Source organism: Xiphias gladius, chromosome 18 (genome assembly GCF_016859285.1).
Source record: "Xiphias gladius isolate SHS-SW01 ecotype Sanya breed wild chromosome 18, ASM1685928v1, whole genome shotgun sequence".
In the NCBI taxonomy this organism is placed as follows: domain Eukaryota; kingdom Metazoa; phylum Chordata; class Actinopteri; order Istiophoriformes; family Xiphiidae; genus Xiphias; species Xiphias gladius.
In genome coordinates, this window is record NC_053417.1 from 7674347 (window position 1) to 7746089 (window position 71743).

The 71743-nt window shown below is 40.3% G+C and overlaps 4 protein-coding genes and 1 long non-coding RNA gene across 5 annotated transcripts in view; 2 read left to right on the plus strand and 3 right to left on the minus strand.

Moving 5' to 3' along the window:
* Positions 1 to 2774: 2774 nt before the first annotated feature.
* LOC120803401 lies at positions 2775 to 6198 on the minus strand. Its single transcript, XR_005709332.1, has 5 exons — positions 6105 to 6198; positions 5714 to 5757; positions 5492 to 5589; positions 4337 to 4538; positions 2775 to 3540 (listed from the first exon to the last, which is right to left on the minus strand). It is a non-coding gene; the product is annotated as an uncharacterized LOC120803401 (long non-coding RNA).
* Positions 6199 to 11188: 4990 nt separating this feature from the next.
* ttll10 (tubulin tyrosine ligase-like family, member 10) lies at positions 11189 to 22684 on the plus strand. Its single transcript, XM_040151809.1, has 12 exons — positions 11189 to 11267; positions 12610 to 12999; positions 13374 to 13524; positions 13798 to 13916; positions 14022 to 14142; positions 15782 to 15867; positions 17579 to 17765; positions 18286 to 18457; positions 19369 to 19509; positions 21316 to 21432; positions 21515 to 21608; positions 21848 to 22684. Exons 2-12 carry the CDS (start codon positions 12702 to 12704, stop codon positions 22555 to 22557), a joined length of 2196 nt encoding a protein of 731 aa, XP_040007743.1. The 5' UTR covers positions 11189 to 11267; positions 12610 to 12701; the 3' UTR covers positions 22558 to 22684.
* A 594-nt stretch (positions 22685 to 23278) lies between these two features.
* On the plus strand, positions 23279 to 33033 carry LOC120804358 (probable pleckstrin homology domain-containing family N member 1). Its single transcript, XM_040153782.1, has 11 exons — positions 23279 to 23850; positions 26006 to 26114; positions 26794 to 26940; positions 27222 to 27308; positions 27767 to 27854; positions 27947 to 28083; positions 28178 to 28324; positions 29986 to 30072; positions 30364 to 30439; positions 30565 to 30641; positions 31867 to 33033. The coding sequence occupies exons 1-11, from the start codon at positions 23756 to 23758 to the stop codon at positions 31996 to 31998; spliced, it is 1182 nt and encodes a 393-aa protein (XP_040009716.1). The 5' UTR covers positions 23279 to 23755; the 3' UTR covers positions 31999 to 33033.
* arhgef19 (Rho guanine nucleotide exchange factor (GEF) 19) lies at positions 32612 to 57535 on the minus strand. Its single transcript, XM_040153781.1, has 16 exons — positions 57422 to 57535; positions 42523 to 43225; positions 41916 to 42410; positions 39477 to 39609; positions 39298 to 39383; positions 38915 to 39171; positions 38611 to 38771; positions 38348 to 38500; positions 37891 to 38020; positions 37633 to 37707; positions 37446 to 37535; positions 37163 to 37326; positions 35241 to 35399; positions 35074 to 35153; positions 34887 to 34991; positions 32612 to 34750 (listed from the first exon to the last, which is right to left on the minus strand). The coding sequence occupies exons 2-16, from the start codon at positions 43202 to 43204 to the stop codon at positions 34596 to 34598; spliced, it is 2925 nt and encodes a 974-aa protein (XP_040009715.1). The 5' UTR covers positions 43205 to 43225; positions 57422 to 57535; the 3' UTR covers positions 32612 to 34595.
* A 2915-nt stretch (positions 57536 to 60450) lies between these two features.
* The window catches only part of ano11 (anoctamin 11), a 22109-nt gene continuing 10816 nt past the window's right edge, over positions 60451 to 71743 (minus strand). The window contains exons 19-24 of the mRNA XM_040151810.1: positions 67321 to 67457; positions 67014 to 67219; positions 66776 to 66912; positions 66376 to 66466; positions 64957 to 65140; positions 60451 to 62551 (exon numbers count right to left, since the gene is read on the minus strand). Coding sequence (XP_040007744.1) covers positions 62520 to 62551; positions 64957 to 65140; positions 66376 to 66466; positions 66776 to 66912; positions 67014 to 67219; positions 67321 to 67457 — 787 coding nt within the window. The 3' untranslated portion in view covers positions 60451 to 62519. The remainder of the gene's footprint in view (positions 62552 to 64956; positions 65141 to 66375; positions 66467 to 66775; positions 66913 to 67013; positions 67220 to 67320; positions 67458 to 71743) is intronic.

Consider the following 71743-nt stretch of genomic DNA (forward strand, 5'->3'; position numbering starts at 1 on the left):
AAAATATTTGTCAAGTGTCTCACTTTTTATTCTGAAGTTGAATCCAAGAAAAGGTTAACCTTTTTTTTTTTTTTTTTAACTATATACTTATCTTCATAGATGCCCCAGGCAGGATTCCATGTCAATCAGTCAAAACTAAAAAGGAAGAGCGGCACAGATACAGTGTTGACAAAAAGGGCATGAGTTTGTCTAAAATACATGAACCTGAGTCTTTTGTTGTAAAAAAGTTTAAGAGAGAAGGACTTCTGCTTTATAATTTGTTTTTATTTTATTTACTTCCGTGTCTTTTTTTTTTAACTTTTATGGCATCCCACCGCACCCAAGTTAAAGAATAGCAGTCAGTTGATGGTTCCACCGGTCCTGCAGGGCCTTATTTCCTTGTTCCCTCCCCTTAACAGTGTTGTTCTTTGTGTTGTGTGGCAGTGATTGGTCCAGCTAGCTTTACCTGCGTGGCACATCCTGAAACTGACACATGAGCTCACCTGAGAGTGCTTTACTGGTAAAAAAAGAAAAAAAAAAAAACCTGCTACAGACGCTTTGGCATCCTCCCTGGTTTCCAAGGCTTTTATCGATAAAAAGACAATCAAATTATACCTTAATGCTTTAGGCAGACACTAAATGGAGTTCTTACATCAAAAGTGGACCTCTAGGTAATGTGTTAGGTGTGTAAAAATGTAAAGCTTGCACTGATTGTGTGCACTTTTGATTTAAAACGGTGGAGTTTAAATATGACTCAACTGAAGACATTGAGCAATTTCATCACTGTCTGGACAGAAATGCAAATTTAATGGGTACAGCCTCTCAACAGACATTACAAAGACAAATAATAGACATGGGGTGAGCAGAAACCTAATGTTTGTTTAAGGAGGGAGAATTACCCCGCAAATATTGAGCCACACCTTTATTTGCCCACCCAGCTCCAGTATCAGAAACGTGGAATAGGTGTTTTCCAGTTATCCCGTCTTTGTGTTGGCATCACATATTTGTGCATTAATGCAATAATGTAGAAAGATTGGAACAGAAAGAGTTTACCTTGCTACTTTGCTTCTTTCCTTGGTCTGTTTACTCCTGGCTTTTATTCTCTCTCTGCATGATTAGCCAATTTAAATGTATGAAAGAAAGAAAGTTCAGTGTAGCGTGTACAGAATCTGTGATTGAGACAAACGAGGAACTGCTCATTTCATCCTGTTTCTGCTACGCTGTTCTGTTTCCTCCGGCTCTCGTCTTCCTCTTTGCACAGGTGAAAGCTCAGAGGTCATCCTTCCAGCCTGTTGATAGGCGTCTTACCAGACATGGTTAGATGTAATTATTGGTGTCTAATACTGTCTGGTAATGCCGTCCATTAAATGGCATTACCTTCTGCTCTCTTACTTCCCCCTCTCTCGCTCTCGTGCGTCTGACATGCAGTGTATTGACAAAGGGCAGTCCATGGAAGCAGATCAACCTATTTATAGTAGTGGCAGATGGGGCTGAATGATAATGACTATGGAACTATGATCCTTGCACTGGAAGAATGATTGACTTCTTGGGGTTTCTTCCATGTGACTTGAGTCAGAGTTTCTTCACTGAGCAGCAGTCCAGGGTAAGACCACTCTACTTACCATAGACTTTCTTGATGAATTCTGTGCTGTTAATTAGTTTCTAAGAGGAATGTTAATGTGACAGCCATGTAAAAATGTATTATAGAAAATACTTTTATCTGTTGAAAGATCTGCTTTATTCCTCTTACCGCAATAACTGAATTCCTTCTAGGGACTTGGCTTTTCTCCAGCTAAAGTAGAACAAAGTGCAGTTTTTGAAACTATTATCTATCTATGACACTCTCTGTACATAATGTTAACTGTATTTATCATGATACGATGTTATGTGACGTAAATGAGAAGGTTCAATAAAGTGGGATAAAATTTGAAATGTCTCTCCTGTTCATTTTCTCTTTCTAAATGAGTTTTCAGAATCAGTTTTTCAAACAATTTATTCAGATCTCCTGTGCACTGGTCCTTCGTAGCAGTTTCTCTGGTAATTGTGAACTCTTCCCTCGGCCAGACCGGAATGCCGAGCTCCAGTAAGGTGTGGATCAGGTTACCACTGAACAGAGCTTCTTTTTAAATGCCTCAATTTACCCATGAGCCCCCCCCCCCCCCCATCAGCTAAGCCCTCATTGTGTCCCAGTCTATCGCAGTACACAGTAGGCTAGCTTGATAAACCAAGAAGCACAAGGCATGTTTTCGCTATCAGAAACCAGGCAACTTACATTCGATACTGCACTGCTTTTTGCTGACTGAAATCCCATTTGGTCTATGTGGTCAATTTGGTTACCGGTCACATTTGCTGATTTACATGGGAATTTTTTTAGCACTGGTCTCTTCCTATCTCTCCCTCTCACAGCAACTCCCGCACCGGGCCAATAGTATTGCTATGGTGTGTAATTAGGCCCGTAAGCTCATGGGCTCAGTTGACTGGTTAAACGCAGCTCTGATTTTATCAGTTGGAACACAAACACAAAAACCATTTAGCCCTTTAACATAAAAGGCCCTAGGCCTCATTGATCTCCCATGCTGGGGAGGCTGACATTCATGCTTTTTCACATTGAGGCTCAAGAAATGAGCAGTGAGAAAGAGCTCGTCTATCCCAGAAACATTAGATCATTTACAGCAACATCCCACACATTCTGAATTTTTGTGTTATTTTTATTTGACAGGGGAAATATAGTATAGCAATTCATCCTTTCATTGTCTGAAAATTAGCTTACTAGTAATGTCTTACTTTATTAGCCTGTTTCATGCTAACTGGCCATTCACCAGTTAAAAAAACAAGTAAAACAAACTTTTCTCTGCACCAAAATGGGCCTAAGAAAAACTGATAAAATTAGGTGAAATATCTTTATCTGTAGTTGTTGTACCTGTAGTTGACTGCAGTTTTCTAATATAATATTGTTTTTAAACCATGAACCCTGTGATTCATGGATGATTAAAATGGTGTCATATAACAGCTTATACAAATAAAGAATCAAATTCTGCGAAGAAGACAAAAGTGATCAAAAAGTACCAGTGTTTAGAGGATACATTATCACAAGTGTGCTCATAGTTTTTTTTAAATATATAGTCGTTCGGTAGTTATTTAGGTAATATATTATTTGATTGCTGATATAGACATGTGTATCCCTGTTTAACATGCCTTTTTTCATGGAAGACATTTTGACATGTAACACTTGCAAAAACACACATTAAACAATAAGATGGCTAAATTCTGTGTCAGGGTCCTGGTATTGTGCATGATGGCTCACTGACATAGTGTCTTGACTTACTTGGATACTTGAAAAGAGCAGAGCCCCCATATGCTGCTTTGACAAGTCAAAATGTGACAATGTGAAAAGGCCTAATGGTATGGGTGCATACACAACTAAAACCAATTTGGTCTAAACATTATACTTTCACTGGTGGAGGAAGGATCTATTTTAAGTTTTATGGTTGAATCCTTGTTCAGTACAAGTGAATAAGAAGGATGTGTGTTACAACAGGTGGGCAGCCGTCCATGTGATATCTGTAAGGGAAAGCACCACAAATCAGACTCAAAACTCCCAAGTTCAGTATTTTGCCTAATGTGTACAAAAATATCTTCATAACTAAATGTAAAAAAACAGCTACTTTACTATTAATTGGGGGAAAATATCGAGTCGAGGAATATTGAACTAAAAACAACCATTGGCACACATGTTGTCTTTTCTGTGTAATGCGAAAAAGATGAGAATATACCTTGACGTACTGTATTTATGTGAACTTCTAATACATGAGATAAGTTACAATTCTCAAATGTACGTCTTTATATAATCTGTGATAAAAAAAAAAGTTTAAAAAAAAAATCCCACTCCACATTATTCAGTGGTACTATTACTAAAACAGACTGGTAGATATAGCCAAGTACATGGCATATTTTACATAAGGTGAAGCATCTACTGTTGCCAGGATGAAGAGGATTTTTTTTTTTTGCATCAACAATGCCTATTAACAATAACTGTGAATGTTTCAGTGTTTTCCACCCATAACTAATTCAACTATTATAAAAAACAACGCTGAAAATATTGTTTTATAAAAAAAAAAAATTCTTAAAATACATTTATTATTTAATGACATTTTGTCTTTAGGACATAGATTTTTCACCTTTCATAAATGACCCTTTATGTCAACAAAGAGTAATATCTCAACCCCCTGTGGGTCTAAGTTGGTTCTCAGGTTGTTTACTTTGTGATGCACATGGTTTTACATGGCAGCAAGAAAGCAACAAAAATTTAAACATAAATCAATGAAATGATAAAATAACAATTTCAAAAACTGTGTACCAGGCGGTTGGTGACGTTGCACACATTCCCGAGCGGCAAAGAGCGTGTAGAGGATTCCTGTGCTGGTCTGTGCATGCTTGGTGCAGTCAGACCAGATTCCTGCACTACTGCTGGCTGTGGATGAGGAGGCTAGATTCACTTAGCTGGGTTTGCCACTGGGGTGGATCAGCAGCACAACGGAGGCTAGATGGCTGTGACATACCTGCAAGTGTGCTGACGTATATTAAAAGTGCCGAGCTGTCACACACTCGTGCATGCAGGGAACTCCTTCATGAGTTAGTCACAGAGAATTGGAACAGATTACAGGTTAGCGCAGAAGCATCGCCAGATTCTAGTTAGATTTTACAAATCCCTGTGGGAAATTCTGTCCACTGCATTTGTCCCATCCTAACGGTTTATGAGCGGTGAGCCTCCACAGTGCAGCACCCAGGACAAACTCCATTTCTGAGGTCAATGCCTTGGTCAAGGACAAAGGTAGGGGTATATTGAAGCACCACTGCAATCTGTGTCCTGTATTATACTTACATACTGTGCTCCCAACACTCCAATCACACACTTGTTTGTATTGCATGATTACTAGAAACATCAGTGGCAAAATGCTAAATAATTCCACAGCTTCGAAAATGATTCACATTAGAGCCTAAATGTCCAAACACAGTACACATATTAGAAATATATGTACAAATATTCAGTTCCAAAGTACAAAATCTATTTGGCCATTTTCAGATACATTCAGACAAAATATTATGACATCAGTTTCCTCTCAAACAGTGCTGGACTCAAAAATAGTCTCACTCACTCCACCCACCATCCTCATTCTTAGAAAAACTGGTCAGATGTGGTGTTGTGTGGGTGGCATCTTTCAATTTTACAAGGTTACAGTGCAATCTCAATGGCTTTTCATATTTCCATCTTTTGTATCATTTGTGTTCAGTCCTTTTCTGATATTTCTGAAAGGCATTAAAGACAGAATAATGGTACCTGTTACAATTACTCAGTCAGAATTTAGTCGCATTATAGTCAGTCAACCATTGTCAGTTCAGTGTTTGTCTGGCAGACAAAGAAATAAATGATCACACCACATGCACACCTGTGTGGAGTTGGCTAGTCTATAACAGATAACCAAAAACTGGCCAGTGTTTCTTTTTTACTTACCCACAAAACGTCTGGTACTCCAGATGGCACTCCACCTCTGCTGTTTAGGCTTGTGCTTTGTGCCTCTCTTTGAGTCTCCTCTTGTATTTTTCTGTAGCCTGGAGGGAAAAAGTTTGCTATCTGCAGCTGTTACCTGTTCATCCAGTATTATCCAGCTTTTCCTAAAATACTGTAATATTTTATAATTCACATTATAAGTGATCTGCTCAGATATTTGATTACCTGTTATGCTTTCCTGTCAAAAGTTGCTCCCTAAATTTCCCCCACTTCTCAAAAGGAAAAAGAACAATTTTAGCATGCTAACATTTGGTTTGGAAACACACCAGCACAATATTGGATGTAGCAACAAAAACTGAACAATGGCTACTTTTTGTGCTCTCGGAAAGGTACCAAAGGCAGAGGAAGTAAAGTAGTGTTCGCATCCAAACCAAGTTGGATGTGAACTTCAGGAAGAATTTGGTCACTATATCTTCATTCAAAACAATGACAATTTAGTCCGCTAACTAGCAACTGTTAGTAGCTACACTAGCTTATTTTAGCAACCATGACCGCAGCAAATAATACAGTAGCCTTTCATATACATACACCGGCCTATGTTACAAAAACTACTTACCCAGACACAACCAGCATCCTAGAAATGGCAGAGCTTCAGTGCCACCAGTTTCAGACCTGATGCACCAGCCCAACCTGCGCCACCTATCAGCAGGAAAAGCAGCAGCAGCAGCAGCTTAGAAAGGAAAGGAAATAAAGCACTACTAGCAATATTAGGCATGAATGGCTAAGATAGCATCCAGACTGACAGTTTTACCATGAATCTCTGTTTTAGATGTGTTAGTGCTACACTTCATGGAACTACCACATATTTTCACTTACAAACTCAGCCATCCATGCCTAGTATTGCAAGTAGTGCAATAAAGACAGCATAATGGTACCTGTTATGCTATCTTAGCCTTGGCAGCCTTAGCCTGTTTGTTGCATTTCCTCAGGGGTAAGCTCTGGTGTTTACAAATTCTGTTTAATTCTGACAACATACCATAAGATAGATATTTATTTAAGTATCTTTGTATACTTTTTCAGAGCAATGATGTTTTTCTTTGCAATTTACTGTTTCTAATGCTGGCTTGTTTAGTTGTATTTAAATTAACTAGCAGAGCCAACTAGCTGTTTGTTGTTTCAAACGACCCGAACAAACGTTAATATTTGGCTACTGGTAAGCTTTATGTTAGATTTTCATGTGCTCCTCACAACAATGTGAAAGGATTGGTGATTTTGTAACGTGTGGCTATTTAAGCTAACAGCTGCTTTGGCATTAGCTTATAGTAGTGGGGTACAATGCAGCAGCAAAACAACCACCTGAATAGATTTGTCCTGTCAAATATAACTTTGACTTAAGCTTTCTGGCAAATTTGGTGTGTAAGGTTTGTGTTGTTATTAGACGTGAGGACTGCCAGGCCAAGGCACTGTGGCTTTGCTGATGTGCACAAACAAACCAAGGAACATTAGGAGCATTACCATGCTTGCTAGTTTATTTCTAATATGTTTCCTGATTTCATTTTGAACATGTCTTTCTGCTCATCTAAGGTACAAAGAAATGTCAGTGCCTGCTACCAATAGTTAACAGGAGTAAGACCGCATGAGGATTAATGGTTTTCATGTTTTATGGATTAATGTGTGGTAATTTCCAGAAGTGAAAATATAAATTAAACTGGGGCATAGCTATATATTACTGTTGCTTATTTCCCGTTAATTGAGGCCTATATATTCAGCCAGATAAACACTAGCCCAGGTCACATCCAGCAGGTTGAATACCTGGACCCTTTGTGTCTGTCCCAGCTCTGAACTGGTACGTTGATGGATTTCACCTGACTGACTTGACCAGTTTCTGAAGTACTTTACAGTGAAGTGGCCCCAGCACTCTTTGCGTTAAGCACACTCCTCTTTAGTTGTATTCTTGTTGTATTTTAAGGCATTGCTACGCCTACAGCATCCCTCCCCTCCGCTACTGTTATACCAGCTCTCTGTCATGTTCTTGTCTGTTGCTGTGTTATCAGTGAGCCATTTTCCACTTTACAATCAAATATTCCTTTTGTGTCTTTTCATAGCTCTAGAGGGTGTAACCAACATCCTCAGTGACGTTATACCAGGAGGTTGCCCTCTGTATGTATCAGTTCCTGAAAACAAGCACCCAGCAAGATTCTCTGTGACAATAAAGGCTCGGCAGGGTGGGACTCAGGCAGTAATTCTCCACCATCCATCACCTTGTGATGATAGTGTGAAGTAGCAAAGCTCCATGGAGTACATGAAGTCTTTATTTAAAAGCTGTATCAGTGATTTCTACATAATGTATACCACTTCAACCACATCTTTTCCCAATGTTTAGATTCTTTGTAGCAATTCTGTGATGAGTCACCACTTTAATGGGATTAATCTGGATCTGGATCTGAAAATATCACTACCATAAACCCTCACCAGTTCTCAGATTTGCTGCATTAGTGTTAAAAGACAGATGACAGCCTTTGGAGGTATTCAGTCATCAAAAATAGCACACAGACAGCTCATTAATGGAGATATAAGTTTAATACAAGTCTGACTTGATTATGTATAAAAGCAATACTGACACCACATGTATTTATTTATTTATTTATTTTGCAAAAACAACTGTTTATCTGAGGACAAACATTTGCATATGACAATTACATTTTCCCATGTTAAGGACAGTCTTGGTGAAATTTGATGTCTTCGTGTCTCCATCTTGCATTTGTCACCAGTAGGAATGAGTGAATACAGACCCTGGGAACATGGTGTTACACCCCCCCCAAACCACCACCACCACAATCACCACCACAACAACCCCCTCTGCTTTACGATGTAATTCTATAAGGGAATCATGAAAAGCAGGAGAGAGAGATACCCTATTGAGATGAGCTGTCCTTTACATTGTAACTTAACTCCATTCCTTCCACTATAACACCTTGACAAGGAGAATCCTTCCAAATAATGGGTTGTGTAGCGACACCATTGCTGCAGGCTGCATCCCTGTAATTGCTGAGCACTTCCTGGTAAAGATGGCAGTTGAGATGACATGGGAATGGGCGAGTCTCCAAAGACACACGCACCTTATGGTGTCTCCGCCCCGAGACAGGCACACACACACACACACACACACACACACACACACACACACACACACACACACACACACACACACACACACACACACACACACACATACATTACAGATAATGATAAAATTTCATGTGTTTCATTTCCAAATCACAGAATATATGTTTTGCTTCTCTAATAAACCACACTACCCTGCTTGTGAAAACTCCCGCACATTTTCATCGACTGTCTGTCCGTGGAACCTAGGAATTGATGTTGATATAGTCTATTTCATGATAGTGGTATGTTTGAAGTAAATAGAAGAAAAACGGAGTTGGTAGTATGAAAAGTGGTAGCTACCCGAAGAGCACCACCTGCAGAAACTGAAACACTATCATTAACATGACGGAAAGGAGAGGGAAGGTAAAACATGTTACAGTGTGGCCCACACAACAGTATTTGATTGATGGAGGTCAAATCAAAATAGGAAAGTAATTAATTAACATTTTAATAATGAAATATGTAGCACAACAAAGGGAACATAGACCTACAAAAGACACCAACATGTACATTTACACGTTTACACATGTATTTTCATATACAAACACACACAAGCACACACCCACACACATGCGCGTGCCTCTTGGCAGATGGTGAACCATGAAGTCGACAGGGCTGTAAAACAAGCCTGTTCTCTTTGTTCACCTACGCAGTACTCTATCAGATGGCAGCTTTTTATCAAGGTGTGGCTGACACTGGCTCCAAACAGAGCTCTGTTAAACAGGAATATGGGAGGCCCGCTTCTAATAATTGGGGTGCCAGGGCTGGACTCACATTATTGTCAGGCAGCTCTCCCTCATTGTTGCCATGTTGCACTGAGTAAGTGGGACATTTACAGCCATGTGTGCGTAAATGACTGAACTGACAAGACTGGGGACTATTGCATCTTTCTTGTGAATTTAGTCATGTGAAATGTGTGACGACACATACTACAGGGTTTGATGACACCAACAGTCTTATGTCTTTGATCTGAACAATGGAGGAAAACTTTGGTTTTTTTTTAAAGTACCTATCACTCAGTTACGAGCAAACCAGAGCCTTTAGACCAAAGTCACATGGACTCATGAGTAGCTTGTTTATTGGACATATTTTGGTAACCTGACTTCCCGTCCGTTAGAAACTTTGGTGATGGGGCAGTCAAACTAAATCTGACTTGAAGCATGTAATGCTGTGGTCTTCATATCAATTAAGAAACAGCTAAATATATATATATTATTCTGTACAGTCATGTAGCTTGTTCAGTTGCCAACATCAGTCTCTTCTTATACCCTGGTCCCTTGCATTTAACACATTAGCACTTAAACCGATGCATGTTTGGGGATGTTCCCCATTTTGTTGTTGACTCAGTTCAGCTCTTGTCTTGAATAACACTGCAGAGTTTGATTGACCTGCTCTAAATATGTTCTGGATACGCTCTGCTAGGGGTGATTGCGCACTTTAACTACGTCGGTGGAAGATGTATGCGATGCTCATGGTTAACTGACTGTATGTATAATTATATGGTTGCATAGATGCTAGGTCTAAAAGGCAGCCCCCCCCAATTATCAGGCTGTTGGGAGGAAGAGGGGAGATTATGCATAATTGCCAACTGTGGCTGGGCCTGGGTGTTTCCTCCTGAGTCAAATCACTGAGACAGAAGGTGATTAGTGGATTTGCAATGTGAGCAGACAAATACTATGTTGCTCAACTGCATACTTGCTACTGGATTTGGCACTAGACAATATGATTAATGATAATGTCTGCAAAAAAAAAAAAAAACGATCCCAGGAATGATTCAGCTGAATGAATTAATGTTAAAATAAACTGATGTTCACAGTAATGTATGCATGCTTTAGGTTTTAACAAGTGAGCAGATAAACTTATAGTTCATGTTATTTTCTATCAGGAATTTTTGAAGATGGAATTGTTGTGATGGTTTGCCCCTATATAATTAATAAATTGTATCCCCTACTACACTTACAGAATGTTAAACTTACATAACATAATTTTTCTAGTTTAGGAAAAAGTCGACCAGTATAATAAAATGTGAGGATGATATCATATCTACATACTTCTCACTTTTTTAATGACATTTTGCAAAACGTCTCTGAGTAGGAAGAAAATATTATTTCACCTTTTACATCAGGATATAATACCCTGGAAAACCAGCAAATCCATTTTGATTGACCATCTGCTCTCATGTTACCACAGGGTTCACACAACAGAGGCCTACAGGCAATTAATATTGAATGAAGCTAAACTCAGAGGTGGGGTGGGTGTGGGATACATAATCTTGAGTAGTTAGTTTGTCTTTAGCTGTTGTAGTAAGATTCAGTCTACAAGAGGCAACCGTTGCTAAGGGTCCCATTACCCGAGTAACCAGTGATTGTTTACTTTGGTTTGGTGGGTTTGCTTACTTGCAGCGTGACAGACTATGGCTGACTTCAGAGGACTAAACTGCAGACAGACCATGTGATTTCACCCTCTGTCAAGTTGGTCCCTCAGACTGTGGGTTTGTTGTTTGTCTGGGCCCTGCAGCTGGACTACAAGGTTGAACACACATGGTGGAAAAAGAGTGGACTGAACAGGTTTTCATGGAGTCTGGCTGTCCATTTATGTGACATTGGAGTTGCAGGTAAACCCCTTAGCTTCCAAATATAGCTCCACCTGTTTTCTAATACAAAACACCACATTTATTTTCAGATGGTATATTTTCTTCACATAACATTTTTTTATTTTATTTTATTGCCAAATGTTATATTATATTTGGTCTATACAGAAATGTACATACAGAAGTCTAGCACCTTTTCTGATGGTGGCGCTAGGGGGAAGGTCATGGGGTCATTCAGTTACAGTGGGTCTATGAAAGCTGAAAGTTTAATGGCATTTTGTGCGTTAGATTGTAAGATTTTGACATTTCAGTCTGATGTTGTTCCTAGAGGAAATACACCACCACTCTGGAAACAATAAATGTCCATGAGTCACCAGTTTGAACTAGTGGTGTAAGACGAAAGGTCAAGCTGGACCGCAAAATCATTAGGAATCATCCTCTGAATACCATGAATACCGTGAACATTCATTTCCATGCCAGAGTATGTGGCAGAGTTACCAGTAGTCAAAATATCTGATAACTTGCTGTACTTAGACGTTAAAAGGACAGAAATTATATGTGACCAGCTGCTTAGAAAAAGGCTAAAGAGTCTACAGCCACGCTAGCAGCTCTATGAGGCTGTACTTAGGCGCAGCGGTGCTTTGAGCTAAGTGCTAACATCACCATGCTAACATGCTCACAATGACAATGTTAAGATCTTAAGTTTGTTAGCATGCTAACATTAGCCAGTTAGAACTAAACATAAGCTGAGGCTGATGGTATTGTCATAAGTTTTGCAGGTAATTGTTCATAAACCAAATTATCAGAGAAATAAAAATTTTGACTTGATGGTGCTAGATGGAAAGTTTAGTTTAGAAAAGTTATTACAATTCATCCTCGGGGGCCATGAATGGGTTTAAAAAATTCATGGCAAACCATCCAATTGTTGTTCTTTTTTTTCGGCTTATTTTTTGGCGTTTTTGCATTTATTTGACAGTCACATTGTAGAAAGACACAGGAATCAAGACAAGCGAGAGATGGGTGTATGACATGCAATAAAGGTTCACGGACTCAAACCATGGACGTTACAGTTATGTGGTATGGGCCTTAACGACTAAGCTACTAGAGTGACCCCATTCAATATTGGTTAAGATATTTCAGTCTGAACCAAAGAGGCTACACCAACCGACCATTGCCATCCAGAGCTATTAGTCTAGCATGGCTAATAAAAAAGATCTCATGTAGATCTCATCTCATGTTAGATGCACAGTACCATTGGTGATGGGTGAATGGTCTCTCTTCTTCTTTTCCTCTGATACCCCGCCAAATTTTTGGCGTATTCTGACTAAAATTGAAAAAAATCTAATTTCTTATCTCCATTTCTTAGAACAGGGTCAATGTGCACTGAAAAAGGTCCACCTGTCCTCCCGTGTAGGAATATTTCTAGCCATTACAAACAATCTGCTCTAGCACAAGGTCATGTTATCTGAGTCCTCGGTGGTGTCCTGTAATGAGGGCCAGGGAGAGAACACTGGGCCGGAGAAGAAACAAGATGAAGGAGTGGAGAAAGAGGAAGTGGAGGTTACCCACGAGGACGACAAGCCCACAGGAAGCCTGAGGAAAGAGCTGTCTTCGTCAGTTGACCATATAGGCATGCAGGAATTGACATCAGAAAGTGGAATGGAGCAGGTCCAGAGGAAGAAGACGCAGGCTCGGAAAGACAGAACGAGGTTTTCCCACATGACTATCAACCAGGAGCGCCCAGCTCGAGGGTCAGGTGTGTGTGGGGAAAAGTGGAATGTCATGTGTGATTTGTGATTATTTGAGATTCTATTTATAGGGTGATCCTCTATTGCAGCACACTAAAATACATGTCTGCACATTTCCACACTGCAAAATAAAAAGGCATTGCACATTCAGAATCATTATTAAGAAACCACTTGAGGCGGACGAAATACTTCCCGCAACTGTGGTAATCCCAAGATTTTTTTATACCTCTGTATTGTACTGTGTATAGTAAGTGTGTGTCCCTGTAAGTGCAACAACACAATATACTGATGTGTACATGTGATAGAGCTTATGTGTATGTGATTGTATGACTGACTGTGTGCCTTCTTGATTTCTGTGTGTTTCTGCATGTAAAAATAACAGGTGCGTGCTTGGTTGAGCGATATCTCCGTAGGTCTTTCCCCAGGGGCTTGTTGACCTGCTCCTACACAGACAAGGACAAGGAGCAGCATGTAGATGAACCCCGGGGGCCTGGCCCTTTCTACTTCATTGGAGGAGCCAATGGGGCTGAAATGTAAATAGAGAAATATGAAAAAACAGTGTCAGATTTTCAATATTTAAAAAATGTCATCACGCATCCAATGTGAAGTTTTTTCTATTTGAAGATGTAAATCTTCAGAAAGTTGATAATTTCTAAAAGAAGATTTGAACTCACTTTTGTGGAAAACATCTTTCACATATTATATATTTTATTTCGTTTTAAGTTTTATGTGTTCCTCCTGTCTTCTGGACTGTTGTGTGATTGAAGCTGACGTATGATTGAGTTCCTCTGGGATTTTTCCTTTAGAGTGAGCAGTTACTGTGAGAGCAGAGGATGGAAGAGGATTTACAACAAGCAAAGGGAGGATTTCAACCTCAAGTGGTGTGAAACCAAATCACCAGCCAACTACTGCAACTTCAGAGAAAGTAGCTTTTACTTTTCATTTCTGTTCTCATTTTGCTTCTGTGAACGGACGTTATTACCTTCCGTTCACAGAAAGAAATCTTAAAATCCTCAAGTGTCTTTTCCAGGTGAACAGTTGGTGTACCAGATTCCTAACAACAAGGTGCTCACCACTAAGATTGGCCTCCTCAGCAGTCTGCGAGAGTATGAGCGAGTCAGCAGCAAAGTCAACCACGGTCGAGGACTCAGGTGAAGGGGGCGGCTGTATTTGTCTGCTATTCATCTCTCATCCAAACGGGTTGTATCTATTAAAACAGATGTAACAGTCTATTTCCTTTACAGAATTTACAGTTGTGTCATAAATCTCATAGCAACCGTCCCGTACCATTGTGGAAGGTCAGCTCTGCAAATACTGATTGAAAGACACATCAGCTTGTGATACTATTTAATAAACACAGGCAATTTGCATCATCAGGAATCAGGTCTCCCCTTTGAATCACACAAGCTTGGTATTGAGAATTTTGTGTTTCAACTATATAAACTGTTTCAGTGGATTATTACTAATACCCACTGAAAAATGAAAATGTTTTACAACCAGATTCTTCAAACTAGCACATGAAATGTCTGTATTTAAATGTTTGTGATGTAAAATAGGACTTAAATACCAAGCATTCCTTTGGCTGAATAAAATGTTCAAGTTCCGATACACCTAAAGGAGAGATGTGACCTTTAATTTTCTTTTTTTTTCAATCAATTCTTTATTATATATTTAAGCATACACACAGAACAGAGTGAAAAAACAAAAGAGAACAGAAGATAAAAAGGTAATGTTAGATTCAGACTACCCTTACACTCACACACACATCTCTAACATACAGTGCAAGTCTAGGTTTCCCCCTTCACTCAAAAAAATGTTTTGCGTATTGTAACTTCAATTGTAAGTTTAATTTTCACTGTGCAGAATGATGTGTACGTGCAGAGTTTGACACTAAAAGGCTGTTTTCACATTCATCTGCTGAAGGTAGAAAGTTTCTCTGTGCTCACCTGAAATCTGAGTTTAAGACGTGCACCCACAAGCTGATTTTGTGACATCACAACTAGTTCGAAAGGCAGCCATTGTCCAATATGTGACTCACACAAGTGTCATGTAAAAACCTGAAACCTCCAGTACACATAAACTTCAAATGAACTTTTCAGTGAAGTAGGAGAGATCTGGTGTTCGGTAGTTAAACTTTTGAAAGAAGGAGAAGGAGTAGATGCAATTTTACTGGACCGAGCTAGCTGAACTTTTATTGTGGACAAAAGAAATCAGACATGGATTAGCAGAGTATTTTTATGTGTCTTAAAGGAATGGTTCGAGATTTTGGGAAATACAATTTTTTTTTAAATTTCTTGCTGAGAGTCCGATGTAAAGATTGAGCCGACCCATCACAGTCTGTGTGACGCCAGAGTTTTGAAATCAATCTGCACTTATGGTAAAAATGTCTTACACAACTCAATGAAAACGTAACTGTTCAAACATTAAAAGCAAACACAATGATCTCTGTATTGGATTATCAAACTGAAGCAAGTTTTCATACTGTAGTTGAATACAATAATCGGGAACCAAGGCTAGTTGAAAGACTACAACATACTTTGAAAAGTGGCCAGCGGTAATCTGAAGTATGGTTCATTTGTAGAAAAAAAATATGTAAAGACACCGCGATGGTCCTTTAAGAGCTTAATGACTTTATGCTTTAAAATGAAGGGAAACTTTTATTTGTCTCAGGCAGTTTCGATTTTCAGCATATGACACACTTTCCTAATCTTACCTCAAAGGCAGTTTCAAATAGCTGAGGATACGCAGATATTCATTTTGGCTTCCTCCTGGTTGTGTTGTACTTTATAGGAGGCTGAAAATGGAAGAGTTTGTTCCCACTACCTTCCGCATGGATGTGAGGGAAGAGAGGGATGCTTTCTTTGCCCAACAGGAAGGTAAAATGCCAAACACATCCCACCTACATTAACCTCAAACACATTAGTATCCTGCTGCAACAATAATACACCAGTGGTTTGACTGGATATGTTTTTTTTTTAGCAGGCTCCATTTAAAAATGAGACAAATCAAACATGACCTGTCATGCATCCAACAATGAAAAGAAACAGAACAGTTTGTGCTAAGCAGTGTTAAGACAACAGTTGCCTTGGTGATTGTTTAATCAAGAGGTTGAGGACGTTGGAAAATAATGCACTTCACCTCCCATAAGGCCCTGATAAAATCACCAGGGGAACATGCTGTTACCATAGAGATGAGTCAGCAGAGGGCAGGGCTGAGACACAAACACAAGGAGAATGCTCTGCAAGATGTGGATATAGAGTTGCTGCACCGGACAGGACTGAGACAAATAAAATACATTTAATATTATAAGAGAGAAACTGGCAGATATTTTTCATGAATGTTAAGGACTAGGGATTAAATGATTCACTTGGTTCTGTATTGTTTGTAGCGACTGAGACACATGGCATTATGATAAGTGGTGTACAGGTTATGACAAACATGGTTATCACTAAGTAAACAGGAAGAAGACACAGACAGGTGGTTTAGATCTCTGGGTGATGGATGAATCTATGGAAGAGAAGAAAAGAGAAAAGAAGAGAAACTGAAACAGAACCATGCACAGTGGAACATATACAGAAAAAAAAAACAGTCATCACCAAAATCTTTCTATAATTCTCCTCTTTGACTGTTTCCCACATATTTGAACAACCACTCATTTTTTCAAAATGAGATGAGATCCATCATTTTGTACTGTCATTGAGGTGCACTGTCATCATTTAAAGTCAGTGGTGGGGGAAGATATTTTACTTCAGTAAAAGCACTAATACCTAAATGTAAGAATACTACATTACAAGTTAAAGCCCTGCATTCACAATGTTACTTAAGTAGATTTACAAAAGTGTTGTTTGCAAAATGTAAGTACTCATTAGACAGTACAAGGCCCAAGTCACAGTTTTTTATGCTATTATAGTAGTATTAACACTGATGCATCAACATGTGAGCAGCATTTTAATGTTGTGGCAAATTTCAACTACTTTATATACTATTTGGTAGTTTACTTGATTACAGTGCATATAAGCCAATCTATGCTCTGTGTGTTTATCTCTAATCTCCAAATGTAGTGGAAAATGGAAATACTCAAGTAAGGTACAATTTCCTAAAAATGAAGTACAGTACTGGAGTAGATATATTTAATGTTTCACTTCTACATAATGCTAATTTACACATCTAGCAAAGGTGAGGAATTGCATTTTGGGATTTTTGTAGGCACAATAATCTGCAGAGGTTTCACACTTTTCAGGTTTAATCAGTCAAATATAGTGAATGAAGTACACTAAGGAGCTAATAGGGGACAGATTTCACAAACAGCACAAGTCTCGTTCAGAGAATGAAGAATATAATGTAATAATATTACCCTTATAAAAAAAAATAGCTCTACATAGGATTAGACATAACACAGCATTTTAAAGCCATACAGAATAAGAGACCACAGACCTCCACAGAAAAAAAACAAAACATTGAACAGTACAAATCTTAAGTCTCATTCACAACATCTCTAAACAGAGCAGGACTTCATGTTTCACACCTGTATATGTCATATATTTTTAAAATAACAATTACCTGATATATCTTTGTGACTGTAACCAGGTGTGAGGAACAACGAGATCCGTATGTGGATCTGTAAACCCACGGGTCTGAACCAGGGCAGAGGGATCTTTCTGCTGAAGAGCCAGGAGGAGTTAGCCGCTTTCAGACTGAAGCTGCAGCACATGGACGACAGCCAGGCCAACAGGAAGATGCATCATTGCCGGCCTCAGGCCTGCATTGTCCAGCAGTGGGTGAACATACATAACTATGGGGTTGTCAAAATGGATAACGTGTCACGATCATCATGTCTACCCCGAAAAGGTTCCATTTGTTTGCTGTTTCCAGTAAGTTTGGAGAGTTTTTAACAGGCACCAACAGACTCATAAAGAACCGATTAATCTTTAAACTGGAATTAAAAACACACAAATCTCCTAAACTGCAGCTATAAGGTTTTCACCACCTGATAAGAGTAACATACAGTACTGGAAATGAGCAAGTGATAAAGAGCCATAAAAACAATATTGGCATACAGTTGGTAAACTCTAGTAAATGGGTATGCCATTTTTTTGAGAAGAGAATGACCATCTGAGACTGCTTTCATTAAGTGTGTGTATATACAAATGTTCACAGACGATTTAGAGAATTTTGTTTAGGCAATTGTCTGTTGTACATCTTTTAACTGACAAATGACAAATTAGGTTTTCCAGAGAATTTTGATATACTGTAGCTTTTGTTGTCTTGAATGTAAACTGCCATTTTGCCCTCAGTTACATTCAGAGCCCACTGCTCCTGAAGGGGAAAAAGTTTGACGTTCGCTGTTACCTTCTGATCGCCTGCACTGCACCTTACATGGTCTTCTTTCGCCATGGTTATGTGAGACTGACCTGCGACCTCTACGACCCCTGCTCCAAAAACCCATCCGTCCACCTGACCAATCAGGTAGACCCCATTACTGTGAACACTCTGCCAAAATATCCAGGGTGGACTGGCAGTTCAGAAACATCTAATCAGGCAGTTATAGAAACATATCCATGATACATCTTATCAAAATAGATAGAAAATGGGTCATGCCAGTGGTGCTCCTCAACAAGGCTTGACATATGGCCTTGACTGACATATACAATGTTAAAATAAGTCCAAGTTGTATTAACTGTATGGTATTTTTGCTTCTGCCAGGCAATCAACAAGAGGCACAAAAAACATTCTTAACTTCCTTGCAGGTGCTGGGTAGTAATTACTAAAATTACTAGCAAAATTACTAAAAACTAAAACTTAACTTAAATTAAAAAAATACCCACACACTGCTTGTTTGGTCCATTCTTCTTTTTATTTTAAGCGCACATAATTTCTTCCACAATTACTGGCATATGAACATAAATAATGAAGAGTTGGGAACTGACAATTAGTTCTTTTTCACATTTCTTTTTGTTATTGTACAATATTTTGACGGAAACACTGCTGAAGGAAAATGTAAGTTTAGGACTGACGCCACTGTTCTGATGTTAAATTCATTTTCGGAGTTTAAACGCACTCTGTCAGTCATTCACACTTTTAATCCCAAATCACAATTTAGTTAGGATTTTCTGGTTCCTAATTTCAGAGGAGAATATTTCATGGGCATAGTAACTGCTTATGGCCAAAAGTCACCTCTCAAGTGTGGGATTTCCATGGTAAACACAAACTCAATAAAAGACAAAATTATTATTACTGAATAAAAGCAGTTTCTAATAAACGTTTTAATCCAAAGATATTTGCATCCCATCCCTCTTTACAAATACCTGTCCCCATCCATTTCTCTGCCTTTGCTGACTGCTTCGTGTGTCTCTGGTCCCCCTGCTGTCGCTTTCTAGTACATGCAGAAGAAGAACCCCCTGTACAGCCAGCTGAAGGAGGACACTGTGTGGTCCATGGAGAGCTTCAATGCCTACGTCAACGACAGGTTTCAGGTTGCCAAGGGTCTGCCCAGGGACTGGGTGCTGGGCGCCTTAGCAGTGAGTGCTGCTGTGTGTTGTAGCTCTCAGGGACCAATTACCATTTTAATGATGGTTCTTGGTGCTTGCAGCTAATTGAGTTTGTTGTTAGGTTTGGGTGATCTCATCGCTGTCTGAGGATACATCATCTTATTACTAGAATGAAATATCTCACTTGCTGCTGGCGGTTGTTTTTATGCTTAGTGGCTTAAAGTATAACATACAATACACTGTACTTTTAGCATTTTTAGCATTGGTTGCTATTGTCAGAATGAAACCTCAAACCCTGAGAATGAAACACTTTGAAGTATATGGATTTAACCACAATGTGCCTATTTGGTTTAACAGAAACTTGCAACTGTATGACAAAGTCTGTACATAAATTGAACCAAGAATTGTCTGTACAGCACCGACAAAGACTGAGCTGAGCTGTAGCTGTGGGAGAGAGAGAGATCAACTGATTTGTTTCCACACTTGATTAGACATCAATCTGTTTTCCCTTTGTCCTACTCTACATGAACGCTAAACTGGAACTGCTATCAAAGCCACTATGGGTGAAAAAAGGAAATCTTATGCCATTACAATTATTTGAAAGACGCTATAGTCTGATAACAATTCTGTACATCATGTCTTCAACCACTTGCCAGTCACTATTATCAGTCATGTGAGAAGCACACATCCAATGAAAACAGCTGTATAATGTGCTCTGGAACTTTTGAAAATGACTAAAGTGACATTTTGGTTTGGGCTTGGGGACAACACATCTTAAAAGGAAGTTAATTTGGAATTTAAAACCCATGAGTCATTACCAGGCAGGCAGGGTCTAATGAAAAATGCTATCGAGTTGCATTATGGGAAATGCAGGATCCAGTGTTTTTGAAGCTTAACCCTTATTAGCGACAAACAGTCAGGATATCTTGGCCTCTGCTGCTTTGATTTTAACCATTCTTTTAAAAATCTGTCTCTCACAAATACCCCAACTTTATGGAAGTGTAATACCTAAACCTTTTCAAAACAAATGCTGTTCTAGCAAGCTAAATTACATTTCTAAACTATGTACTGTGATGTGATGAAAGCCACTAGACTGTTACTAGACTAAGAGTGCTAATTTAGCATTGCCTTAATTAGGTCTTGAAATGACATTAAACTTTAAACTAATTTCAACATTTTTAGCTATGCAGCTAAGGTTGTTTGCTTCTTATAGCTTGTTTTTGTTAATTCTCCGACCCACAAATTTGTCTCCTCTCAGCCTCATTTCCAGCTGCAGCAGATGGCTTTTTTCTGTGAAAAAACTTTAATAAACCCATTGTACACCATCTGTTCAGCACTAAACAACAGGCACAGGTAGCGACTAGCTATTGAACAAAGTGGAGCATTTAGCTGCTGCAGATCCAGATATTTCTCTCAGGAGTTACTGGAGACCACAACAGAGCTGATAGGAGAGTGAAAATTGGAGTTGCATTCATCAGGTGGCCATAAGCAGAAGTCCAAATGAATGGCAATGATATTTCTCAAGGTAAATATAATGTCAGTGTTAGGTTTACAGCTTGTTTAGCTGCCCCTGGGTGGCCAAAAAAGGCAATTAATGCAGCTTTAAATAGTCTCAACACCAGACCAGTCACGAGTAAAGAAATCTGGGAAACATCTAAAGAGAGCAGTCAAATAAATCATCTTTCTATCTTAAAGAAATGCAACCATGCATTTTCAGATACTGTTGTTAAGAACTGCAGACCTCCAAAATGGCGGGCTGGAGGTAGTGCTATTGTGTGTCACTCTGAAGCCTATTGAACAATGGCTGACTGTTTGTTTTTCCTTTCCGTTCATCAGAAGCGCATGCAGCAGATTGTGAAGCAGTGTTTCTTTGCAGTCAAATCCAAGTTAGACTGCCGACTGGGCTTCTTTGACTTGATTGGCTGCGACTTCATGATTGACGAGGACTTCAAGGTGCGTGAGGCGTATGTGAATGTCCTAACGCTGGTCGGTGTTCAGCATGTGCATTAATGATGTCTTCATGTGGTCCTAATAGGTGTGGTTGTTGGAAATGAACTGTAACCCAGCTCTCCATACGAACTGTGAGGTGCTGAAGGAGGTGATACCCAGCATTGTCGTGGAGACGCTGGGTGAGCTCAGACCTCACATCATCATCATCATCTTATTACATTTCACAGAATAGAAACTCAAATTTAGCAGATAGTCTTGTTTTTTAATGCCACTCCACCAAAGATATCCACACATTATTTCATTGTTTGCATGGTACAGTCATACAGTTCCCTTTATTTAATGTTAAACCTTTCTAATCTGCATGCTTAACAGGCTGATGTGTGACACCACCCAAGTTTTTTCTCATGCTCTTCTCTAGATTTAACTCTGGAGATCTTCAGCAAGTGTCGTCTAAGGCAGAGAATCCTTCCTTTGGCCAGTCAGAGGGAGTTTGTGCTGCTCTACAGCGGAGTTTTTCCTCCTGATTCAGCACTGGCCTGCAACAAGAGCAACACAAACAGTGAATTCTACCAGAAAAGCACCAAAAAGACCCAAAAGCCTGAACCCAGAGTGTGTAAGTCAGGAATGGAGGGCAAAAATGTTCCCCCAGCATCCCCTGATAATTGTGTGAATGTCTCAGAGAGCGGGGAAGGACAGGGTAGTTCAAGGTCTAGACACTGTCCCACCAACTCCACCGCCAACTCACCTTTCTTTCAAAACTCATCATCAGTGCATGGTCCGTCACATTTACACAGCAGCAGCAACAGCATACAGACTGTCAGGAGTAAGAACTCCAGGCCTCAGGTCCAGCTCAAGCTGAGCAAAAGTACTTTTTATCACCATTTGAAGGCCGCGGATGCCCTGAAGCGCTCTACGACTCAGCAGAAGACGAGGATCATTATGTTGCCGTCATCACATATGCTGAGTGAAGGGATCTCCGTCTGTGGCTCTCTGGAGACAACACCATGTCCTCCTCACGCTGGACCCCTTGTGTGCGTGGATGAATGTGAAAGAGCAGAGGCAGCCGCTGAAGAAGAGCTGAGAGAGGATAGAAAAAGTTTAGAGTATGAAAGAAAAGAGGAAATGTGAAGCATGTATGCAAACAGCTGTGATCTAAAAGCTAAAAGCTCCGTCTAAAAAAATCCACACATTGGACATCTAGTGCTGTTTTATTCTCAGAGAAATTCAGAGAAACGCTATCAAATGTTTAATGTGACAATAAAGAATGTATTTATTTCGACAACACTGATAACTGGTTTCATTTTCATGTTGTTTTGTAAGGAATATGCGAATAAGAGCATCTTTAATGTCAATTTAAAAACAGGTTTTTCTTCCAATCTCGTTGAATTTGTATTCCTGTAACTGAAGCACATGACCTTCATCGTCAAATCAACAGCAAGTGTCAGATGGAAAATACATCCATCATTCATCTTAAATCAAGTTGCGTCACTTCACAGGCACAGGAGAAGAGCTCCTTCCCTGTGGAAAGACAGAAACACTCAGTCAGGAATGTTTACGAACCCTCCCACCACCTTACTGTAATTCTAACCAGGACGATCAGCACAAGGCTCCACTCTACTGTTGTTGTGGCTTTTTGTTTTGACTGCAGCCCTTTACCTCTCCATTCAATTACTCATAATTATGCATCCATATTCAGGCTCCATGCATGTAAACACAGGCAGGCATGGTCCCATCTTTCACAACAGGAACTTTGCTTTATCTATGTTTCTCAACACGGAAGCTCTTAAGAACATCAGAGAGCTTGACTTATAAACACATATTTTTTCTTTCGCTCAGCAGGACAGCATGTCTTTGAATGACGTCTCTTTTTTTTCTTTGTCATGCTGAAGCATCAGCCCGTTCCCTGTGTGAGTTCAGAGTGTAAATTACCAAACTGAGGAAGCTGCTCAGCTCTACACAGACAGCCAACTGACAGGAAGGAAGGAACAACTACTACGCTGCAACTCGACAAAAACTTCTTGTCACTTTTATCTTCAATTTCTCTTCAAAAGCTCGAACATCTTTCATTCTCAGGGCTGTACGGAAATATACACTACATGCTGGCAAAAAGGGGGAACTAGAGCTTAGCAGCACCCCCCTCTCTCTCCCCTTCTCTAGCACACAATATCCTCTTTTGGACCCAACCAGCCCCCGTTTTTATGTTATCTCTTTGGTTTTAGTGTGGCACACACACACACAGAGTGGGGATGTTTGCCTGGGCAGATGGTGCCCAGTGTGTGGACTAGAAGCTGAGACAAGGCTGAGAGGGACAGACTCCTCGTCCATCATGGGATGCTGCAGTGTGACCCAGAGGCATACTGGAGTGGACGAGGTGGGCCCTGATGAGATCGAGCTCTTGGAACTCTCTGGAGACAACTTAGGGTAAGACACGAATAAAAGTTCACAGTTTAAAGCTAAAATCTATTCAAGAATAGAAAAGTACTGCTGGGAAATTCACACACTTTGATCCTGGAAAAAAATATTACATTGGAAATAAGAAGGGGATAGCAGTTTTACCTCATCCAAAATGTGAATTTAAGTAATCTGTCCTGTGCTTATCATCATAGCTAGAAAGAGTGCATCTTTTAGGTTGGTTAAAATGTGGTTTTGTGTATAAGGTAGTTCTTGAGGAGGAAGCTGCGACTGTGAAATAAAAAGAACACCTTCCTCTAGCAGCTTGTCTTTCAGGCTCTGTTGTGTTTTTTGGCAATCAGTGTGTCATGTTTTAGAGAAAATGTAAAACACGAGAGGAGGTAGCCTCCTTTGTAACCCTTTTCAAGGCTGCAGAGCATTCGGTGACACCAGGATGTACATACTACATGCTTGTTTTCGCACGGTAACAGGATGTGCTTTCTGAAACGTCCAGGTTCTGTAGTGAGAAAAGGTTCAATAATAAACCCTTAAACAGATTTTCACCCATCACCACCCCGCACAACAACAAGGCAGGCCAACTAATTGGCTCGTATTTATTCAAATTGAACTTGGGAACTCAGTGATGCTGCACTGATGTGATTAGCAGATTACTCCAAGACAAAGGCTGCAGCATGGAGTATTAAACTGGTTCTCAGGCTGGGGGATTAGCAGAGGCTAATAACAAAAGTAGCTACTAGTCTTTATGTGTGGCTGTTTAATCATTACTACTTATGGTTGCAGGCCACTCATATGTTGTATTTTTACCCAAAGACGAAGATGTGCATCATGCAGATCTCACAAATAGATGTACACTTGATCAGGTGTGTTCTGAGATACAAATGTACACGCAAATCCATAGCTGAGTCCCTATTCCAAATCAATAATTCTTGACATGCAAAACATTTATACACTTGCACCTACAGGAAATGATGAAATTTGTACACCAACGTCCTCAGTGGCATCATGTACCTCAAACTGTAAATTTGGTATGCCACTGCCAGCGAAGCTTCCAAAAGAGAAGGTAAAATCTGTCGCCACCACTATCGACAATTTTTAAAACATTTTTATTCCTTTAATGTTTATTTTTATGGGTACAACAATGTACCAGCAGTGGCATGTGCCACAGCATTTATAGCATCGAGTCCACAGATGGGCCTTTATATAAAAAACTCAATAGGAAAAGACATACAAAACAGCACCAAACAGAAACAATGATACAATCAAATTACCATAAAACTCAATGACGAGCACCAGATCATTAATGACTGCATGACCGATCCCTCCTTAAAGCTTTTTCAACATGAGTAAAATGATTCCATTCATGAAGAAGAGAAAGATGCCTGTCCAAAGGTGAATTTACGAAAGGGCACCTTACAATTCCCTACGGACACACCCAAAGTTACTGAGCCAGAAACCCATTTTAATAAAAGCAAATTGCATGAAATGATCAAAACTTAACAAAGTTTACTAAACAATGGCAGTGATAGGCTCTTATTGTCTTTCCAAAATTTAAGATTTTAGCTCTACTGTGATTAGATTCCTGTTGTTCCTTTGTGGATTGTATTGTGAGACATAGTCTACATCAACATCATACTCAATAATCAGCCATTTCTCTTATGCACACTGAGTGTTTTGACAATCATTTAATTGGTCACGTTTCCTGTGCATGTATATTGACTACAGCACATGTTCAAAATCCTGCTTAGAGTTAGGACGTAGTATGAAACTGGGACAAAGCAGCTGGGGGGTCAGGACAAGTCGTAGAAATTCTTATATCTTCTATTGCTCTTCATTCTTTATTTGGTTTATTTTACGCTCACTGAGGGCTGCAGCCAGCCCAAGCACCCACCATCTGGAAATACATGCAAACAGGGACTCATAGTTCACACAATTCAACCACTAGTCGGCCTGAGACATGTGTCTCTGGAACGGCAGAGCAGAACCAAACAGAGCATGCAATTTAACATTCACGTTGACTTAGAAGGGCCAAGGAACCGAACCCACACCCCTGCTGAGAACGAGGACAGAAAACCAACCACTGAGCTGCTGTGCCCTCAGCGTTTGCTGCTACTGCGTCACAGTGACGTCTGAGAAAATGTTGTAATGCACGCATGTGTTTATTCAGGGTGTGGAGTCTGGGCGAAATCAGGCTTCAGCTGTCAGTGAGGAACGGCAGAGATGAGGAGCAGCCGCCGCCTCAGCGCTACCCTTCAACACGACACATGGAACAAGAGGTCACCACGTGTGTGCTGTGTGTGTCTGTTTGTGTGCTGTGGAACTTCAGTCATGCACCGTTCACAGCGAGAACACAGCATGTGGCTCACTTTGGTTAAACGCTTTTTGGTGTTCAAGCAGCGTGTGGTGAGATGTGCCTCACATGAATATCAACAGTTTCCACTCTCTGCTGTTATTTGTGTTGAGGCCAGACACACTCTGTATACACACTGTGGGAATTTCCATGACAAAAGCAAGAGATGCCGCATTCCCTGTTTGGTGTGATTCAAACTTTACAGGAAATAAAGGAGGGAGGAAAGACTGCCACACAAACTTGAGTTTTCACATTTTTTTCCACTTAAATGAGAAACTGTCTGAAGATGAAGCATCAAAACTCCATGCATTTGTTCCTCGAAGACACTGTTTTCAGAGTTATATATCAAATCATCCTGGTTGTGCAACATTTGGCTCAAACAACAACATGTGCAACGTGAAACAGACCGAAGTTTTCTGTGTAATGCATGAGTCACCGTTGGACATGTGGACACAATAATACTTATGGGGGCAGGGATATGAGATGGTGTAAAAAAAAAAGCTTAAAAAAACTGAAAATTTCATTTAAAAAAAGACAAAACAAAAACTATAAAACCGACAGATAATAATCAATAAATGTGGGCTGATAGAGTTTTGTGCCTGTAGGTGGTGCTGTGGGGCCGGAGCACAGATGAGCTGCGTCATAGGATTTACTCCCAGCATCCAATCAGGGGCTGGGAGGGCCAACCTGCCCACATGTATGGAGAGGTTATCCACTGCTCCCTGGTGTCTCTCTACAACAGCTACACACAGGTAACATGGCACGGCACCCATCGGGGTCAGCTGGGAGCTAGGACAGGAGGCTCCACCAGCACATCATCCTAAACCCTGCTCTAGTCTGTTGGACTCCATATAACACCCTAAACTGAGCATTAAAAGACAAACATCTGTGCCACATCTTTTTGTTGAAAATTAGTAAAATAGCTAAATTTGACTGTTGTGAACATGAAAATAAATAAACACAGATGATCAAACTACGAATTCAGGAGCTGCTAAGTCAGGTGTCAAAGCTGCATTATGATTTGTCTCTGCAGGAAATCAGTGAACATTTCCTGGTGTTGTTCTCGTTTCACCTGCTGATCCTCTCTTTGGACCACTCTCGACAAGACTTTATCTATGAGGTATTCTTTGGGAGTATTACTTTAAAAAGCTAAGTGTTCAGAAATGTTAAATAAAACTTGGAAAATAGAAGACCTGTATATGTGCACAGGACACCAAAAGATATTAAACAGAAACTTAGGAGTTCATTCTTGTCTCTGTTTCTACAAACAGATCATATTTGACATGTGAAGTTGCCCTAAACTCTACACCCCTTTTTACGTCTGGTGCAACTTTGCTCTCATTAACTTCGTTTCCAGCTGCAACAGGAAGCAACCCCCTCCTATAGAAACAAATCTATGGGGGGGGGTTCATGTCACATCTTTGATGTGACATGAACTGAGGGACCAGACCGCAGAGACATTAATGTTGCTCTTGTTGTTGGGTATTTCCTACATAAAAAATTTCTTTGGATGTAACTGAATCTCAATGACAGACATGATTTTTTTTTTCTTTATCTTTGTCTTCTCTTATCTCGCAGGGCATCCTTCCTCTTTCTGGACTTTCCTTCCAAGCTGTCTCCCTGGACCCTGACACGTCACATTCACCACACATGTTTGAGATAAGCGGTGAATCAGTGGAAATTACCAACTTCAGCTAAGACATGGCAACACAGTGTGAAATACTGAGCATGATTTATGTTGTTCCCTCTTTCATCCAGGTCCAATGGTGGATTCCAAGGTGTTCATATGTGCCAGTGCTGCAGAGTTACAGAAATGGATGCAGCAAATAGAAGACAGGAAGCACAAGTCAATGACACAGGCCATGAACGCCTCTCACTGTGCTCTCTCCTACCTCGTAATTAACTCTTGTATATCTGGTTGTAATTACACCCGAAAAAGCAGTCTGCTTGAGTTGTAGTTAATAAATTGTTTACATATTTCTCCCTTAGTTACCATGTGATGCGCGCTGGAAAAGAGAAGAACTACTTAAATACTTACTACAAGCTCCAATATGGCAGTGGGAGGGCTCGCCCATACAGCACATGGGTCAGCCAAGATACATATCTATCGTCCATACCGTCAACTCACAGAGACAGGTGATCAATGCTCTCTTACTCTGTAGTAATAATCTGCTAATGTACTAATGTTTTAGCACTTTCACAAGCATCTCAGGTCTAAAGCATCTCAGGTGCTGACCAGAGGTGACTTGTGTGTAATTATTTTTTTATACGTTGTTTCCCTCAATATTTCTGTTAAGTTAGGGAAAAAAACCCAAACCAAAACAATAATTTTCAGAGAAAGCTGAACAGCTCATATGTCAAGATGAAGTGGTTGTTATGTCACGAAACAATGGGATAGGCTATTTTCACATGCTGTCACCAAAACAAGCATGTTTTGTCAAAATCACAAAATATATTTTGCGTAGTAGGCAAAGATGGGGGTGTCATGGTGTCAAAGAAAAATTAAAGAATTAATCAGTTGTGCGCACACAATTAGTCATTCATGCTGTCAAATTAATTGTATGTATGACTAAGATAAGAACCTACGGTTTGACCGGAAAAATCACTGTTCACTTCCACTGTTTATTTTGCACTGCATTAACATTGTGCTACACAGAGGTAGAAGTGCAGCTCACGTCCGCTCTATTCACACATGTACAAAAAGGGGAATGGAGGGAACAGGCACGAATGTGATGAAAGAAAGAAACCAGCACACCAAGACAAACCACAGCTGCTAACTTGCTGCTCACACTTTGCCTCCCCCTCTTAACTGACCTAAGTAACAATTAATACTAATTCATTCTAATAAATAAGTTGAGAGCAAGAATTAGTCATTTTTCAGCAAAACTTATTATAAAAAATAGATTTTTCTACTCGTTTCCTCTCTGGCCTTCCACACTTACCACAGTATACCAGTTGTGACACCACTTACAAGAATACTTCTAGGTTTGGTCTGAGTATCTGAAAGTCAGAACCACATCTCCCACAATCTGCCTCTCTGTTGAAATGAGATTGTATCTTAATAACCTCTGAAGTGGATAAACACGTGGCCCTATTTGGACCGTCTTTATGTTGTGTGCCATAAAAGGCTTCTAAGCCAATCAGGTTTCTTGTTAAATCTGACCTGCTGGTGCACAATGTGGCACTGAGGAGGCTGCCATTGTTCTCTGTGATGGTCTCATTTATTTAACGTAAACTGTCCTAGTATCTCAAATTAAAATAAAATGGTTTATTTATGTTACAGGGTAATTCAGATTTATCATAACTTGTGGCCTATTTTAGTAGTTTGGGCCATTGTCTCTGTCAGTTAGGATAAGTCTGATGGGGAAAGAAACATTCAGACAGTCAAACGATCATAGATGTTTATCCGGATTACCTACACCATTTTATTTAGAGGTAAAACTCAAACTGAGTGCACCAGAAATGCTGGTAATAATCCCTCTTTGCATAAAAAACTGTAACTTGTTTTCACTTCCAAATCATTTTTGTTAACTAAGGAGTTTGTTTACAGCCTCTATGATCGTCTGACTACTTGTGTTTTTGGCCTCCTCTGACTTTATCGCAACATGGCCATTATTATTATTATTATTATTATTATGACTTATGGACAAAAGTACCAAAATAACATACAATTTGTATTACATGTGCATTTGGTGAATATCATGAGCATCCATGAATAGAGGATATCAGTGTTTTTCCAGTGGTGTGAGCTGTGTTGGACAGCTAATACAACAGTAACATTGGTTTTGTTCTCTCAGGGACTCCAAGAAAGACTGATGCTTCTCTTCCCTCAAGATGTCCTGCTGCTGTCAGTTGACAACAAGCGGCTGAATATACGATATGAGGTACTGTAAAATGACTCTATGGGAAAAATCCATAATAATACGTCTCCACCGGTGTGGCATAACTACGTGTCCCGGTGGTCATTACACAGCGTTTGTTCTTTTGACAAGACATATAACAAGGGTGGAACATTTTGTAACTCAAACCTGCTGCCTGTAACAACAGCAAATGTGTTTCAATCGGCAGTTAAAATGAAATATTTACAATCATTTTGATAGTGTCATAGAAGTGAAAATTCCTGCACAACTTTCACATTTTATTTTATTTTTTCGCCTCTTTGTCCTTTTCAACAGGGCAGGTTACCCCGACACAGCATCAGAGCAGTGGAGCGCTCAACATTGCCTGGACGACTGGAGTTTGACCTGATCGGTATACTGTACAAATATGTGTCCTCAGTACTTGTTTGGCTAAATGTAGCATTGGATTATAGCGAAACTAACCGCAGTGAGGGATGAAGTCATTTCATATAATCCCTGCTTTATGCTCTGTTTTAGGTGACCTGGTGGAGCCCCTGCAGGTCTCTTGTACCTGCCTGGAGGATTTTCAGAACTGGATTTTTCAGTTACAACAGGTTAGACTGTAGAATATATTTAACTACTGGTATGGTCCTTTGAACTGAACAAACACAAGAGATACACAACTGAATTAATATTGTTTAAAGCGGTATTAAATGATTTCCTGGCCACTGGGGGGGGGGGGCAGAACATCATGAAAACAGAAAATCTAGCATATTATCGCTTTATAAAGTTGTTGTGGCAAACTGCTTTAAGAGGCTAAAATAACGCAGTAGAGCTGTGTGAGATTGCAGGGTTGCAGATATTAATTTGTGGCTTTGTCACTACGAGCGACATATCAGAAATAGTAATTTGATCCATTGTTAAATGAAATACTGATTAAGGCAGCTATAAGGTTGTTATTACTAAACTTAATTTAAATGAGCAAAATCTATATGCAAAGTTTACAATTGAAAAAATACTTGTCTGCTAATCTTAAGTAGAAGTCATGTGTCACTTTACTGACAACCATCAGCCACAAGGAGGAGGTGCAACAATGGAATTGAAAGGACCATACTGGTGTTTTTGCTTGTTCTAGCCCAGGTGGTTTGTCTATGAGCAGTGAGCACATAGACATACAGTACCAGCGGGTTATGTGCTGTGAGCGGGTCAACCAGATTTCGAATTCTCAGATTTTGTGATTTTGCTGTCAACTGTTCCATTCGACTGTTTTTGGGAAGTTTAGGAAGTAAAACTATCCAGCATTTCACGAGAAAAAAGCTAAGATTTAATGCTGCTATGATCAACATTCTTATATTAATAATGGATCAAATGAAAACTTTGTATGTATTAGGTTTCTCATAGTGACAAACCCACATGGATTTATCATCTGACTCTGCAGCTTGCCTCAGCTCGCTACGGAGTGTTTCAGCATCTTCCAGCTCATTGTTTTGTTGTTTTGTAGCTTGTTTCTGCTGCCCCCCAGTGGCCAAAATGAGTTAATGCAGGTGGAAGATTTAAGAGTAAGACCCCTAATGGGAACAGCCACTGTTTTATCCCATTTGCTGCTGACTACTTTCTAACGCATGCTGTTGGTTTGGTATGAAAATCAGCTTGTACAAACGTGTTTGAGATCGGGAACATACTTTTGTTTATTTTTGTCAATTTAGTCCCATTTCTTGATTCAGGGACCAAATACTGAGGTTGTGTTTGCAAGAAATATTCATGTGGAACAAGGTGATGTCTGGTACCTTAAATATGAAGCAATTGTGCATCAACAAGGTTTTCGTTTTTGATCTGCAGCCCGACAGAAGCAGTCACAATACTGTGAGTCAAGCTGCACCTCCAGTCATGCCAAAGCCTCAAAGGAGCAGGAAGGAGTCCCACGAACCGATCATAACTGCCGACCAATGTCGCATCAATGGACGCAGCTGACTCATCAGAACGTGGAAAAGCTTGAAATTTCACTGTAATTACAAATCTAAAACTAACTGTGTAGATAGCCTGTACAGTACATATTACTTTTATGTTTAACTGTGCCACAAAATGGAGTTACAGCAGTGAAGATTTTCTGGAATGTTTTCACCCTGTTTTTGATATGTTTGGGTGATTTCTTTTTTTTTTCCACTCTGAAGGACTGAAAAGATACTTAAGGTTCTCTTTCATGAGGGGACACACGGAAACAAGTCCATGGCCTAGTTTAAGAGCAGATCGTAGCTGATGAAATGTTAGATGTAGAAATTGTAGCGCGGTAGAGGTTACAAAAGCAATAGAACTGAACAAACTGTACATAAAGACATAGACATAATAGTTTACCCTTTCAGAATAAACTATTTAAAAAGTTGAATCTACAGAGTTAAAAAAATCATTATTTCAACACAACATACAATGGAAGTGTCTGTTTTTATTTCAGTGGTTAAAGATTTACAGTAGAATGGAGAAATCAAGTAAACATCCAGTGTATTACAGTATTTATAGTCATTATGGTATTAGAAATTACTCTGAATGCAAAGTTTATAGTAATGGAATGTCATAATATCTGTTACATCTTTTTTTCATATAAATTACTGTCAAAAAGGTAAATGCACCATCTTCTACTCTTTATACATGAAGCCATCTACAGTAAAGTACATTTACATCAGAATCTCCTTAGAGAACAACCAGCTAGAGGAGTATAAATACACATGCTGCTACAGCAACCATTTAAATTACAACTAACAACTTAGATATAGAAAAAAGTAGGGTTATAAACATTTCATGTGCCACTGGTAGAGTTGACATTTGATGGCTGATTATAGTGGTTCATTAATAACAGGTCTCAGCTCAGTTATACTGCGCTATTGATCATTTGGGGATTTTTTCACTTCAGGAGGGGAATGTTGTGAATGACGTAGACCTAAATGTAAGTCAGTGCTTAGTGTATAACAGCATTATTTTATTCTGTATTATTAGTGTAATAAAATAATGTGGAGCTTTCATTCAACTGGTGCTAAACTGGGGCTTGTCAAAGTTTTAAAATTAGTACATTTGAAGATAAATTTGCAAATTTACCAAACAGGTGGTTTATGTAAATAAGTTCCAAAGTGAAGGTGGTATATTTTTCCATTTCCAGGTTTTGAAGGATAAGGCTAGTGGGGTTTTTTGTTTGTTTGATCAAAACCTACAATGTGTTAGTCCATTTCTTAACCTTCAGATCTCCCTATCCAGTTCCTATGTTGGGGACTATTTTCAGCCGCAGATTAATACACATTTGCTGCTATAGTCAGTATTTACAGCAGCAGGATGGTGTGTGTGGAATTCACTCACACTAAACTACAGTGCTCGTGTGTTTTTAATCGTTTTTGGACAACAATACAGCTCAATGGAACAGAGGAATGAGCTCTATTAGGCTGTGACAGACTGTAAGACTGTCAGTAGGATCGATTCATTGTTGGCTTAGGTCTTTTCATGCGCTTTTTCTGACAATAACAAAAATACAGAATATAGTCAGTCTAATCCTTTAATGAGATTAGGGCACTGACAAAAAAGCACTTGTGTAGAGCAGCCTTGTATGAGGATAGTCTGCTCTTCATTTATGTTTCAGTAGAATTGGGAAAATCATCTTTAAAATACTTAAACCACCCTGCGGTTGCCTTGTTTGGCCAATCATCAGAGCTCATGCAGCCCAAATTGTTACTACAGACTATTTAGAGTACATACAGGAAGGGTGTCGTCCTTTTTATTAAAGAGGCAAGCTTGTTTTAACAATCCACATCCTTAACGCATGGAGGGAAATGAACTGCTGCACTGTGGTGCACCAACACTGCAGTATACTGAAATTAAAGCAGCACTCAAAGACAAAAGATAAAAAGCCTCTGTTGTGCCCTGATGCAGCTCAGCAGCAGGATCTGCCTGGGGTGACTTTCTGATGTGGTAATAATACATGAATGAGTGTCCTGCTACTCACAGAGCTCAGTTTACTGCACAAGATAGCTCAAAGAGGGATTGAAGTTTCTAAAGACAGATTTTGAGTTCGCCTCATGCTACTGTTACAAGTCCTGTGAACCGAGAAATGTACACATTTACCTTTAGACGTTTTTACATTTACTACCTGTGCTGGTAAATTTGCATACATGTATACCACATTTACAGCAGAGATGCTTGAATTGTTTTCTCTGATTTTAAAATGGTATTGAAATGCATTCCCAGAAATCATGCATAAAGTACTTGCTCATACAAAGTTTAGGGACTACAGGTTGGCAAAACTGCTAAAAAATGTCCTAATGTGAGCTGTTGTCAACAGACTTTTATTGTATAAAGGCCCTGTTACACTAAAATTGTAAGGGAGCAGTAGTAACTTTATATTGTCATTTCAAACTGTTTTCCACAGCTAGAATGCTAAGGAAATGAGTAAGAACAGTCAAAAATGTTGGCTTCTTTAAGAACCTGCATTTTATACGAAGGTCCCACACACACAATGATCCAGAAGCTTAAAAATTAAACTTAGCAGTTGGAATGCACCTTTGACACAGGATAAGCGGCAGTAAAAATGGTCAGTCCTCTCCCTCCAGTTTCTGTGTGACACATTTGATGCGGATATTTTCTCGGAGGTTGCGGAGGCGCGCACTGCGACTTGTGATTTCCTCCACGTAGGTTTTGGGGAACCAGCCCCGTTCCCCGTCTGACAGTCTGATGCCTTCCACCCAGCCTGGTGAAAGACAACATCCCTTAGATATCACACAAATCACTAGTTCAGACAGCCAATGAGACACATGGCCACAAGTTTGTTATTTTAGGAGCAGGTTGAAGCCAGAATGCAGTTTATCTGAAATCTAAATTCCTACCATCACTTGTAATGGTTTTTGCATGAAGAATGTCAGCCTTTTCCAGTGTTAACTCATCGTGCTCTTGGGCCTGGTAGCTTCTAATGCACTGAACCTGGGATATATCTAAGAGGAATAGAAAAAAAGATGAATGAGAGGCCCAAAAGGTTTACGCTGATTCACGGGGAACTCTTTGCTCTCCACTGACCATCATTCTCATTGGCTTGCTCAATGTCTTCGAGCGGGTCAGATGGAAACATCGCTGTGATCCACCTCTGCTTCCCGCTCCTTGGCAGAGACAAAACCAACGAGGTCAGTTAGAGCACGGTCTGCTGAAGCATCCAGTTTTGACTGAAGCAAAGTGTTGTTACTCACTCAGTGTGTGCTTTGAGCAGGATCTGGTGTTTGAGCTGCTGGCCTTCACACAGCTGCAGGTGGAAGATGAAGCCTGAGATGCCCTGCAGCTTCTGACTGAGATCCTTCACTTTCAGCTCTCCTATCTTGGCGTGTACGAACACCATGAACTTCCATGTACTGCAGGAAAAAAAAGGAAAAAAAAGGAATTAAAAAGTTATTTTACTATCAACATTAACAATAGGCTACCTATCTAAATATTTCCCATTTTTGACCAGCTGCTGAATCTTTAAAGCCATTGTGTGTGAAAATTGGTGCAGTCTACTGTATGTGCTCCTTTCAGCCCATTTAATGTCACTGTCCTGCGGTCAGATCCATGGAGAGGTGGTAGGCGGTGGTAGTTGGGAGTACTGCTGTCTGTTATAGGGTTGTTTTTGAGACTACCACTGGGAGGTGCCAAAGCTGGAAATGTTTCTATCTCTCACACTGTTGCTTTAAAAGATATATGGAACTAGAGTACAGTCAGCAGCCAATTAGCTTAGCCTAGCTTAGCTGGAGTCTCTGCTGGTTGTGTGTCAACCTCACTGACAATAACACTCCAGCAAGTGAGTGCAACCAGCCAAGAAATAGTCCAACATATAAACCCTCGTAAAACCACAACTTGTTGTTTTTACACTTCGGTTTTTGTATGGATCAAACAAAGATATAAAGTTTTGACAAAGCCAGACTAGCTATTTGCCCCTGCTTCCAGTCTTTAGGCAAAGCTAAGCTAACAGGCTGCTGGTTCTAGCTCCATAGTTAGGTATCAATCCTGTCATCTAGATCTTCAGCAAGAAAGAAAGTGTATTTCCCAAAATGTTAATCTGTTCGTAAATGACAATGCTCTCATATCATATGAATATGTTGAAAGGGTACTGGCTGTGAAGAAATCCCTTCCTAATATGAAAGCAGAATAATAACTCACAATTTGCCAAAAGACATTCTTAAGTACAGCCAAAGCTAATATAAGGTTTCAGCAGTCTGAGTTAACAAGTCGAGAGGTTTTTTTTTTCCAGTCAAGTTACATTCTTTTTAGTAGGAATTTCCTCTTCCCTCAGACGGTGTTTACTTGCTCAGCTGTGGTGGAGGGATACGTCCTGATAGTTTCATGCAAGTTTTCTGTTGGTGTTGAAGTAGTGCTTCCTGTGGCACTGTCTTAATAGTCGGGGCTCTATTTAGGCCAAACTCAGTTTAAGTTAGGTGTGGCTGATCAATGGCCATTTTGGTTATTTTATAGACTGATTCTACTATTTCTAGACCTGACACATTTGCAGTACTTGGGCCACTCCTGGGGCAGGAAAAGATGGAAAAAAAGAGAACTTGAGTGAAATTAATTCAGCATACAGATTTTTTTTCTCTCCCTTTATTTATTTATTTTTTTTTTACGGAAAATATCACTGAATTGTTACTGAGTAAATAAATACGAAAGGTGCAAATAATTAAACAAAAATTTTAAAGATAGTCTTTTTAGTATCAGGTCCAAATTGTCTGAGGGTGTCAAGAGAGTGTTTGCAGATGGGGTGGCTGGTGCATTAATGACCTTGCATTTTTAGATTCTCACCATGGCCCCTCCTGTTGGGATGAAAAAACATGCTTGATTTGAACTTAGACTGCTTAAGCCTCATATTAGCTTTGACGGACTTTAGTAATCATTTTTGTATGAAACAAGAACTTTGTTCCCTATTTGTACCAGCGTTTGGAGGGATCACTTCACTACCAATATGGAGAGAAATAATTACAGTGACCCAGTGACTTTTTCAACATACATACAGTATATGGCATGCGAGCACTGCATTAGATAGACCTGAAAAATTCAAAACTATTCTTGTAACTTGTGAAAATAATCATCAATCAGTGCAATATTTTAGTTCTTGGTCTATTTGTATCAACTGAACATCACTCACTCCTTCCTCCTGGACAGCAGGAGACAGTCATTGAACAGGTGGAGGTACACAGGCTTGGTGGGTAACTTTAGCTTTGATCCAGAAATGCTCATCGTCTGAGTGTCCACTTCCAGGAGTTCTCCATGTTTCACCAGCCAGCGGGACTGAGAGATCAGAGGAAAGATCTACAAAAAAAGGAAATAAGTTGCTGAATAATAAACACAGTACAAAATGTTAAAAACTGAGACAAAAAGTGAATTCTATACTATCTGGTCTTAAGAATATTCACAAAGACTTCTGTCACCTTTCCCTCAAAATGAATTTTCTTATTGAGGTGAATAAGTTCCTCCATCCTCTTCATTGACTGCACACTGGAGTTACATTCTTTGATGATCTAAGAAGACACATACCAACACAGTCATTACTGTTGTGCCTCACCAGTGATAATACTGGTGCTCATCCAACTGGCTATTAAGGACGATAATCACCACCTTTTTCAGCTCATTGAAAGCTTTCGTGGCAGTGTCCTCATCTCGAGAGCCTGGTGTTGTCCTCTTTAAGATATTCTGAAAAATAAAGACGTTTTTGAAGATATGACAAGGGGTAAACAATACTCCTGTCGTGCTGTTGGAGAAAAAACCAGCTGCGGCAAATTGCTTGGCCGGTCCCAGTATTACCCCACTTACAATTTCACGTAAACAGGTTTCAAGTGCGAACATGAATTCTACAGTGAATATTTAATCATGTACCTCCACCAGCATTTTAAGCCGTGTGATCCTCTGAAATGGGAGGATTAGAAAAGAGGTCAGAGGAAGTCTTTGGCAGATGGGGTCCTCCTCCAAACGAGCCAGGATGCCGGGGAAACGAGGGTTGTCGTGCCTGAGAGGACCAGACGAAGAAATTTAGAGAAACACCTGAACGACTTTTAGAGAAACTGAGTGAAAATTCCAGCATGCTATTTACCCTGACAAAAAAAATCTTCATCTTACTCAAAACGAACCATCTGCAAGTTAAGCCACGCAGGTGTAAAATGACACCTGAACACCCTTAGAGGAAATTATGGACATCCAGCCTGAAACAGTTGGACTTTATGCACTACAGCCATGAATGTGCACAGGGAGATAGTGCCTGCATACATATAAATTCTGATTTGGTTTCCAAATCAGGCTATGCTTTATTATACATACAGCAGAACCAGTTACTCACAGCAAGCGCTGGTACGTCTGTTCTTGGTAAGCCTGGTTGGTTACATAAGGTAAATAAACCCTTCGCAGAGCCGGGCAGTGATCCAGTACGATGTCAGAAACATCAAAACGCAGAATGTCTTCCTCCAGTCTGTGTTCCAGGTCCTGAAGAAACCTACAGGCAATGAGTGAGCAGAAAATACACTCAGAGAAGGAGACATGCTAACTGAGATGTTAAAACAAAGACCTGAGGGGAACAGAGATATCAGTGGCATTTTACGTCACCTCTCACTGACATCTTTGACTTCAGGCAGCTTGGAGAAGAGCCACTGCTTATCCTGAGCTCCAAGACACTCGGCGAGCTCCTGCGACAACATGAAGTGGTCCACGGCGATCGTCAAGCTTCGAATGTATGATGCTTCAGAAGTCACCAGCTCAAACTTTGCCTGAGTGGAAGAGGATACAGGATATCAGGTATCATCAGGTATCATACAGTACATGAACTAGCAAACAGCTGTGGCAGTCCAACAGAGAAACAAATAAGACCCAAATGCAAATGCAATTACAGAATGTGAAATGTCTTACTCACCTCCTGTAACTTCCTCTCCTCATTGCTGAAGTTGTCGAGCTGACCGCTGGTTCGTACATCAGGTATATCCTGCCACAGTGCAAAAGCAGAGCCTCGGGAGGAACGAAAGGAGCTGGATGGAGATAGATTAGATGGAGACGGGGTCCCATCGGACCCCTCGTCCCTGAGCCCCTCCTCCTCTGTGCCCGGCTCCTTCCCCTGTTGCCTCTGGATCTCTCTGTTGATGGCAACGTCACTGTATTCCTGGTACAGAATCGCTGCAGAAGGAAAAAAAAAAAAAGTTTTACAATGGGAAAGATGGTTACAGGAAAATGTAGATAGACAGTTTACATAGATGCAATAGCAACAGTTTAAGGAAAACTATTTATTTTAGGGAAACTTACAACTAGGCAAAAACCTTGATAAGCGATTCGAACTAGCAACAGTTGGAAGTGTGCCCAAGTCTTCCTCTATGGATTTCTTTCTTATTCTGTGAAGAAAATGTGAAATGAGAATAATAAATGCCCCTTCATTTTTACACTTTTTGCGTTGAAATACTTTAAGTCTGTATTTAAGTCTGTACCCGAGTTTTGTGCTCCACCGATGCAAAGGCATCCCATTGTCAATGCTGGGCAGAGGAGGTGCAGGTCCTACAGGACTGTGCGGGGCGCTATCGCTAGAGCCACCTGAGCTGCGGTGCTTGGAGTTCGACTTGTCTGGAGAAGATCAAAAGTCGTGCAGAAAGTGAGGTCAATGGAAGAGGCAAGACACCTCATGTATTAAAAAGTCAAGACATATTATACTGTAATACCTTCAGTTTGAACCTTTCTGGAACTTTTGAGACATATTCTTGACATGTTGTTGTTGCTTAAGGCTAACCTGCTTGTGCCTTCTTAAGCAATGTACCAAAGAGTATTTTCAGGCATTTTACCCTTTATTAGATAGTAAACAGGGGAGAGATGACAAGAAACTAGGAAGGAGAGAGTGGGAGATGACATGTAACAAGCGTCTCCAATCCGGGATGTAGCAATCACATGACCAACATCTTAAAATGATAGGTGCACATTTTTTCAAATCTGTCTTAGAACAATAATCACGTCCATTAGACATTGAAACCGTTTCTGGTTGCTGTAGTTGCTCCTCCTGGTCATTCCTGGCTATCAAAATATCCCTTTGTAACATGCCTCCAAAGGAAGTGATGGGAGACAAAATCCTCAGCCCTTTCTCTGTGCAAAAATATATTTCAAAGTTTTTCTGAAGTTAAAATGAGGCTTCAGCAGTTTGAGTTTATCAAATCAAGTATTTTTAGTGGAAAATTCACAAAGGGGGAAATTCCATAATGAAAAAGTGGAACTTAAGAAGATATTCACTGATGAAGCCGCGTATTAATTTCAAATTAATTTTGGAATGTATTTTTTCCATAGAATGAAGACTGTGGAGTTTGTCCCCCACCCCTTTTAAGACAGACTTGAAAATTTGCGAACCCATCTTTTAAACCTCTTCGTTTAAAAGAGCCTTCATGATGTTCCAACCATTTTTTTTACTGTCTGTCGATGATTTTCTTTCAATTTATACAGTTAATCTGTTATTCTATAAATGTCAGAAAATGGTGAAAATGCACATTATAATTTCCCACAGCCTACTGCACAAGTTCAAATTGCTTGTTTTGTCTGACCAACAGCCCAAAACTCCAAACTATGCAGTTTACAATGATATAAAACACAGAAAAGCAGCAAACAATTGAATATGAGAAGCTGGTGCCAGCAAATGTTTGGTATTTTTTAATGATAAATGGTTTCAATGACTAATCAGTCCTCAAAAATGGTGATTCATTTTCTGTCAGTACAATACACGGTCAATTGACGAATTTTCATCACTATAGTAAAGCCTCATGGTCTCCTGCATTGACAGTGATGGGCATTGTAAGTTCATGGCTAGTTCCCTATCCAATCAAATCTAGATGTCATTCAAAACAGTTCTTTTAAGATCACTAGAATCAGTTCATTAAAAAGATTTGTTCAAAAGATTCATTCATCGAATCGTTCAGTGCTTGACTGGACCTCTGACTGTGTAGTCCCAATCGCTGAACTGAAACATGGCCAAATGGTGTGTGTTCCTCTTGATCCCCGGCTTCCAGAACTGGAAGTGCTGTTGTGCTGACAAACACGGCAAATACCGTTTCCAATTCTTGATATTTCAAAAGTTTCCTCGCTGAATATTGTAGATTAACGCTGGTTTTTATGACTTTTAAGTCTTTTTAACTGATCTACAATTCGGCATTACTGCAGGTCGAGCTGCTGACTATCACTCAGGGCGCACGTTCACTGTGTAGTGAACTCATACTCATATAAACAAAATGCATTGAGTCACTCACTCAGTGAGTCTTTTCATTGCAGCTGCAGCAGCACTGGTGAGTCTCTGGAAGTTTGTTAAAACAACGGGGAACTTAAAGATGTGCGTTTGTGTTCATGTGGCTTTGAAAGTAACCCTGTGAGGAATTAGGTCATTGATTATCTTGTGCGAACTCCCGGCTACATTAGCCCTTAGCTCGGAGAAAAGATAAGCTTTCATGTATTTGTATCCCTGCAAACGAGTGACATGAATCACTCACTCAGTGAGTGAATGTATCCCTGCATGTTTGCTCACAACTGAATGAGAGGTCAACTGAACTGTGAAATGATCGGATCGTTTCAGGAAGTGAATCAATTCAGTTCGTTCACCCAAAAGATTTGTTCTTTTGAATGAATCGTTTGTGACGCATTGTTACAGTGCAGATGGGTTGAAATTTGACATTAAGTTATGTTTCTGTGACTGATTTCAACAACGTTCTGGATCTCTTATTCTAAACTACACATTCATGACAAAGTAAATGAAAAACCTGAAAAAATAAGTGAAGAAACATAATAATGCTTCCATACTGGACATGAGTTTGAATGAATGGTTTGATGGATGTGAAAATAGGCTGTTGTGGACTACCATTCAATGAAATGTTACCATGATGTTGGATCTGTTGTCTACTCACAGTCAGGCTGAGACTGTTGGAGACTGTTGGAGCTCTGTCTGTCCCTGGAGGCTACCCGTGCAGACAGCGACTTCCCCAGCTTCAGGGTGAAGGAGTTCTTCCTCTGAGACAGCTGCAGTCTAGATATGAGTTCTGAAGCTGAGAAGCGCCGCCGTTCTTGGTCCCCTTGGCGGCAGCGTGACAAAAAGCTCCCCCCTGTGGCACTTGACGTCTCTACACTCCCACTCTCTTCCCTCACCCCCAGTATTGAGTCCTCTGTTATCTGCAGGGGTTCTGTAGGTAGATTAAAAATCTCATCATGATCGAGGTTTGCGAGATCTGTACCACCGTCTGTGGATGAGGGACTTGAAATGGCCTCCAGGGAAGATAATCCACTGAGGTCCTCCTCCAGGAAAGATGCAAAAGGTCCAGGGAAGATGTAGTCTGCATCCAGGATTGGGCTGCTGAGAGATTCATCGCTTGGGCTGTCTGGGGAATAAACCTGCATCTTTCGCCCTGGAAAAAGGGAAATCACTTTATTAGATTAAAAGGAAGCATTTAAAGAGTTTTTTAAAGCCTAATTTGTTATGTCAACTTTGTCCAAAAATGAAATAAGCTGCAGACTCACGGATAGACTTCTCTTTCAGTGAACGTTGCGTTGTTCTCTTCTGTGGCTGAAAGGAGTCTGGGCTGTGAAACCCATGACCTTCAGGTGAGGATGGTGAGCAAGTTAACTGAGATTCCCATGAGTCTCTGTTTGTGTATAGAGAGGACAGCGGGAATGATAGAGGCAGGCTAAGAGCTGCGTGGAGAGGACGACATACTGTTGTGACAGTTCGTGGCTTTTCAGTCTGCTCCTGCAAAGTCCCATTATGGCATTCAAGCTCACCATCACCCACGGGTGTATGAGAGTTCAAATTCGATGTTATTTCATGTTCATTGTCTGTCCTGTGGCAGCCACTCTGGCTGTCATTCAGTTCATTTAGTGTGTGTCTGAAACCATTCAATGGCAGGGAGTGTGTTATGCATTTTGGATCTGGAATAACAGTTGGCCTTGGCTCTCCGAGGTCGTTTAGTTTAGGAGTCCCTGGTGGTTGTAGCTCAATAAAAGCCAATGTTTCCTGCTGGCACACAGCGACATGCTTGTGGTGACACGGGTGGAGGAGAGGCCTGTCTTCCTGGGCCTCGCTCAGCGCCTGAGACTCTCCTGAGCCAGGGATCCACATGCTGGGACTCTCTCCTCGGCAGCGAAAAACGTGAAGGTGGGGTTGGAAATCAGGAAAAGGTGAGAATCCATACCCAGGAAGCATGGCTGAACGACCACATGGGAGCTGCAAAAGGAGAGTGGGAAAAGAAAACTTGTTTTCAATCTCTGTTCAATAATTTTTTCATAAAACACTGAAGATTAATGTCCATAAATTTTTTTCTCAGGCCACTATGCATATAGTTTTAACACCAAGAGTCAATCAAAGAAAAAATAAGCTTATACACTGCTGGAGTACCCACTCACTCACATCTTGACAGAGAGTAGATGCTTGATGTGTTACCACACAACACAACGTTATCTTATGTGTCTGTCTTTTTCTATTTCAGTTCACTTCATTCATTTTGTGCTTTTTTTGGTCACTTTAATTCAAAGATGATTCGCTTTAATATAATGAAGTGTACGCTGTGTGTTACCTAAAAAATGAAATGGCCCGCAGCAGCAGCAGAGGCTCTGATTGGCCTCCCCCCACATGAGTGCTGCCAGATGATGGCCAGTGATTTGGAATAACTAAAAAAAAAGGTAAAAGTATTGAAATGAACCATGTGATTCAATTTTAAAATGATAATTTAATGTCAGAATAAGAAAATGGAATTATTAACCAAGCAGATTTAATTATCTTTTTGTCATTTGTTTTTACTATATTAACGCATTATTTAAATGCAGGCCTAAAAAACTCTATTTATTATCATTTATCAATGCATTATAATCAAACACCGCAAAGCACTATAATTATCCTGGTGGCACACTCCAGACTCCACAGATAAGCGATTATAAGCTACTGGAGCAAAAAGGGATCAGGGATGAACGGGCTTCAATACAAAATGCAGCGTGTATTTTATAAATGAAATAAGCAGAGATGCATAGACCCAACCAGAAAGTCCACCAAACACACCATTAGTCAAAATAGACTATTATTATAGAGGCTGGTGGTCACATATTTTTAATGTCACTTGTACCTAAATTGTACTAGAGGAAGTGTGGACCCTAACCTGTGATGAATTATGATGATGGAAATATGGCTGATGATATCTGATTTCATTTACAGCAGAATTTAATTTCAGTGTCAGGTATAAATCCTGTTAGTATGAATCATATATATATAAATATATATACATATATATATACACATATAACATATATACCAAACGACTTATCCTGCACTCAAATATGGTTTACTGAACACAACTCACTGTTAGCAACTTAGCTTAGTCTCGCCAGAGATTCCACCGACTCGAGTGTTACACAGTATATTCAGCTATAACGAACGGTAAGCAGAGTTATGTAAATTTAATAAACAGTCTGTGGATGTTAACTCAACGTGGGTGGCATAGGAATGTCTTTCTAAAATGGCTTCTGTACATTTTTGGGATTCATACAGTCTCATTCAAGATGCACACACGCACACTGAGCAGAGACTCCTCGAATTAGCAGGATGGACCCCGAAACTATTGACACGTGCAGGATGTTTCTCAGTCAAACCCAGTCTTCACACACAGAAACACACACGTACACGCATGGACACATAATCAAACACACTTAAGTCTAGAGTAGTGTGTCTCCTGAGCCGTGTCTTCCTGCTCTAATTAAAGACCTCTCTACACACAGCATTCAGCCCCTGTACTTAACATCTCTCTCTCTCACAAACACACACACACACACACACACACACACACACACACACACACACACACACACACACACACACACACACACACACACACACAGAGACAAACAGAAACACACCAGCTCCAGACAGAATACCACAATAGAAGAACAGACAGGGGAAGAGAGCACATCCTCAGCACTCTCACCTTTCACCTGAGATCTACACTCATCTATCACTCTGGTTGTTGTTCTACATTCCTGTCACCCTACATTAGCTAGCAGGCACTTTTCTGATTGAATATTCACAGTGAGCGTCTGTTAAAACCCAGTAGCGGATCATAAAGTTAGCTCTCCTGACAGGCTGTTTAAACACACACCAGTGGAGCTCCGGCTCTTCTTTCCCCCCTTCTTCCTGAGCAGGTAATCCTCAACTTCTGACTTAAAATTAATGGTACAGAAACTAACACAAAGCACACACAATGTTGAATGCACAGAGGGATGCAGAGGGAAATTGGTTTCATATTTTTTTATTTAGTCACATTTCTCCATAGTCACAGAATCAGGTAATTTTGTTCTTTTCTAATCAAATAGCTGTAGATAGAACCACTTAATAACCAAAATAAATTACTGTAGATCGTACGGTTTTTTTGGCAATAAAAAAGTGTAAATTAATATTTCAGTTCAGGCAGCTAAGACATTAAGTCTTTGTAGTTTCACATCATAAACCTTTGTGTTTTCATGAAGCACAGAGCTATGTAGCTAGCAGTTAGCAGACAAAAACAACTTTGAGAGCTGATTTGTGTGAATCTCAGCTATCAATAGTGTATCTATTTTCTTCTTTTCTTCAGAGGGTGCAAAAACAACAACAGACGCACACTACCACAAACACACTCATGCCTAAATGAATGCAACTGAGTGTAAATCAGCTGCCTCACCTTTAGCCATTTTGAATACCATTAACCAAATTAGTTAGCGACAGCTCGTGCCAAAAGCAGCAGTTGTTCTTAAGTTGGCCGTGGACAGTTGTCCTGGGAATTTTTATGCAAAAGACAAAAAAAATGCAAACCTTAACTACTCGTTCCTTAAGGTCAGTCTTATCCCTGTGGCTTTATTTTAGTCAACAAGGAAGGCTAGGGGGCGTTTACCTAGCATAAGTTAGCTTAGCCATATTAGCTGACAAAAGACGCTTACCGTGACCCAGTGCAAAATCTTGACAGTAAACTAGTTTGGTAGTTTACAAGACAAAATGTTAAGACTGAAACTTCATTCCTAACGAGATCCATTTAGTAGCTCCTCTGGAGCTTTTGTTGTATCACATGGTCTTTCACATCAGATGGAGTTTGGATTAGCTAGATGTTCAAATTTTTTCTGAACACTTTAAAGATGGAAATGAAAATGGTTTTAATGTTAAGAGTATGAGTCAATAAAACTGTGACTTGGCTTAATGCCAATTCCAAAATCAAAAGTTCACAAAGAGTGAACAAAAAATTAACAGTGTATTAATTTATATGTTCTCTAGGCTGTTGCCAAGGCAGTCACTCTACTTTACATCATTTTTTTGCCTGTAAGCAGCTCCCCCATTACAGTGTGCACTGTGGGAGCAAAGTACTTCAACAAAACTCCACGTAAAAACTGTCTGCATGCTGACATTTTTAAGCACACTTCACTTTGTCATTATTCCACCGTAAACTGCTACACACTCAAAACAAAGTTTACTGTATACTGTGCAGTTTGGGGCACGGAGAAGGTCACACTGTGAATGTTAATTGTTAACTTTTTATCTCTTTTATGTATTTGTTCACACACACAAAAACACACACACACACACACACACACACACACACACACACACACACACACACACACACACACACACACACACACACACACACTGCAGGCCCTTGGCCATGGATAATCCAAAGAAATGATACCCTTCAATTCATGCATTATTATTTGTAATTTAGAGTTTAATTATCATAGTGACATGCTGTAAATCTTTATGAGATACATATATTTTACATTATAGCTGCATCACATTAAACTGTATACCTGTAATTTCCAGGAGCATATGAGTCTCCCTGAAGAGGATAAAACCATAAATTAATGCCTTTCTTGAAAGTGTTGTTTGTTTTCCTGGAGAATCACAGACTGGAAATCATACTTTATCTTTCTTTTTATTGAACGCACATATGCTGTATGATGTGAATATGCGACTGTTTAAAAAGCCACACCTCCTCTTGTGGCAACGGTAGGTTGCCCAGTCAATCCTACCGCTCTGTGTTTCTGTCTTACACACACACACACACATACACACACACACACACACACACACACACACACACACACACACACACACACACACACACACACACACACACATTCGCATGTAGATATACACACACAAGCACAAGGTAGTGCAGGCACAAATGGTTACCTGTTCCCTTCTGCAGACAAAGGCAGCCTTTATCTGTGTGCCTGGGCCAGGCTGCCCTGAGCACAGGACACCTGAGAGGGTGTGGGAACTGCTTATACTGATCCACTTGTATAGTGCAGCCACTGAGCCATATAAACACATTCAGACCACAGGTGCATGACACAAGCTTATTGGTGTCTGGATGTGATTACTGGCTGGTTATACTGTAATCCTACTGTAGATGTACAGTATTATCTTCACGTTACTTACTTCTATCTACAGTCTGTCATATGAGAGCAATTATGAATTATTTCCTTGTTTACAGTGTATTGTCTGGAAAAAATGTATTGTACTTTCCAGAATCATCTCATCTTTCAATATTCTCCTAATGAATGAATGTTCACATAATCCTCCACCAACAGCCACCTCCTCATATATCAACATACTCTTTGTAGAAAATTAGTTATAAGCTCATTTTATCTAGAAACCTCAGAGATCCCAAAAACTGAGAGTAAGCCTCACCACCACATTTATCAAAACATGAAAGCATCCGATTACACGTATTGCACATTCCTCACACTGATACAATTATATCACGCTATTAAAATTTCAATTCCAAAGCCATGTAATTTCCCTTGTCATAGCAGGGTGTTATTTATGACTGTTATGGACTTTGCTGCCAGTGTTTCCCCCTGTAATTTCACTAGGCTGCTCTAAGACAGCGTGTCTACATATAGCAGTTAATGAATGGCACTCCGGCATGCCTTTAATGCCAGAGTGCCATATGAGGAGCATTTTTAATTGCAACATTTTTCATCTTAAAGGTCTCGAAATAATACTTTAATGTAGTGTATCCTATCAATATGAGCATAAACCCATTACTGATTCAGCTTCATTAAAGAGTCAAATGTTGTGTAATCGGATAATTAAAGTTTATTGTTGTTTTCTAGGGGGGAGATGAGGGTGTTAAAACAAATGGATTCACTGTTGGAGCTGTTTGCGGTTCATGAAGGTGAAGACATACCTGTTGACTTTTTTTTTGCTTTAAAGGGGCAGCATGGAAGATGCTTACAGAGGAGAATGATCATTGTATACTTGCGCATGGTTTTTAGGTGTCAAGTAATACTGTGTGTGTGTGTGTGTGTGTGTGTGGATGTAGGTTTTACCGTTGATAAATTCTCAGCTATCTGCAACCCTGTCTCCTAGAAATGACATTTTACACAACTCAGCTGCTACTACAAAAAAATTTAGTATGAAACGCGACTGCAACCGGATTACGTCTTCCTATAAATGTACTGAGGATATGTTGTTAATTTACGTATTTGGCAAGTCACGAATATGTTGATACTGAACGGATCAGTAAAATGTTCATAGACAACATATTTGTTTTCCATCACCACCATCTTTCTCCAAACGTAACCAAAGTGCTTTTGTTGCCTAAACCTAATCACAGACAGGACTATGCCTGCCATCAACCACAACCATCCCCTAGCGACTCCGCTGCTAACAACAAATGTAGCGCTTCATTCATTCAAAAAATACATTGCCTCTGAATGTAATCCAGCCACCTATTACATTTCCGACTAAACACCTTAATGTTGCAGTTTAGTTGTATGTAATGTAATCTCTAGGAGACAGAGTTGCTATCTAATGAGATTTCTAGCCTGGCAACAACAGACTACTTTGCTTTGCTCAGTGTGGTCCAGTGTGGACATCAACAAATCATTCAGACATCATCAAACATCCTAGAAAAGTGCGTGACAAGCCTGTCTGTGATTATTTGACTCTGACTTTCAAACTCAAAATCAACTTTTAAATTCTTCTAATAGTTTATAAAACACTTCATGGTTTGGTTCCTCAGTACATTTCTGACCAGCTCACTGACTGTAATCACCCAGTTTTCATGTCCTCAGTTTGGGGTTTTCCTATGCTTTTTTTTCACGGTCCTGCGCATTCTTCTATATTTTATTTTTCTATATTTTTCTTTCTGTCAACAAATCCCATGAAAAGACAAAAAACCAACAATGAACTGATCCAACTATGAATATGGGCACTGTAGTTCATTTTAATTCCCACATACTGCTGGAACTCCAAGGGCCCCAAATCTGTAAAAAAAAAAAAAAAAAGACAGTCGCCAACAAATGCACTATTCACTCCTGTTTTAGTTACATTTGCTAAAAACTACAATGAAATGAAATAATTTACCCGTTCTAAAAAATTAAACTATATATTTGTGTATGTCTTCAGTGTAAAACAGTTTCTTTAGTCAACTGTTTGGGGATCAGTGCCACCTTCAGAGTAGTGAAGTCAGAAAGTAATGAGAGATGGAGAAACGCTTAACAAAAATATAGAATGTAACCAGCCTTATCCTTTAATCATGCCAAGCCATGTCAGACTCAGGGTAGGGATAGCAGTGCTGACCCTGGCCAGCCCGCAAGACGTCACAGGTTGGCACTAACTTTACCTGAACTGGGATTCAGATCTCGTGAGAGTGCTTTTTCTTTACGTCGGTCCTGGAACTAATTGCCCCAAGACCTGAAATCTGCCACTGTATCCATGTGCAAAAAAAAAGTGAAAACATTTCTATTTTCTCAGGCTTATGATTAGTTACCGTGTGTGTGTTTGTAATTTGTGTGTGTGGGGTGGGTGCAGGGTTTATAACTGGTTTTTTGAGGGTGAGTGCTTTGTTTGCTGCATACTCTCTCGTATTTTTCTTTCTCCTTTCTTTTGTTGCTGTTGCACCAGTCACCATAGTTTGCAGATCTTATTCTCAGGGGATGTTTTGCAGGCTAAAACTGAGCTTGTGAGATTAAGTCTGCCTTTGGCAGGACAGATATTCGACACTGGTAAAAGTCACTTTCCATCCTTTTGTTTGATATGAAATAAAAATCTAAAACGTTTTGAGTTTCAAGACATTTCTAGTCTTCCTACTTACTTTTCAGCTGCCCAAACAACCTTAATGTTTAAAAAGCATAATTCTGAAGTCAACAAAACAACAAATGCTAAAGCAGTGTTATTTTTCAAAAAGTTTGCAAGGTGATGTTCAGTATAAGTAACCAGGTTCCAGACCTCTGAAAAAAAGTTGTGGTGTTGTTCCTACTGATGCTGCTTCCCTGGTTTAAAAAACAATAGAGCCAATCAGAGCTTTGTAGGCAGGATTAAAAAAGGTGGGGACATTATATTCCTGTGCCAGAGCCACAAACATACAAACAAACAATCAAACAAACAAACAAACAAAGTCAAATTAAATAACAGTCTGCGTATTTCAGGTCATCCTGATGCCCTAGTAGTTAAGATACATATCATATAGTGTAATCAGAGTGTCTGTGGTTTGATTCCGCCTGGGGACATTTGTTGCATGTCATTTCTCACCCCCTGTTTCTTGTCAACTGTCCACTATCAAATAAAGACAAAAATATCCCCAAAACATAAGCTTGAATCCGCATATTTCTTCAGTTGTGTTTAAAAATGTTAACAGCCCTTATCCGTCTGTGTCAGTTAATGAAGATATCGGTGAAACAAACGGGGAATTCAGTTTGATCATCAAACTGCAGTATAAACACATCACCAGACACTTCATTTACTGACGAGCTAAGCTTGTGAGATCATTTAATGTCCTTTAAAGGTTCATAATAGGGATCATTGATATTTTATCAAATCACACTGATCAGTTTGGAACTTACAACACAGGAAACCTCTTTTGGAAAATGATAGTGTCTGTTCCTTCCCCCACACGCTCACTGTCCATGAGCTCAAGTCCGGTGTGTTTGGCCAGACAGACTGGAGTGTCCTAACAGTGTGGTGCGACCAGCTCATGTGTGTGTGTGAGATTGCAGTTTAACTTGGTCACACCAGACCACTAATTGCCAAGCAGTAGACTAAAGAGCCCAGCATTGTCTGCTGAGACAAGACATGACATCATTCAGCGTCACTTCTGGGAAGACCAGCCTCCTGTGCTCTGTGTTTTGCGAAAACCAGTTTTTGTAACATTTTCTATCAAGGCTTGAATAGTGATGACATTGTGAAGTTGCCAACAAAGAACAGCAACAATTTTTTTCAAAATTTAAACTGGCAATTAAAATTTTTAAATTTAAACTTTAAACTAGTTTACACAGTGCAATGCCATAAAGGATGTCACCTTTTCAGGTTATTAGTGTTTGTGCTATTTTTCAGCACAGAATAACAATCTCTGGTGTTTACCAAGTGATGGAGCAGGCTGTAGTTATGGTGAGTTATTGCAGGCTGCCGTTGAGCTCAAACAGCTTTAATATACAAACCTCAAATCTTCACCTCGTATTTTGCAGGCTTGTGTGTTGGTTTTTCCTCCAATTATTTTGATGCAAATTATGATGTGTTGACGTAAAAACGATTAAGGGCAACTGGGAGCTTGCTGTTTAAATTCAGACATTATGCAATAAGCTGCTATGCTTGTTTGAGGTTGGCAGGGTTTTTTGTCAATAGATTACTTGCCTTTCAATATTTTGGAACAGTAAAACGTCTCTCACATGTGTCAATCCAAACAAACTACTCAGCAAGACTCGAGTGTCAACCAGAGAAAGCACACCAGATGTCAAGGTGACATGCTAATGTGTATTTCTTTTTGTAAGATCAGATGCCTGGGCGGTGTGAAAATAATTAAGCTAATTCGGATCATGGAATTTCTTTGTATTTGTTCCTCTTTCAGCCTCCACCCACTGAGACAGGTGAGCACCCCAGAGTTTACGGAGAAGGCGAGTGTGGGGGGGGAGGGGTTACCCAAATGTTTACACACGGTGTGGGTCCCCCTAATCCTCCTCTACAGCCTCAGGCAACTTACCCACGACCTTCCAGGACACTATGAAGATGCATACAGACAACATGGCTTATGATCACACAAAGCTATGACACACACACACAGGGCACACCTGAAAGTGAGTCTGTGTGTGTTTGAGGTGCTAACAGCCTTTGACTGAAAGTGACAAGACATAGAGAGGCCTACCCTGACCTTGTCTAACCCAGTGGTATTTCCGCTAACAGAAACAGACAAACAGCAATCTCTCATTTGAAAGACCGAAAAAAATGGGGACCATCTCACGCGTAAACGCTAAGACTTTTGGACCTTTAACCTCCCCTCCCCCTGCTTCACTTGGCCATCGTAACAACTACAGTCAGATAAGCTGACACAGAGGAGACACACAGCCAGGATGGTAAAGACACAAAGGAGCTATTGACAAACTTATGGAAATAACCTGATCTAATTATGGTGCTTTGTCATAACACAAAAGCTACCAAGGTGATGGATGGCCAAGGATCCAACACACAGTAAATCCAGAAAATCTCATAATCAGTACCTACTGACAGACAAACCGTATGCAATGAGATTCTAAGAAAAGGAGTGCTGATTTAAGATTTTTTGGCAGGTTACATGAACATGTGAAAAACTAAATCCAGCACATTAGGAATATACAACGATCGGCCACAACATTAAAACTGGTAACTGGTTTTAATTTTGTGGCTAATTGGTATATCTTGTATTCTCCAAAAATCAGTGAGCCACACTGTTGCATGGGGTGACATGTTCCTTCATTACTATGAGGATGGGCACTGTTTTCAAGTCAATCCCACATACACTGCCCTGCTGCTATAAATATTCACTGGAGCACCAAATGTGTATTACTCCGCAGCTGAAAATAGTCCCCAGCAAATGCACTATTTAAAGCAACATTATGCAACTATTTTACCTTATAATAACTGCTCCAAAATCATCCTGATGGTACACTGACTTGTAATAGGGAGAGTAGTGCCTCTTTCATTCGCACCCTGTGCCACAAATGGATTTTCTTGCACTACGCATCCTGGGTTGGGTTGGTACGATCTCCTGCAAGAAGCCTGTAACGCTTTACAGCACCACGTCACAAACCACCAGCTATGGGTCTTCAGCAAGCTGTAAGAAGAAGCTAGCTCCATAATTTTTTCTTTCATTTATCAACTCCTTCGGTTAATTATGTAACTCAGTGGTGCAGTTGCTAAGCTGGTAGTTCCAGACTACCATCCTTCGGACTGTATTTGTATCTGGTCATCAACAGAGCTAAGTTACATGCATTACTAAGAAACATCAGTGAGAATTTGTAACTTGGCCCATTATCAACAGAGTTAAGTTACATATTAGAAGCCACCAGACTTTATTTTCCAGCGTGTAGGAAGATGTAATGTTGGTGTAACATATTCAGATGTTGGGTAACTCACTCACTGCCTGTTGCCTTGGCTTGAGTTGTCACCACTGCCCTCCTTCCCTGTTGCTACTCACTCAGGCAGTTTAAAGCCCCTAGTATCTCCATTTTAGCACACAATTGGGCTCAGATGTTTTCTCAATCAGATTAGCCAAGTGCGGACTCGACATGAGTGAAAAGCTTGATTGCTGGTTTGTACTGAGATGATGATTAAGTGTTTGTTGCCTGAGCAATTGATAGGCTTTGTTTTCTGACCATGAGCTGTTAGGACTCAGGGGTTCGCTGCTTCCAGTACCCTTAACTGCTATGACTCAGAGTATTAGAATTTAGAAGATAATTTAATGCGCCAGTGTCCTGTAATTACCACTTGTGGCCGCTGCTCAGCAAAAGTTACATAGTTTTGCTTTAATCCTGTTTGAGGGACGTTTGCTGCAAACCACAGTGCCCAGCTTTTTTTTTCCCCGAAAAGCTGGAACCTGCTTAGCCTTTATTAAGAATTAAACTCTAGATTTGTGACCCATTTTTACCGAATAACATCTTCAGTGGGAACCAGTCAGCTTGGGACAGGATGGGGAGGTTGGAAAGTTGGAAAGAGATGATGAATGCATCGTTGGTTTTGGTCTTTTTCATAGGATTTATTCACAACAAGAAAATATGGAATATAGCCAACCTCATCCTTTACATGTTAAAATCGTTTGTCAATCAAAAATGCCAGGTCTTATCCTTTAATCCATTCACCATGTTAAAGAAATTATTTTTCTGTTGATCGACCAATCTTAACAGCACTAGATGTTTTGTAGTAACTGAGTAACATTAAAAGAGGGTGTGCCATTCGTGGATCTGCAAAGTTAATTTCAGATTTTTTTACTTCAGCTTTAAATTCATTGAAAAGTAGGAGACTGGGTTTGTTGTGCTCAAACTGTCAATCAGAGCACTTTGATTCCAATCCGATCCTTAGCCACTGAGCTCTCAAGAAGCTGACCTACTTTACAACAAATTGCTGATGCATCTCTTGCGTTCATCTGCTCCTCTGCTCACTAGCGTGCACCTCCTTGCAGTTTTTTTTTTAGCTCTCTGCTCCACTTTTTCTCAGCTGAGCAACAGCAGTCCCCCCCCCCCCTCACTCACACACACACACACTTCTTCCTTTTATTATCTCGACAGGTATGCACAAGCAATCCACTGGGCTGCTCGTTGTTTTGAAATGTGATCGGGTAAAAGTGGAGCACACCTAAAAAGCTGACCATCCAGAAACGATTCAAATTTAGCCCAGAGCTAAAGCGATGAACTATTCAAAACCAAACTCTGAATACCAGCAGTATCATCAGCATTAGGGTAGTGAATTGAGAGAGAGCTAAACGGTCTGAAAAAGAAGAGTTGCAGCTCTTTTACATGAGAGGAACACCTGGTTTGTGTTTTTTTTTTTTTTCAGAAGAGCAAACAGGCACAAAAAACAAGCATTTTAGTGAAGAAGCAACATCTCCTAAGCCAGAAACGTATTATCTTGGACAGTGCTAGACAGGTGTGCAGCAATGCAGCAAGGGGAGTGATCGACACCCATCACCTCTCAAGTTTTAACCCTCTGTTTGTTTTAATCTTCACGTATGGGCCAAGTACTCTCAGACACACAGATTTACTAACAAATAAGGGAAGCTTGGCACTGCTGTTTAAAAAGTGAATGATTTGTGCTTTCAAAGAATTAGAGCACTCTGGGTTTCAAAGCCAGATACATTATCATATTATTATTAACTGAATGCAAAAGTAGTAACTCAGTAGTTGGTCTGTTTTACAGTCCAGGTTTGAAGACAAGTTCATGTCCTACTTCAGGAGCACCAGTTGAAACCCCCTGACACACGGAGACACTTTTCCACATTCCCTGGATGACTCTGCACGCTCATTCCTCTGAAATTGACCACTAAGCTGGGGCAGGAGACAAACAAAGAAACTCAACTATACACGTGCAGGAGCAAGAGCCGCTATTATGGGCCATTAGGGCCACTGCTATTTAGGCCACAAGCCAAAAAGCTAGGAAAGTGACTGAGCCTGCGGATAATATCAGTGTCACTGAAGTTTAAAGGGGCAGGTTTTTTTCAGTCAATGATGCCTAAAGATTTTAGCCTAGTTTTAACTAAAACAGGTCAGTGCAAAACACAGAGCGTAGACACGTGAATGTAAGCACCATAGGGAGCATAGGTAGCATTTGCATGCAAGGTTAGCTGGGGGAGGTCAGGGAGGTAAGGGGTAGGATGAGGGTGAGGTGTGGCATCCTGGATCGCTTCCCCACAGCATGCACACACACACACACACACACACACACACACACACACACACACACACACATACACATGCTCAGACAGCCACTGTCTGAGTGGCAGGTGATGGGGCAGGTGCTCTCCAGACATACAGTTGCGGGGGGAAGGGCGGAAGTTGGAAGAGGGAGGGGCACTGTGGTGAGCTGAGTTATAAATCTGTAAGTGATATGAGCAGGCATGCAGAGTGAAATCAAATCTACAGTAGTTTGCTTACAGGCTAGAATTTCAATCACAGCCAAATTAAATCATGGATTTTTTTTTTCCCCCAATTTGATGACCATTCCAAAAAAATATATCGTTATCAGAAGTCTGCCATCATACAGAGATCTCCAGCCTGTAATAAAGTGCAGTAAAACGATTCAAAGTCCTGATTTATGCTCTGTGCTGGAACACGTCCACCCAACATGCAGGTGGTGCTTTCGAGTCAGACATACCGTAGTAAATCAGATAATTCAGAAAGCACCCACAGCTGTCTAATTGTGCTCCAGCCAAAATAGGTACCCTTCAGACTATCCATACGCATAGCAGCCGCAGTCAACTCACAAGACAATACACTTACTCATCAGGACGGCAGACAGCAAGGCAGCCATCACCTCAGCTCACGCTCTTGCTGATGGCGCTTGAAAGATTTTGAGAATAAGTCTGGACGGTGGTAATCTGTTTCAGATGTGCTTCACAATCACCACACTGAGAAGAAGGGAGCAGTTTTTCCACAGTATCAAAAATCAAAACCTGGTTGCTGAATGTCATCATGAGTGTGTATGAAGCAACAACTCGACCAGCTGGAGGCTCCACATGAGCTAACAAACAGCGAGACAGGGTGAAAACCCAAAGAAAACCCAAACTACTGTGTACACACACATACACACGGACCCATGTACAGGCCTCAGTTAACAACCCGAGGCTCATGCTTCGGGTGAAGCAACAGGCAGAGAAGGTTTTTGAGTCTTAAGCTAGAATGCCCCACAGAGGAGAAAAGAGCAGTGAGTGTGCTACGGCGCCGAGTTTCAGCCATGTATAGTTTTTAACAATCGCTCATCCAACATACTCTAGACATGCACTTACCTGCCCCGCTCTGCAGCAACTCATTACTGCACTGTAACCATCACATTCACGGCTCACCTCACTCTGCACTGCCTAGGGAGTTGCAGGAAAAATTATTGATGCAAGCAGCAACTTCTTCCAAGAGGATAAATGAAAAGAGAAGCTAATGATCCTGCTGGCTGGGTTTATGCATCGACTTGAGCTGGATATTTGCATCTTTGTGTTGCAGAAAAGTGAAAGCTGTCAAATTTCACATTTTAATCCTGTATTCCACTGCAATGTACATGCATATGCTGAAGGACTTAACTTAAATGGCCGGTTTGGTTAGTAGAGGAAAAAAAATATCAAGGTCAACAGAGTCCAGATAACCCATCTCATGGTGGTACTGTTTCCTGAATCCCGTATAGAAACAGTATCTACCTTTGTTTTCAGAACATATATGCTGTCAGATAACTGCAATGCACCTGACAAACTGCACACCACTACTTTCTTCAAGTTGCACCACACAAAGCACGACCTGCACTCGCAGGCAAGTAACACAGCTCGTCTTTCTCTCCCAGTAGCAAAATTCTCCAACTTGGAGCACAACGATATTGACAAGGACGTGGAATGTGTGAATGGATTCCTCTGTCCTCCTCATTTTTGCGTATAGGAGTTATCGTTTTTCAGTACTGTACCTCATTGGCGTTAGCAGTCTAATGTGTGTGCTGGCTGGTGGCCAGCAGCAGTGTGTGAATCCAGGCCATCCCAGGGTCAGACTGAGCCACTCTGTTATCCATTGCTGCCTTGTGTTCCTCCTGGCTTCTTTCCCCCCCTCTCCTCTTTTTTTTTTTAAACAGAGCCCAGACTTTTCAAATCTGTGCTCTTCTGCCTGATTCTTCTCCTTCTTCCTGTTCTCTTGCTTCTCGAGAAAACAAAAACAGGTTGAAAAACAGCCACCACTTGCTGCTCTCAGAGCTACTTACAATGCAGATCCCCTCTCTAAGCTCCTCTGCTCTCCCTTCCCTCTCGCTCCTTTTCCCTCCCTCCCTCCCTCTCTCTCTCTTTCTCTCTTTCTCTCTCTCTCTCTCTCTGCCACTGTTGGGGAAGCGCTCTCCCATTTTCTCTTTCTCCTCCCCCTCTCTCGTCCTTCCTCTAACTCTAATAGTTATTTAGTGTCTCATTTCAGCACCTGCTTTGAGACAGAAAGAGACAGAGAGAGGAGGGAGCTGACAGAGTTGAAGAGAAAAATGTGGCTCCTCAGTGGGAGTGTGTGTCAGGTTAAAATGTGCATGCATGTTACATATGACAGTAGTGGGGTCTACTTTATCAGTAAAAATGTATGTATTGTGTGTTTGTTCATGTACTTTGTGTTATTTGAATGTGTAAGGGGTGCATTTACACACAGAAATTCAGAACAAGAACCAATCCCTGCATGCTATAGTGCACATTTGCATTTTAGTCTTTTCGCATGTATGCATTATCATCACTGTGGGTGCAGATCTATTGCTAGAAATGCCTGTGGCTGTGGCTGTGACTGTGCGTGTGTGTGTGTGCGCCTACATGCAGCTTTCACTAAACGCCAGACTGTGAGATGGTGACAGAAAGAAGCTGCTAAGGCATGCTTGAACTCTCTCATCTCTGTCAGCGCTCCCCGCTCGCTGCTGTATCAACTATGTTCACAAATCAAACATGAAAGGAATTGTGGTGGGTGGAGGTGGTGGTGGTGGGGCGTTAGGTTACCTCGGGACAGCAGTTTACTCAGCAGTGGTGGACGTCTAATTGTCCCCATTTTTTGTTGGAGGAAAACAGGTCACTTAAGGCTTGAGAGAACCTAACGATGACAATTTAAAATATTTTTGGTTGGTTTAGATGTAGGATATAAAAAAAATTGATTTCAAATTTGTCCAAAACCTGTGACAGGTTTGGTTGACACAGCTATCTGAACGCCCCTTAAAATATAGTTTTTCTTGCATCTCCTCTAACTATCTTTAAAAGTGCACTATTCTTACATTAACAATGTATAAAATGATCATGTGTAATCTGAAAGGGGTCACTCGTAGTGACGAATCCACAGAGAATTATCACTCAATTCTGCAGTTCCCAAAAGCTCTACAGAGCTTTTTAGCCTCTTTTAGCTCAATTGTTATTTTCTTTTCTGGCCTGCAAACTCCACTAGTCTCCGTAGGTGGAGACAAAATCATAGCAAGAAAGACAGTGAATATTGGACCTACATTTGAGACTTGTCCGATAGACACAAATGTGACTCATAAAGAATGCTGATGTTGCTCTGCATCAGGTTGATGTGTGAATAGGCAACTGCTAGCTAAAGCCCTGTTGATGTTTTTTGTTCAGCTGCCCTGAAGTGGGAAAAAACAACCCTGCAGCTTTAATGCTGGAAAAAATCATCTCATTCCACACTGAAGCTATAAATGGCTCGAGTTCATGTTATTTATGTCTTGTGCATCATTTTATGTACATTTTAGCTAAATACAGCCTGACATATTTGGACTCTTTGGAAACACTGGAGTCCCTCAGAGTTTAAAATTAAGTTTTGTGGGTTTAAACAGTGTTTGGCTTTACAGCATGAGTTTGAAAAGACTGACCAAATGTGAGGGGATTTATTAAGAGACTTGCAATATTAATATATATGTACTGATGTTGTTACTCTAATTTCTTTGTTTTGTTTTCAATCTAAAACCTTTTTCAAATATTTGCATAGAGCTGGTCATTAATTCAAAATTTAATTAAAATTTAAATTATCAACATTCAGTGGAACTGTATCTTGAGGAAAAGATCGTAGTACGTAATGCAGGATTTTTGTTGTTTTATGTTGTTTTATGCATGTAACCATTAATTGCATTGATTAATATAATAATATAATAATATAATGTTACTGATTTATGATAAATCAGCCAGCCCTTAAGTGCACCTTAACATCTCAGAAATGGATCAGCCTCATTAGAAATGCAAATAAAATATGTTTTCAAAGATAGGTTTTTGAGTATATCACTCTTTCAGGCAAGTCTCTCTCACTTGTCATGTTGCAGTGTCTTGTGAGCTGCACTGTTACCGTGTGGCTGATTCGGAGCTCTGTTTTGCAGCCTGTGCATGCGAGCATCTCCCTCCTTATTCCAGCAGTAGGTGGATGAGCCAGTCAGTGTCCACAGTGCATACCTGTGCTCACTGACATGTACTAACTCACTCTTCCTGCAGGCCATGGCAGAGGAACGCACTGCAATCATAACAATCAGAAGATGGATGTGGCCAAGGGAGAGAGAAAGAGTGCATATTAAAAAAATAACGAAGACAAGGATGAAATAAGAGACAGAGGGAGGAGAGAGTGGTGAAAAAAGGTAATGAGGAAGAGGGGGAGAAAAGGAGATAAAATAAAAGTCAGGAGTTGCCCAAGGCCATAACCACTGGTGTGAGTGCGTGAGGGGAGGAGGGAAAGGAAGAGAGAAATCATTAACGAACACCTGTCTCTTTCTGACTCCTAATAAATCAGCGTCCTCTTAAACCGTCTGCTGTTTGGAAAAGGTTACTGTACATCCTGTGTGTGTGTGTGTGTGTGTGGGGGGGCGGGGGGGTGCAGAAGGTAGATGGAAAGGAATGATAACGATAAAGTTCATCCCCCAAATGCTGACACATCAGCATTTCACAATCCCAAATTGAGGAAGTATTTGCATTCATCAAACTAGATTTATTTTGGTCTGAAAGGTCTAAATGCAAAACAGCCCACACACAAAATATGTCCTATATTGAGGTACTGTTTCACTCCCCTTTTGTACAGTATTAAGCAACCTGTAGATTTCCTCCATATGAATACCGTGCAGATTCAAGTTAAAAGAAAGGCATGCTCAGCATTAATGGACAGTAAACATGTACAGTATATGTGCATTGCATGAACTTACTGCATACAGTTGTTTGCAGATGTGTTTTTAATCCCATTGTGAAGACAACAGAAATCCATGTAACAATAACTGTACTGTCAGCTCACAATCAAAGCCTATTAAAAATTAGCCAGAAAAAAGTGTGTTTGCCAACTTACAGTATCAGCTAGCCGTAAAAGGAAGGTGTACCTTAACCTCAAGTCGGTGGTCATCATGAGGAAAAACAATCCCAATTTAAACTCAGATTAAAGGGGCACTCCACTGATTTTACACAAGAAGATCAGCTTACCCATCATATTGAGTACTTCTCAGCCTGTCAGCCTGTTGTTTAATGTCATCTGTTACTCTGGAGTAGTTTTGTCAAGTCTGAGAAAAATAACCCTGATGATGCCAACAGGGACTATAAAGTGTGCTACAAACTGGAGGCATGGAGCTTGAAAGACACGGGCATTCGCCAGGCAGGGAGAGTCTAATCAAGTTGCTAATACTCAAGTGAGACCAGTCGCTGGTTCCAGAAGGATTTTCCCTATTGGAAATTCCCATTTAAAATACTTAAAATACTAAAGAAATCCGTTTTTTTCCCCATCAGTCTAAATACTACAGTATCCATGAGCCTGGGCCATTGTTGCTATGGAGAAGAACCCAGTCAGAGGCAAAAATAGGAATTACCAAATTCTTCGAAAATGGATCCAGAATTTTTAAGTGAATTTGTCATTTGTCAGTTTTCTAAAAAGGTCCATCATTAGATGGTTCCCACTAAAGTGCACATTGTGAATCACTGTTAACACAGTATCTTTTGACTAAAAGAACCAGAAATATCTTCTAATGCAGTTGCTCATGTTTTTTACTGACGATTAAACCAATGTTTGGTTGTTTTTGGAGAAAATGTTTCTGGAGTCTGACCCACACTAAAAGTCAGGATATCTCAGCCTTTACTGTATTGCCCCGAGTGCAGAGTGCCCCTTCAATGTTTTTAAAAACATGTAACATTAATTTAACATCACGGAAGTCACTGTCATGTAACGTCTAGCAGAGGTCACTGGACAGACCCAAACCCCAGAGGACCCAATCAAGGTCTTGGGTCCACACTTTATAGTCAACCACAGGCTGAGTCCGACTCACACTGCTGCCGGTGAAACACTGCTGTGTCTGACTGGACCTGACAAAACCTGACGACAGTATGATAGCATTAAGAATACATGCTGCAGCTTTAGCTAGCCGGTCGAAACACAACAAATTACTGACATGGATGTGGTATCATTATGGTAGATACTATGCCTGTTACTTTGAAAATGTTGCATTTTAGTTTTACCTTTACATTTCACCACACAGTACATTTTGTTTTCTTAAATTTTAATAATATTTATGTACTATTTATGTGAATTACTGCCCTCACAAAAAATAAATACATGCCCTTGTTCTAACATCATAAGCTGGTAATGCTGAAGTAACTGGGCAATTATCAAACTAAATGAATCACAATTTTAAGAGGTTTTAGTTTGCTCAGGCTGGGATCCACTTGCTGTAGGTCAGTACCCCATGCGGATAAAATAGTCGTGGGTCTTTTTTTGGATCAAGGACAGATTGTGAAGATGTAACTTGTATAGGCCTAGTGTGTATATAAGTCATGGTCTTTCGATGAGTCTGCCTGAAAATGTTGGTGAAGTGTATTCTCCAAATGAAAAGGTAGCTAAACTGAGTTTTGGGTGAGCACAGCCTCCATTACATACCTGCTTATCATAATGTTTGTGCGGCAGTATGCATTAGTAAAATGACAAAGAATCCCAGTGCCAAGACAGTCATCGACTCAGCTAAAAAGTACACTAATGTTATCCCAGATGCAATGGAGTGTCTTTAATCCCTCCAATATTCTCTTCCACCGCTCCTTTTCCATGGTAGAGTCCTAACTCATGTTTCGAAAGGACGTGTCGCTTGCTTCAGGGGAGGCAGTGCAGTTGGGTTTGGACATGGAAGGAATGGGGAAGGAGCAGACAGACAAAGGAGAGAATTAGTTCTGTCAGACTACCTACTGTAAGACATGTGGCCCTAAAAAAAATAAATAAAGACACATACACAATCTTTGTTGAAACATGCTACTGAATTACAGCCTGCTGCTAGTATACTATATTCTCGTGGGACATACTGGTCATATTTGCCAGTGGTCAAGTGACAGTAGCAAAACAACTTTTTACTTTAGTTACTATGAGTTTTAAGACACTTTGGGAAATATGCTTATTTATGTTCTTTCCAACAGTGACAATCTATGTCAATCTCACGTCTGTGTTACATATGAAGCTGGAGTCACAATGTGTTTAGCCTAGCTTAGCATGAAGACTGGAAACACGAGGAAACAGCTAGCCTGGCTCTGTCCAAAGGTAACAAAATTGACATACCAGGACCTCTAAATCTCTCTAATTAACAATTTATAACAAGTTATATATTTTGTTTGTTTCCATATCCATACAAAAACATCAATTCACAACTTTAAGAAAGTTATGTGTTGGACTATTCTTTGGCTTTCTTGGCTATTTCTTGCCAGACAACCAGCGGAGTCTCCAGGAAGTTACTGGTCACTGTATCCAGTCTTTGTGCTAAGCTAAGCTAACAGGCTACTGGCTGTAGCCTTTTTAACTGACCTTTAACTTTTATTTAACAGACTGACATAAGAGTGTGGGAAAGTTACATTGTGTAAATATTTATTTGGTGAACAACAGCCAGGGGCAGTGACTCTGTGCAGCTTCCCAGTGCCAGATTTGCCAGATTGTACGTTTTCGGAGACTAAAACCAAAACCCGACCGTGATATAGCCTGCGAGACATGTAACTCTTTTTACATGTCTGTCCATGTTCAAGTCAAAGAAACAAGATACAATGTGTTAGTCGGTGTTGATGAGTTTTTTTGTGTGTATTTTTTAAATTGAGGACAGAGCCAAGCTTTATGCTAAGCTAGTTAATGATGTCCTGACTCCAGCTCCATAGAAAACGCAGATACTGTACATGAGATAACTTACACTGGTGAGGCTGTAGTTTATGTCGAGCAAAGGGCTGGGTGACAATTCAGTATTATCGTTTATTGACTTTGAGTGGTATCTTATTGTGATAAGATATATTGTGTATTGTATATTGTGTTGCTGTCGTGCAAAATTATGCCAGTTGTGTAGTACTCACCTGTCCTCATCAAGCAACATTAACTACATAAGACACATGGTAACAGCATGGGTCAGAGCAAAGGGACACACACACACACACACACACACACACAGAGGAGGATGAATATTCATGCAATGGAACTTTTTCCTCCTTGAGCAAAATGTTAATGTCACATCCTGTGAACCTCTGGTGCAGAATATGAACTTTGACAGAAGTTTTATTTGAACTGTTCTACTGCTTCCTTCCTGTTTACTTCCGGCTTGAATGTAATGATTTTTCTTTTTCTTTTCTTCGATGGCGTAATTTTTGTCATAATTTTAGGTTAAACATCACCAGCCGTTTTGACAGAGGAAATAATAACCTATGCCAACAGACATAAGCCATCAGTCTATGGGTGTAATCAAATTCACCTGACACTGATATATTTGGGTCAGATCCCACACAGATTACCTTTAATGATCATGTTGCGTGCAGTATAGCAAGTTTAAGACGGCTAGTCGTGCCGCAGGTGCTTTGCAAATGCTCTGTGGAGGTGTGTAGGTGGGTGGGTGAGTTTTTAAAAACCTGTAAAATGTGGAATTTATTTATGAGAATCAACAGTCTCTGTGACAGGTTTAACACTGTATGTAACTGAGAACTCTGCTGGTGCATTGTTTTATTGCTTACCTGTGTGGAACCAGGGAAACAACAACATACTGCAGAACATTTATGATATGATACTGATATTTAGGTCATAAGGCTATCGTAATATATCATAAAGCTAAACTGAAGTAAATTAGTATTCTATTGGAAAGTATAAATAGAGACAGCAGAACAGTGAGGCCTATGGATTATCCAGAGTAACAAGAGCATTTTTTCTGGAAAGTCACATTTCTGTTTACTTTTTCAAACATAATTTCGTTTGTGCCTTGAGCAGCACAAACGAAATTCTATTCTGCTCTATCATACAGAGGTGGATATCTGAAAACACACACAGCATATAAAACAGAAACATTTTCCACCAAAGGGTCTCTGTGACCTTAACAGGCTCATATTTCCCTGACATTAAAACATTTGTGGACCCCTGATCTGGAAACCCTAAGAGTCAAAACTTGTTTTTGCCTAAAATATTTACTTACAGAACCGGAGTGTAAGGTTTTATGAATGAGTTTGTGTTGCATGGCATTGTGTGTGTGCCCCATGCTCTACTGACCTGGGCTGGGAGTGCCTGTAGTGGCAGGGGTGGCCCCTCGGCCTTGACTCACCAACAGGGCCTCCTGGTTTTCAGCCAGAGCTTGCTTGGCCAGGTAGCGCTCCCTCTTGATTTTCAGCTCGAGGGACTCAGGGACATCAGGTACGATCCAGTCAATGGCTCGCAGCACAAAGAACACCACATGCTGGGGGAAGGGAGACACGCAGACAGCAACACATTTGACCTCTACATCAGACTGAAGAAAAATGCCTTTCCTGTCGCAATCTCTCAAGTTTGACCTGTGAGTATACAAGCATCACACATACAGTAAAGATGTACTTGAGCTTGAAGAAGACCTTGACCTTTAAATTTGTGTTTTGACAAAAAGTTCTGAACTCAAGCTCCACTGCGTAGATTTCTACCGGAGCTTTTAGCCACTTCGCGCCTTCATCAGCGGATGCAAAGTTGCTCAGTCGAATTATCTCCATGACAAGTGAACAATCTTCATCTGCTGATGAGGGCCAGAGGATGTGGCTGAAATCTTGTCACGTGGACCTTAAAGATAAGAATTTTTTGTCAAACATGTCTAGTCCAAAATCTATTGCCACTACTGAATGATTTCCAGCACCTACTCCACTTTAGGATTCCCAGGTTTCATGAATGGTCTGCTAATCTGACATAATTTTATGATACGGTATTTCCCAATCTCTTGGGCGATTAAATTGATTTCAAACTTTCCCTGTCTAGGATATTCTTCTCAAATTTCCATCATTTTTTCCAGAATTCCTTGACAGCTTTGCTTCTTTCTCTGTGAATTGCTTCTACCGTACCCCTGTTCTTAGTTATTCCTCTTTTTCCCCCCGCATTTGTTCATTGGTTGGAAGAAAACTGCAAACTGAGAATGCCTGTCCTCAAGTCTGGGTGTGTGGAATTTGTACAGTAAATGTGCATGAATTTAGGTTTATTCTACTTTTGTATCTCATTGATCTTGTCAGCTAGATAGCAGACATGTCAGCGTAAACAAATAACAGAGAGGAGGGGCAGACGGAAGGGTGGAAATGGATGCCACTGGACATATATGGTATAAATTTTGAAAGGGTGATAAGCAAAGGTAGATGCTAGAGAAAATAACACTGGAAAAGAATGCAAAGTGGAAAATAGAGAAAAGTGTCAGAGAAAGAGGAAAAAGTGACAGAACATGTCAGCTACAACATAACACAAAATGAACTACTGATATGGGCAAACATCACAAAAAATGGAAAAAATAAAACGTACACTAATAGAGGGCTAAATGCCCAGAGGTTCGAGTATGCACCTGGCAACAGAGGCACAACTGGCAATAGAGAAGTGGGTGAAAGAAAAGATCGAATAAAATGGGCATTAAAATCACTGAAACAGGGAAAACAGAACAAATAGAGAGACAAAGCAGCTCCTTCATACCTCAAAAGCAATGATAAAACCAAGTCTGACAGCAAGGAGCTCCCAGTAGAATAGTGTGTAGTTTCCATTGTTGTCTCTGTATGCCTTATATCTAAAAAAAAAAAAGCACAGTTACTGCATAACATACTGTGTAATTGTTGGTGTGTGTGTGTGTGTGTGTATGTGTGTGTGTGATATGCAGCAGAACAAACTGAACAAAAAGTTAGACATCAGTAATGACGGTCAAGTCTATGATCTGAAGTCAGCTAGATGAAACCCGACATTTTGAAACTTTTCAAGGATTTTGCTAAAAGTGTTTTCAAATTAAACATATTTGAGAGGCTAACTGAGGACTTTCAAACCAAAGAGTGTTTTCCCACTCTCAGATTACAGGCATTCAGACAATCAGGATACAGCGTACCTGCACATGGGGTACTCAGTGAAGTTAAGCGGGGCGTAAGCCAAGGTAAAGTTGACGTATCCATTGAGATCATTGTTGAACTTGTACTGGTAGAGCAGACGAGGTAAAAAATCGGATGTGAAGGCTATTAGAAAAGCCTGCGGAAGGACAAAATGTATTGTTATAGAAAAGACACAGTCATTGTCATGCTTGTGGTAGCGATGATGTCTCGTGATGATGTCGGTATCAGTCGACTCACATTGGCGATGACGGACAGGTGTGACAGGGCTTCCAGTATGTTGAACCACACGCCGATGTTCTGGGCACGGTCAGCCACTGGCCTCCGATACTCGCACACAAACTTGTGGGCGTCCAGACGAATTTCCACCCAGTTGTTGAGAAGGGCGAAGAGCGGAGCGAGGGGGAATGCTGCCACGAAGATGGTGATGAACCCGAACTGGAGCACTGCAGCACAGCATTCATTTTTAATTTGTGCAAGGAAACACAGCAGACAATTTAAACATGCAGTGACATCACATGCGTTGCATTCAGCTCCAGATACTCACCCATCTCCAGGTACTCTTCAAAGAGGCCTTCACACTCCACCAGCTGGTAGTCTGCCTCCCAGCGCCGAGGCTCATGGGATGCCTTGCCACCCAGCACCTTGGCCAAAGTTCTCTTCTGGCGCCAGGCCTTCACTTTACTGTCAGAGCAGAGAAATAGAGAGCGTACTTGCCATTGTAAAATAAACATGAAAATAGTGTTGATACGAAATGTTTACATTCAGAACAGGGAGATCAGAGGTCAGGCTCATCTACAAAACAACGGATCTGGAGCTGGCAAAGATTCTTATGTTTTATCTGATTCTAATTGAATATGTATAGTTTTTTTAGATTTATAATTTTTTTCACAGTGCCTTTGATTTTTATTATTTTTTATGTCTCTACTGTTGTATAATGTGATTACAAACTATTATTTATAGATATTGTATTACATGGCTAACTGTGATAGCTTCATTTCAGTGTTGACAATTTGCCATGAGCATGGGTTTTTCATTTCTGCAAAGCTGGATTCATTTGGAGCTGCTGTTAAAGTAACAAGTCCCTTAAGCTGGATCCCTCAAAAGTAGCTGCAGATGATTCTATAATGGCTTTGCAACTGGCATCTTAGCAGCTCAGTCTTGCTTTGCTCTAATAAATATCCACCTCAAAACTCACTGAACATGTCAAACTGTTTTTCATCTTGAGACAATTGCACAGGCGTCTACCTGCCATCTCCAATCCCCAGGAGTAAAACAAACAAGAGAAACCATTCCCAGTCCTCCTTGTTGACTCTCACACTGTGACTGTCACAGGTCAAAGCAGGTGCCTTCCATCAGCTGTTTAAGTTAAAACTTTTACGACACAGGTTGAGTGCTTGACGGGCTTCCCTTTAAAATTTGTCCCCTTTTTCTACTCAGAGGCAGCCATTCACTCAAATACAGTATGAATAAGAAAGGACAACTGGAACAACTGTGCTGATCCAAAGAGAAAGATGCCGGCGCTTGAGGGAAGCCCTGCCAATGTCCGGGGTTACATTAAGCCGGTGGGTAGTCAGTAAGATAAACCCTGTGGACTGTGCCCCCTGAGTCCTAAATTTGGACGCAGCTGAAACTGAAAACCACTCTGACAAGCAGACAAAACCTGGCTGCCAACTCACACACTCTGCTACAATCGATCATTTAATCAATCTAACAGCAGCTAAACATTACACCTCACTATTTGGAGATCAGCACAGAGATCTCATAATTAATATATTGATGTCTTTTTCCCACGGCTCATCGCAAGTTCATGTACTACATGTCATACCCCAATACAAAATGGCACTTACCATCAGTAGCTACCCACAATGCCTTGCACGAAGCTCAAGAAAAAACAAAAGTTGAATTAAAGAAAGACTGGGTGTTTAAACATCTGTGTTTAAACAAAATGATAAGAAAAAGAAAATCAATGGACCTTCACACATTTATTATCAGTTTTTCCATGAGGTTTCTATTCTCCAGCAAGTTTCTGATGATTTGTACCTGTCAGAAGTTGTGTAGCTTTACCAATAACCCCTACGGTTCTCTTTTTCCAACAGACTGAAGGGAATGCTGCATTACAGTTCCACTAGTAGGCAAAACTATTGATTTCTGATCAAGCTTTTTTTGGCCCCGATCCCGATCTGAGTCCTTTAATATTGGGTATCTGTCGATACAGAGTCTGATCCCCTCCTTAATTTACGTTACTTAAATATTGATTAAATAGCCTGTGTATCAGACACATTGAAATAACACAGCTGTAGACCAGTTAATCTCACACACCTTATTTGTTTACGAGCTTCTTGTTTACGAGGTCAGGGTTCGAAAAATATAAAGTTTTTAAGCTTAAATTACTGATATGCGATGAATGAAAGTTCAGTTGGGCGACTGCCATCCCTGACGGTGACACGACGCGATCCACTAGAAAGAAGATGTCTCACTCTGTTGGAGTGTTGGAACCACAAAAACACTCAGTCCACTGGTGGTTGTACAGTGGTGTTTCAGAGTGGTGGTTCTTCTCTCGCAAACTGTCTTTGACAAGTGCTGACAGCAGAGTGCGAAGAGCACACAAACCGACATCAGCCAAGTTTCATTTACACCTGTCGTCAAATTACTGACAGAATTAAAATGAATCATACAGCTGATATAAAGTACCGCTGGCAACGTTTTTTTTTGAGGAAGTCAAAACACAGCGTATTACAGTAATGAAAGGACTGAACTTTGAACTGCGTAAGTTTAGCCGATACTGACACCATTAATATATACCTGGATCGGCCCTGACACAATCTTTGGGATCTGCTCGGGACATCTCAAGTCAAAATCTCAGGGAACAGTATCTGCCTGACTATCCGTTACATTTTTGGCTGGACCGCAGAAACGAGGCCGTATACAAACACGAATATCTGTGACTGACTGACTGACTAAAGTTCTGAAGTTATACCATCGGTCGTTGCTGTTTCAAAATGAATTGGGGCAAACAGTTTCCACAAATCTCGCGACTTTTTGGAAAAAACCTTAGCTATTTTCTGCCGATGAGAGTCGCCGGTCCTTGCCCTACAAGCGCGAGGTCGCGCTTTCCCTCCGCAGGCACACCTCTCTATGGGTACCCCTGGTCAATATCAGTGGCTGACACAGACGTGAATGAGCTTCCAACTTTCTCTCTGAGTGATTATTCTACAAGTGAATATAGCCGAAATCACAGCACAGCCGTTGTCTTTAACTTGTGTGTACAGTCATTCAGTCACACGATGTTGCGGTTATAAAATCCGGATTTTAGCAGAGCAGAGCAGCAGTTTGGAAATGGCTTGTGAGTGACTGCTGGTTAACATTAAGTCTTAATGGGCCGCGTTTCAGTCACTATTTCATACTTGCTGTGTTGCCTGGCAACAGAAACAGAAAAACATGTCCGTTAGAACAGCTTTATTGACAACCATGATTCTGCTCTATTGTCTGGTCTGCTGTGTGCCTGGACACACACACACACACACACACACACGCACGCACACACACACACACACACACACACACACACACACACACACACACACACACACACACACACACACACACACACACACACGCTGTGCCAATGCAGAGGTACCATGGTGAGTCTTACTGCACCAAAGAAACGTAGTTGCAGTCAGGATGCTGAGCAGTCTAATGCAAAGTACAGTATCCAACCAAACTGACAACACCCCTGGTCAATATCAGTCATATGTCAAGTAATTACAAAGCCTGTCCATTGAATACAATTTTATTTGTTTTTAACTAAACAATAAAGCCAAATAATTTGAAAAGCAGAAATGTTTGACTAATTAAACTATAATCAAAGGTCCACATTAAGGACCAATTGCAACAAACGTTAGTACGCCTTTCATTAGTGAGATTCCATTCTTTTATGTTTTTAATATTTTGTATGTCTGCAAGGTCATAGTTTTCATGTTTATCTTCTTTAGAAACACGTATGATTTTTGCAGTGCGTTTTGGATCATTGGAAAATTCCTCTCCTGCCAAGCTTTTTCAGATTGGGAATCATTTTTTTTATGTAGTATTTGGGTAAATAAACTTGCAATCATAATGCCAACTATAAATGTCATCTTCCCTACACCTTTTGCACTCATGCTGCCCCACATCAGCACCCTCCTGCCTCCATGTTTCACACTTGGCACTATGCAGCCACTGTGGTCGTCCTGACCAGGTCCATGTCAAAAAGGCTGGACCCCATCTGGTCCAAACTAAATAGTTTGGTTTCATCTAACTGAAGAATGTCAAGAATATTGATCAGGTCTCTTTTTATGTTCTTTGTCAAAGTTTCATCTTGCAGATTTGTGCCGCCTTTAGGAGTAATGTTTTTTTTCTTGGACGCTGTACGTAGAGGTTGACTTCATGTAGTGTCCTTCCACACATAATCCTTGCGCTAAGTCAGAAGCACTTACATTACCTGCCTGTTTTTCAATGAAAGTTGCTTCAATAGCAAACTGTGTGTGGTGTCATTTTCAAGGACAACCACTGTGCCTTCTGTTATTGGTAGTATGACTCTCCTTACCATGTGGATTAATGTTGCATTAGACACAACCCGGGCCAAAACTGAGAAAGCTGTGGTTTTCACAGGTTATTTCAAGAGCTTTTTCATGCATTTAGCCTTAATTGGAGATCACAAATTGCAGTTAACACTGAAGTTTGTTGCAGTGATCACAGGTAAAGTGACTTTTGCAGTTGTACCCTGCATTTTTAATGTAGTTCATCTAACCTGTTTTTTCTAATAATACATGAGATCAAATAACCTACACTTCAATGTAAAAAAATAATACAATTATTCTAAGATGACAGAGTTTCAAATCATTTAATATTTTAGTGATATTGCACAGTATGGACGCATTGGCATTCTTTTATAACCACAAATATCACATACAGATGCTATTGTAATTCTA

Bases quoted from the DNA above. Each gene is read 5' to 3' on its own strand.
- LOC120804358 (XM_040153782.1), top strand. From the start codon at position 23,756: ATGGGATGCTGCAGTGTGACCCAGAGGCATACTGGAGTGGACGAGGTG. The intron at 23,851-26,005 runs GTAAGACACGAA...GTGTTTATTCAG, and splicing joins CTCTCTGGAGACAACTTAGG to GGTGTGGAGTCTGGGCGAAA. The intron at 28,325-29,985 runs GTGATCAATGCT...TTGTTCTCTCAG, and splicing joins CCGTCAACTCACAGAGACAG to GGACTCCAAGAAAGACTGAT.
- ttll10 (XM_040151809.1), top strand. From the start codon at position 12,702: ATGTTATCTGAGTCCTCGGTGGTGTCCTGTAATGAGGGCCAGGGAGAG. The intron at 13,917-14,021 runs GTAGCTTTTACT...TGTCTTTTCCAG, and splicing joins CTACTGCAACTTCAGAGAAA to GTGAACAGTTGGTGTACCAG. The intron at 17,766-18,285 runs GTGGGTGAACAT...TTTTGCCCTCAG, and splicing joins CAGGCCTGCATTGTCCAGCA to TTACATTCAGAGCCCACTGC.
- arhgef19 (XM_040153781.1), bottom strand. From the start codon at position 43,204: ATGCTTCCTGGGTATGGATTCTCACCTTTTCCTGATTTCCAACCCCAC. The intron at 37,536-37,632 runs GTGGTGATTATC...GTGTCTTCTTAG, and splicing joins CTTTCAATGAGCTGAAAAAG to ATCATCAAAGAATGTAACTC. The intron at 35,400-37,162 runs GTGAGTGATGTT...TTTTTCCTGCAG, and splicing joins CTGCTGTCCAGGAGGAAGGA to TACATGGAAGTTCATGGTGT.